The sequence below is a fragment of the Myotis yumanensis genome, unplaced genomic scaffold, assembly GCF_028538775.1.
Source record: "Myotis yumanensis isolate MYYU_CA2020_CCGP unplaced genomic scaffold, mMyoYum1.0.hap1 SCAF_23, whole genome shotgun sequence".
Classification (NCBI taxonomy): Eukaryota; Metazoa; Chordata; class Mammalia; order Chiroptera; family Vespertilionidae; genus Myotis; species Myotis yumanensis.
Window position 1 is genome coordinate 531,698 of NW_027223774.1, and position 68,578 is coordinate 600,275.

Genomic DNA, 68,578 nt, shown 5'->3' on the forward strand with positions numbered 1-68,578 from the left:
CGTGAACGTCTGTGTCCGTGAGGAGGTGAGTCTCGGGAAGGGAAGGCAACGTTCCCCTGGTGTGTGTGTGTGTGTGTGTGTGAGTGTGTGTGTGCACAGGCATGTGCATGTAGGCTGGGCTGTGAGGAGAAGGTTCCCAGGGACACAGGGAGGGGGTCCCTCAGGCACCAGAAGGTCTGACTCAGTGGATCAAGCGTCCGCCCATGGATTAAAGGGTCCTGGGTGGGATTCTGGTCACAGGCATCTAGCTCGGTTGCGGGCTCCATCCCAGGTCCTAGTCTGGGCTCTCGTGGGAGGCAACCAGTCCCGGATGCAGGTCCTACAGCTCAGGGAGGTGCATGGCACGGGGACCTGCTCAACTTCTCTTCCTACATCAATAGCCTCGCCCGTGGCCCCCAGGAAACTCCAGGCTGACAGCCCAACTCTCAGTGGCAGCAGCTGCACCCCCTCAGGAGCCCCAAGCTCACCAGGGCCCCGTGTGAGGGCGGTGCTGGCGGGTGGGGCTGGGCGGGGCTGGGTGGTGAGGGGCGGGGAGGGGTGGGGAAATGCTTCTCTTTCTCACCATAGAATCCTTTCTGCTCCCTCAGCCTCAGCACACACGTCAATCTCCAGGCCTTGGGAAGCACATCAGAGGCAGCACCAGCGCTGACAGCCAAGCCCCACGGCAGCTCAGCGTTGGGCCAGGATCACCCAGCGTGAACGTCTGTGTCCGTGAGGAGGTGAGTCTTGGGAAGGGAAGGCCACGTTCCCGTGTGTGTGTGAGTGTGTGAGTGTGTGTGTGTGCGAGTGTGCACAGGCATGTGCATGTAGGCTGGGCTGTGAGGACAGGGTTCCCAGGGACACAGAGAGGGGGTCTCAGGCACCGGAAGGTCTGGGCTGGCTGTGGCTCTAGCTGGGCAGGAGCTGGCTGGACTGCAGGGGACCCCACCCAGGCAGGTCTGTGTGTGGGGGGCTGTTGTCCTGTTGGTTGTATGTTTCTCGGAACTCATTTTCATGGCCTGTTGGGCAAGTGTTGGACCAAGGTGTGTGACTTGCGGGTTGGGGATCGGGCTGAGGGTAGAAGCTGACATGTAAGGTGGGACCGTCAGCCCGGCCGGCGTGGCTCGGTGGTTGAACATCGACGGATGAACCTAGGAGGTCAGGGTTAGACTCCCGGTCGGGGCACAGGCCCGGTCTGTGGGCTCCATCCCCAGTGTGGGGCCTGCAGGAGGCAGCTGGTCAATGATTCTCTCCTCACCCCTCATCGATGTTTCTCTCTCTCTCTCCCTCTCCCTTCCTCTCTGCTATCAATCACGATCAAAAACAAAAACAAAAACAAGCCCTAACCCGTGTGGCTCAGTGGATAGAGCGTCGGCCTGCGGACTGAAGGGTCCCAGGTTCGATTCCAGTCAAGGGCATGTACCTGGGTTGCGGGCACATCCCCAGTAGGGGGTGTGCAGGAGGCAGCTGATCAATGTTTCTCTCCCATGGATGTATCTAACTCTCCATCCCTCTCCCTTCCTCTCTGTAAAAAATCAATAAAATATATTTTAAAAAAAACAAAAACAAACAAACAAGACGTGACTGTCAACCCTTGAGGTCCGGCTCAGTGCATAGAACACGGGCCGGGGACCAAAGAGTCCTGGGTTCCATTCTGGTCACAGGCCTGTAGCTGGGTTGCAGGCTCCATCCCAGGCCCTGGGGGTGGCGGGCGGCCCGGGTAGGAGCAGCCAGACCCGGATGCAGGTTCTACAGCTCAGGGACCTGCACTGCTTCTCCCTCTGGGTCCATGGCCTCCCCGAGGGCCGCCCCCCCCCCCAAACCCAGGGCCTCCAGGGGGGCGCGGGGCTGGGGGCGGGGAATGCGTGTCTCTTTCTACAGCCTTAGGACCCCTTCGGCTCCCTCCGCCTCAGCACAGCCTCGGGGAGGGTGGGGTTCCGCCATGGGCGCTTTGGGGTTTGAACGGTGTTAGGACAACAGCCTCTGGGCCCGGCTCATTCGACAGAATTATTACCCGCCTTCCCTCCCTCCGAGACCCAGAGGGACTATTTTTTTTTCCTACCCAATCGCTCAGACACTCTCTACTCCTCTTCCTGGCCGGGGGCCACTTCCTGTGGGAGCCTCCCCCAAGCAGAGACACCCCCCTCCATCCGAGTGTCTGGAAGGCCTGGGGCAGCTCCTAGCAGAGGAGGGAGGAGGGCAGGCTGGGCCCCCAGGTCCCCTGTGGCTGCTCAGACAACAGCCTGGAGACAGGTAGGCAGAGGGAGGACTGGGCAGGAGCTGAGCTCCATCCTCCAGGTGGGGAGGGTGGGGAAGGTGGGGAGGGAGAGGAGGGTGGGGAAGGTGGGGAGGAGGGGGAGGTGCTGGATTCTGGAAAGAATTTGATGGGAGAGGACGCGGGAGGAGAGAAACATGTGCCTGTTCTGCACGAGCGATTCACCAATCTGGGAAGATTAGGGAGTTGGTAGGAGCCGGGCCTGTATGGCTCAGTGGCTGAGGCAGGAGGTCATGGTTCGAAACCCAGGCTCGATTCCAGTGGGAGCCTGCAGGAGGAAGCCAGCCCATCAGTGATTCTCTCCCTGGTTGATGTTTCTCTCCTCCCCCCCCCCCCCCATCCCTCTCTCTGATTCTCTCCATATCTGTGGGAGACTCGCTTATGACCAACCCTGACCAGAATGTCCCTGAGACGACGCTCACCTCCGCATGCCCCTTAGTGAGAAGGTCCGATGCCCCCGCAGACAAGGAGTGCGTGTGAGGATGGCCCCTCGCTCCTGCCCAGGAGGGTGTACACCCGGTGTTAGAGCTGGAGCCTGGAGGCCTAGATGCCGCCAGACACACCTCACAGGCTGAGTTTATCCCATCACAGGCTTGAATTTCATCTCGGACCCCAGGCCGTATAAAAGGCAGGAGCCTTGGGAAGCACATCAGAGGCACCAGCGCTGACAGCCAAGCCCCACAGCAGCTCAGCGTTGGGCCAGGATCACCCAGGGTGAACGTCTGTGTCTGTGAGGAGGTGAGTCTCGGGAAGGGAAGGCAACGTTCCCGTGTGTGTGTGTGTGAGTGTGTGTGTGTGTGCGCGCACAGGCATGTGCATGTGGGCTGGGCTGTGAGGACAGGGTTCCCAGGGACACAGAGAGGGGGTCTCAGGCACTGGAAGGTCTGGACTGGCTGTGGCTCTAGCTGGGCAGGAGCTGGCTGGACTGCAGGAGACCCCACCCAGGCAGGTCTGTGTGTGTGGCTGTTGTCCTGTTGGTTGTATGTTTCTCGGAGCCCATTTTCATGGCATGTTGGGAAGCTGTTGGTCCCTGGCTTTCGGGTTGAGGATGGGGGTGAGGGTAGAAGTTGACATTTAAAGGGTGACTGTCGCCCTAACTGGTTTGGCTCAGTGGATAGAGCGTCGGCCTGAGGACTGAAGGGTTCGATTCTGGTAAAGGACACAGGCCCAGGTTGGGGGCTCCATCCCCAGTGGGGGGCGTGCAGGAGGCAGCCGATCCATGATTCTCTCTCATCATTGATGTTTCTCTCTCTCCCTCTTCCTTCCTCTCTGAAATCAATAAAAATATATATTTTTTTATTGCTTAAAGTATTACAAAGGGTATTACACATGTGTCCTTTTTTTCCCCCGCCCTTGACAATCCCCTGGCCTCCCCTACCCCCCAGTGTCTTATGTCCATTGGTTATGCTTATATGCATGCATACAAGTTCTTCGGTTGATCGCTTACCCCCCTCCCTCCTGCCCCCCAACCCTCCCCGGTAAAAATATTTTTAAAAAATTAATAAAATAAAATAAAGGGTGACTGTCAGCCCTCTCCAGCTTGGCTCAGTGGTTGAACACCAACCTATGAACCTGGAGTTCAATAAATCATACAGATGCTCCTTTGGTAGATAAGAAAAAATTCCTTGTGCAGGACTTTTCATTTATCTATTTTTACTTTTTCATATATTTGTATTGATTTTAGAGAGGAAGCGAGAGGGAGAGAGAGAGAAACATCAGTGAGAGAGACTCATGGATCGGTTGCCTCCTGCACGCCCCCCTACTGGGGATCGGGCCCATAAGCTGGGCGTGTGCCCTGACCGGGAAATGGAACTGTGACCTCCTGGTTCATAGGTGGACACTGAGCATGCGGCCTGGTTTTAAATTCCTAGGTCTTCCCCACAGTAGTGCTTCATCGCTGTGTGTGTGTGGGATCGCATGGCTGCGTGTGCCTGGGGTCATCTGGAAGGAGGGCTGGTGGGGAGGCTGAGGAGGACAGGGCACGGGTCCTGCAGGAGAGAGGCAGACAGGTGCCCGTGCGCCTACAGGCAAGAACCGGCCACCACAACTCAGGTGGGGCCGAGTGGGAGGGAGGGGGGACAGGGGAGGGCTCTCCGGACCAGAACGGACTGGGGACCTTTCTCTGAGAACAAGGGGGATCCACTCGCCAATTAATGTGCAGTGGAGCCCTAACCAGTTTGGCTCAGCGGATAGACCGTCGGCCTCCAGATCGAAGGATCCCGGGTTCGATTCTGGTCCAGGGCATGTACCTTAGTTGCAGGGCCCTGGTCAGGGTGTGTGCGGGAGGCAACCAATCAATGTGTCGTCTCTCCTTTCCACTCTCTGAAAGTCAACGGAAAAATATCCTCTGATTTGCTTTGGATTTTTCACATGTACATTCCTGAGAGATTGGCCTGTAGACTTTCCTTCCTTCCTTCCTTCCTTCCTTCCTTCCTTCCTTCCTTCCTTCCTTCTTTCCTTCCTTCCTTCCTTCCTTCCTTCCTTCCTTCCTTCCTTCCCTCCCTCCCTCCCTCCCTCCCTCCCTTCTTCTTTTTCTTTTTCTTTCTTTCTTTCTTTCTTTCTTTCTTTCTTTCTTTCTTTCTTTCTTTCTTTCTTTCTTTCTTTCTTTCTTTCTTTCTTTCCTTCCTTCCTTCCTTCCTTCCTTCCTTCCTTCCTTTCTTTCTTTCTCTTTCTTTTTTTCTTTCTTTCTTTCAGAGAGGAAGGGAGAAGGAGAGAGAGAGAGAAACATCAATGATGAGAATCATTGATTGGTTGCTCCTGCATGTCCCACTCTGGGGATGGAGCCCACAACCTGGGCATGTGCCCTTGACCAGAATTGAACCCGGGACCCTTCAGTCCGAAGACCAATGCTCTATCCACTGAGCCAAACCAGCTGGGGCAGAGTTGCTTCTTTAATGTACTGGTAAGGTTTTGCTATGAGGGAGCTACTGAACTTAACTCCTTAACCAAAGCGGGGATGATTTCTCTTTTTTTCCTTGTCTTATTTTTTTCCACTTGTTGTTGTTAATCCTCATCTGAGGATATTTTTACATTGGTTTTCTTTTTTTTTATTTTTATTTTTTATATATTTTATTGATTTTTTTACAGAGAGGAGGGGAGAGGGATAGAGAGTTAGAAACATCGATGAGAGAGAAACATTGATCAGCTGCCTCCTGCACATCCCCTACTGGGGATGTGCCCGCAACCCAGGTCTATGCCCTTGACCGGAATCGAACCCGGGACCCTTCAGTCCGCAGGCCGACGCTCTATCCACTGAGCCAAACCGGTTTCGGCTACATTGATTTTCTTGAGAGAATGGAAGAGAGAGGGAAAGACAGAGAGAAATATCCATGTGAGAGACACATGGATTGGTTTGCCTCCTGGTTGAGCCCTGACCAGGGGCCTGGCCAGGGAGGAGTCTGCAACCGACGGATGTGCCCTTGGCCAGAATCAAACCTGGGACCCTTTGGTCCGCAGGTTGACACTCTATCCACTGAGCCAAGCCAGCTAAGGTCTCCACTTCATTTTTACACGCTTTTGATTCTGGTAAAGGACACAGGCCCGGGTTGGGGGCTCGATCCCCCGTGGGGGCGTGCTGGAGGCAGCCGATCCATGATTCTCTCTCATCATTGATGTTTCTATCTCTCCCTTTTCCTTCCTCTCTGAAATCAATAAAAATACTTTTTTTAATTTATTTTTTTAAATATATTTTATTGATTTTTTACAGAGAGGAAGGGAGAGAGATAGAGAGTTAGAAACATCGATCAGCTGCCTCCTGCACACCCCCTACTGGGGATATGCCCGCGACCAAGGTACATGCCCTTGACCGGAATCGAACCTGGGACCCTTCCTTCCTTCTCTCTTTCTCTTTCTTTCTCTCTTTCTTCCTTTCTTCCTGAGTTTATGTAAAATCAGAATTCTCTGTTTCTGGTAGAACTCATGCATGGATTTATCTGGATCTCAACTTTTCTGCTTGTGTCTCAGAATGGAATCTCAAGGCGAACCAGCCAGGAACGGTCCCTGGGCAGGAAATGTCAGGCTCAGATTTCGCAGAGGACCCATCCACCGGGAGGGAGAGGAGGCGGAGGAGGTCGGCTTCCCCAGCCCTGGTCTCATCTCATGGCACAACGGCAGCCACGTGCATGGGGTGGCGGAGCTTCAGGGCATCATTTGGTCTTTCTACTCGTGGCTGCAGCCAGACACCCACAGTAAGCAGGACATGATTTTCCAACTGTCAGTGGAGCAGTTCCTGCTCAACAGGCCCAGCAGCGAGAGGGCCGCCTGGAAGGAGAAGTGGGAGTTGAGTGGCAGGGACATGGCGGCGTTCATGGAGCAACTGCGGGGTGAAGTCCTGAGGCCGCCGAGGATGGTGAGTGGCCGGTTCTGACCCCTGGGGTGAGGGACGGAGCGGAGAAAGGAATTGTACCTGCTGTCGGGGGTCCCAGAAGTAGACAAGGAGCTACTGTAGGCTCGGTTCTTATTCCTCATCAAGGGGATGCTTTTAAACATAGATACTAGAGGCCCAGTGCACGAAATTCCTGCACACAAGGAGGGTCCCTCAGCCCAGCCTGCACCCGCTCCCAGTCCGGAAGCCCTTGGGGGAAGCCCGACTGCCAGCTTAGGCCTGCTCCCCATGGACATCCTTAGAGCTGCTGCAGAGGCCTGAGCCTGGCTTCTGGCTGAGCGGTGCCCCCTGGTGGTCAGTGTACATCATAGTGACTGGTCTTTCCACCTTTTGGTCAATTTGCATATTCGCCTTTTATTATATAGGATGTTTATTAATTTCAGAGAGGAAGGGAGAGGGAGAGAGAGAGAGAGAGAGAGAGAGAGAGAGAGAGAGAGAGAGACATCCGTGATGAGAGAGCATCATGGATCAGCTGCCTCTTGCACACCCCACGCTGGGGATGGGGCCTGCAACCTGGGCCTGTGCCCTGACTGGGAATCGAACTGGTTTCAAAAGTTGATGCTCAACCACTGAGCCAGGCCGGGTTGGGCTTCCACTCTCTCTACAAATGAATGGAATTAAAAAAATAAAAATTAAAAAAAGCCATTCAGGATTGAGCAGAAGCCTCTAGGATGAGGAATGACTGAGGAGAGCTGCTTCCTCATATGAGTCCTTGCTCTCCCTTAGGGAAGGCGCCAACCAGGAAGTGCAAGGGCACAGAGATAAGGCAGGACAGTGGGGGATTGTGGGAAAGCTGGAGGGGTTCCATGGCCATGGGGATGCGGCACCGACAGTGACCAGGCTGTGTTCACAGATACATGGCAGCATGAAGGGGCGGGAAGCCCTGTTCTCGGAGAACATGCCCTTTGGAGAGGTCCTGGCCATCTTCCAGGAGCAGTGCTCAGCTGCAGCCCCCACGGTGCTCACCCCGGGGACACCCTCCCCGACTCCCCCAGAGACACCCCGACCAGCAGCACCAGGTGAGCGAGGGGGGCCCAGGGACCGGAGGGTTGTTCTGTGTGGACTCTGTCTTGGGTACAGTTTCTGTGGTTGTTTGATTGATTGATTGATTTAAATATATTTTTATTGATTGTGTACAGAGAGGAAGGGAGAGGGAGAGAGAGTTAGAAACATCGATCAGCTGCCTCCTGCACGCCCCCTACTGGGGATGTTCCCGCAACCAAGGTACATGCCCTTGACCGGAATCAAACTCGGGACCCTTCAGTCCGCAGGCTGATGCTCTATCCACTGAGCCAAACCGGCCAGGGCTGTTTTTCTTTTAAAGTGGATCTTCCTTCTTTCTTTCTCTTTCTTTTTCTTCCTTCCTTCCTTCCTTCCTTCCTTCCTTCCTTCCTTCCTTCCTTCCTTCCTTCCTTTCTCCTTCCTTCCTTCCTTTCTTCTTTCTTTCTCTCTTTCTTCCTTCCTTTCTTCCTTTCTCCTTCCTTCCTTCCTTCCTTCTTTCTTTCTTTCTTTCTTTCTTTCTTTCTTTCTTTCTTTCTTTCTTTCTTTCTTTCTTTCTCTTCTTTCTTCCTTCCTTCCTTCCTTCCTTCCTTCCTTCCTTCCTTCTTTCTCTTGCTTTCTCTCTTTCTTCCTTCCTTTCTTCTTTCTTTCTTTCTTTCTTTCTTTCTTTCTTTCTTTCTCTCTCTCTCTCTCTCTCTCTCTCTCTCTCTCTCTCTCTCTCCCCCCCTCCCTCCCTCCCTCCCTCCCTCCCTTCCTTCCTTCCTTCCCTCTTTCTTTTTAAAAAAAAACAGTTTTGTAGATTTCAGAAAGGAAGAGAGAAGGAGAGAAAGATCGAAACACCAATGACGACCAAAAAATCTCCCGCAACCTGGGTCCTGGGGAATCAAACCCGGGACCTTTGAGCGCCCAGGCTGACGCTCTGTCCACTGAGCCACACTCACTAGGGCTTGGGCGCAGCCTCAGGGACACACTTTATTTCACAGATGAAGATGCAGATGACGATGGCAACAGCCTTTCCAGTCCAGACCACCAACCCCCCTTTAGGCTCCTCCTGGAGGAAGAGAGCCCTCAGGGCCCCGCAGAGGGCGAGGTGTCCGGGGAGAGTCCACGCAGCTCCGGTTCAGCAAGTCCGGGCGCCCCCACCGCCCAGGAAGAGCCTCCCCAGGAGGAGGCGCCCCAGGAGGCGGGGGGCGCCCGGAAGCTGTACCGGTGCGACCGGTGTCCCAGGGTCTTCGAGTACCTCTGTCGGCTCCAGCTGCACCAGAGGAGGCACAACAATGAGAGGCCCTTTGCTTGCGCCACGTGTGGCAAACGCTTCTTCCAGGCCTCGGACCTGCGTGTGCACGAGCTGATCCACGCAGAGGAGAGGCCCTTCCGCTGCGGCCACTGCGACCGCGCCTTCAGCCACCGGACCAACCTGCTGGCCCACGAGCGCATCCACACGGGCGCCAAGCCCTACGCGTGCGCTCAGTGCGGGAGGACCTACCGCCAGTCCTCCACCTACCACCGCCACCTGCGGATGCACCAGAGGAAGGCCTCGGAATCCGGGGCCTCCACATCCGGGGACTCCACGCCCAGGGCCTCCACATCCAGGCACTCCATGCCCAGAGCTTCCTCCCTGTAATGTGTGTGTATAGATATATTTATTTTATTTATTTTCTTTTATATTTTTATTGATTTCAGGGAGGAAGGGAGAGGGGAGAGAGAGAAACATCAATGAGGAGAAAGAGTCATTGATCACCTGCCTCCTGCATGCCCCCCACCACCGGGGATGAAGCCCACCGCCCTGGGGAATGTGCCCGAGAAAGTGGCTGACACGTTTCCAATGACCAATAAAGTTGTTGAATAAATAAAAGTGTATTGTTTATTTCTTAAAATCCAGAAATGCGCCTGAGACGGTGTGGAATGCGGCTCCCAGGAGGCTAGTGATATGGGCTGCGGGAGGTTCAGCAGGGAAACAAAGCTTGATCAGGTGCGTGTAACTGAGTAGATTCAAAACCCATGAGAACGTAGTAAACATCTTGGCCACACCCTTACTCTGCCTCATGGAATCTGGCTATAAAATAAAGACTCGGTTTGCAGGCTGTGGTGTTGTCTATCTTCTTTTGTTATGGCTTGACTCAGCGAGATAGACCACCGATTCAGAATTTAAATTTGAGAGCCTTTATTAAGCTGGCCAGCTGACCACAGTCACAGCACCCTGCCGAAGCAGAGGCTGAACTGCAGCGCAGATTACAGGAGTTACATTTTATTAAATTTTGTGGAGGCCTAGAGAAAATGTGTCTTTCAAATTCTGGGCCCCCCCAATATGGAGGAAACTCTCTTTATTTATACTTTTCCCAGTCCTTTGTCTCCCAAATTTGGAATGAGACTTCCGGGCCTTCTGAGAAAGAAGGCCTGCGTGCTGGGAAGGGGACATGAGATCATATCTCAAGGCCTGGCCTGATGTCAGTACATTCCTATCTATGTGTTTTAGGAACAGACAGCACAGCATGACCCGTCTGGCCAAAGCGCCAGATATGCAGCCCAGTACACTTTAATCCTTCACTGCCCACCCCCCACACCTCTCAGGTTCACCCATGGCTGTGCTGGCCTGGCCCAAGGTGGGACTACAACTAGGCCCAAGCCCAGGACCCAAACCCTACCTGTGACCCCACCCTCTGTCCACAGCCTTCTTTTATTTATTTATTTGAGGCCTGGTGCATGAAATTCATACACAGGTAGGATCCCTAGGCCTGGCTGGTAATCAGGGCCATTCTGTGGGGCAATCGATTGCTACCCACGCCCCCCCCCCCCTGCCCCCCCCACTGCACCCACCTAGGCTGGCCTGGGGCCTGCAGGCTGAGTGCAGCTCATGCATTGAGTGTCTGCCCCCTGGTGTTCAGTGCGCGTCTTAGCGACTGGTCATGCTGCTGTTTAGCTGATTTGCATATTAGGCTTTTATTATATAGGATTTATTTATTATTTTTATTTTTTTAATATATTTTATTGATTTCAGAGAGGAAGGAAGAGGGAGCTAGAGAGATAGAAACATCCATGATGAGAGAGAATCATGGATCGGCTGCCTCCTGCACGTCCCCCACTGGGGATTGAGCCCACAACCCAGGCATGTGCCCTTGACCGGAATCGAACCTGGGACCTTTCAGTTCACCAGCCAACGCTCTATCCACTGAGCCAAACCAACAAGGGCCATTTATTATGTTTAATGTGCCACTGATGGGAATTGAACCCAGGACCCTTCAGTCCTCAGGCTGACATTGGATCCACTGAGCCAAACTGGTTAGGGTCACATTGTTTGTAAATCTGCAGCTTCAATAAACATACGTTCAAAATGTTCTGAACTCATGTTGTGAAAATGTTTCTGCATGATGTCAAGAACTCAAACACTACAGGCCAACCTGAGGCAGACCCCCTCCAGGCTGCTTCCTGTTTGCGAAATCAGTTATGCCTGGGACATCATGTATAAAGACAGGCCAAGGCATGGTTTCGCTTACAAGGTTTGGGAGGAAATGTGATGGTACACATTCACTTTGGTGTTGAGTCAATTCAATCTTTTTTAAAAATAGTTTTCTTTCTTTTTTTAAAAAACATATTTTATTGATTTTTTACAGAGAGGAAGGGAGAGGGATAGAGAGTTAGAAACATCGATGAGAGAGAAACATCTATCAGTTGCCTCCTGCACACCTCCCACTGGGGATGTGCCTGCAACTAAGGTACATGCCCTTGACCGGAATCGAACCTGGGACCTTTCAGTCCGCAGGCCGATGCTCTATCCACTGAGCCACACCGGTTAGGGCGAGTCAATTCAATCTTACATGTTTTCATTGATTTTTTAGAGAGAGAGGGGAGAGAGTGAGAAGCATCAATGGTGAGAGAGAATCATTGATTAGCTGCCTCCTGCATGCCCCCTACTGGGATCTAGTCCCCAATCTGGGCATGTGCTCTGACTGGAAATCTAACCAGCCATGTCTTGGTTCATGGGTCCTCCTCCACCGAGCCATGCAACCTGGGCACACTATTCTTGTTAATTGTTGGCTCTAGTACAGATGTCTCCATTTCCCCTCTCCCGTCCCCTTTGCAACCCTCTGCGCTACCCTCACCGCCTCTAGGCCCTCACGACATTACTGTCTATGTCCATGGGATATGCATATCTTAAACAATAAAGCGACAATATGCAAATTGACCCTCACACCCTCATGTCAGAAGATGGCAACCACAAGATGGCCAGCCGGGGAGGACAGTTGGGGGTGATCAGGCCGGGAAGGTGAGGGTCATTGGGAGCGACCAGGCCTGCAGGGGAGGGCAGTTGAGGGTGATCAGGCTGGCAGGGGAGCAGATGGGTGTCAATCATGCTGGCAGGGGAACAGCTTGGGGCAATCAGGCAGGCGAGCAGTTAGGAGCCAGCAGTCCCAGATTGTGAGAGGAATGTCCGACTGCCAGTTTAGACCCCATCCCTCTGGAGGATCAGACATCCCCCAACAGGTCCCAGATTTGAGAGGGTGCACACTGGGCTGAGGGCCCCCACGCCTCCGCCCCCCCCCCCCCCCGCACGAATTTCGTGCACCTGGCCTCTAGTATGTACATACTTCTAAAAATATATTTTATTTTAGAGAGAGCAAAGGACAAGGAGGGAGAGAGGAAAACATCAATGATGACAGAGAACCTCTGGGAATTGAGCACACAACCCAGACATGTGCCCTGACTGGGCATAGAACCATGATATGGTTCAGAGGTTGATGCTCAACCATTGAGCAACTGGGCTATATTGATTTTTTAAACATTAAAAAATATGTATTTTTTTTTATTGTTGACAGCGGTACAGATGTCTCCCATTTCTCCCCTGTGTATATATTCTTTGTTAGGTTTCTTCCACTCCTCCCCACCTCACCCCCTTGGAGATCTGTCAGTCTGTGCCAGGCCCCTGTTCCTACTTGTCCTTCTCCAGTGCCATTTGGGGTATCACAACTCCTTTTTTTAAAAAAATATATTTTATTGATTTTTTTTTTTTTTTTTTTTTTTTACAGAGAGGAAGGGAGAGAGAGAGAGAGTTAGAAACATCAATGGGAGAGAAACATCAACCAGCTGCCTTCCTGCACGCCCCCTACTGGGGATGTGTCTGCAACCCAGGTACATGCCCTTGACCGGAATCAAACCCAGGACCTTTCAGTCCGCAGGCCAACGCACTATCCACTGAGGCAAAAAGGTTATTGCCCTTTTTTTTTTTTTTTTTTTTGAAGGAAACCTCTCTTTACTTCCAGAGTAATTTCCAGGCCACATTTATAGGGATTCAATGAAAAAGAATCTTTGTCTTTCTTTTATACCAAGCAACCTACATGGTTGCTTTTTTTTTAATCACAGCTACTTTATTCAGGAAGGTCCTTACCTGGGATACACACTGTCCCCTGGGCGGTTGAGAAAACTACATTTCCCAGAAAGCAATGCGCACACGTAGGCGGAGGCAAACGGAATTCTGATGCCTTCGCATCCGGTTAGGGCGGGACTTCCGTCATCCTCCTCGCGGCGGACGTTTAGAATTCTTCTGTTTACTGGTCTCTCGGGCTTAAGCGCCCCGGTCGGGACTGCGTCCCAGGTCGGGCCCTGGCAGCGCCACATCACCTTGTTCCCTAAGTTCCTGGGCTGGAAAGCCAGCCCTCCGCTGGGCGGTTCATAAAACTACATTACCCAGAAAGCATTGCGCCCACGCAAGGTGTTTTGGTGCCAGTGTGTGCGGTTAGGCCGGGACTTCCGGTGTCCTCCTCCTGGCGGACATTTTTCTTTCTTCATCGGCTCCCGGGCTTCTCAGCGTCCCTCAGGAGGAGGAGGGGACGGGGAGGCGGCGCCCCGGGGGCAGGGTGTGTCTGAGCCTGTTGCGCCGCCACCTTCGACTTTGGGGCGTCCGAGGCTCCCCGACTCCTCTCCAGCGACAGAGTCCCTCGGCCTCACCCCATCGGACCCTCCAGCTTCGGGGCCGGCGCCGCTCGGGTCCCGCCGCCCAGGGCGCAGCGTCCAGCGCAGTGAGTCCTCGTGGGGCCCCGGGGTGTGAGGGGAGGGAGGGCGCCGGGCTGCGGGGCCGCCGGGGGAGGCCGTGGGGGGCTGAGCCGGGAGGGGGGCACCCGGGCCTGGTTTGTGTCTAAAGGCGACGGAGAGGACGAGCGGCGGGTGCGGGAGGAGGTTCACTTCCTGCTCCGGGCGCCGGGGCCGGGGGTGGTTGTGAGCAAAGAGGGACCTTGAGCCCCGAGGGCGGCGGGCGTCACCCCCCGGGGCGGGGCCGGGGCCCTGAGCAGCCGGAGCCCCTGGGTCCTGGGGTGGGTGCCCGGCCCTCAGCCCTTCAGTTCCCGCCGGTTCCTGCGGGCGCAGAGCCGCTGGGGGACGGGGCTGTGGGGCTCCTGTCAGGGCCTCACTCTCTGGTGGCCTCTGAGGTCGTGGGGTCCTGGGCTCACGGCCCCTCTTCTCGGGGGACCTTGGACCTGGGGACCTTGAAGGGACACCAAGCCCAGAATCCTAGGCCCAGGTCAAGGGTCAGATGAGTGGCAGCTGGTTTTGGCAGCCAGTGGGATTGTGTGTGACAGGTCCTTCCGCGCATGGGCTCCAGAAGGTGCAAAGGCTTGGAGTGCAGACTAAGCTGATTCAGGGACGAGCAGGGGTCCATTTTTTAAAAAAGTAGGAACTGGAAACAGTGGGACAGGAACCAAGTGCAGAGCAGCTTTGTGACCACTTGGGTTTCTGTTCTGCTGGCGATGGGGTCACTGGGGTCATGGGAGCAGCAGAGCAGGTGACCTGTCCCAGGTCTCATTAGACTCCCCGTGGCTGCAGCCTGATGCACAGGATGGGTGTGAGGACGGTGGTAGGAGGCCCAGGGCGGAGGCTGCTGTGATAGTGCTGGTGAGAGTGAGGGGACCTGGAGCACAGTGGTGGTTGTGGGTGTGGAAGAAGCAGTTGCATATGGATCAGGGTTATAGGTGTGGCCCCTGGATTTCCTAATTTTGAGGATCGTAGAGAGAGGTAAGAATCAGAGATGATGTGAAGGTTTGGATTTATCACCTGAAGATATGAAAGCACCATCTACTGAGAAGGAAAAATTCACAGTCAGAAAAGCAATGTAAAATGGACCCCTGTTCGTCCCTGAATCAGCTTAGTCTGCACTCCAAGCCTTTGCACATTCTGGAATGTAAAATCTTATTTTTTCCTATTAAGTTATGAGATATTTCAGAGACCGGTCAATGACCATCTGGAACTCTGAGGAGTTCAAGATGAAGACTACTTAAAAAAATAACCATCTGCATCAGGGAGGAGTTGAAGGTCACCTACTTCTATTGGAGGTAGAAGAGTAATTCAAAAAAGGTTAGACTTTGGCTAGTGCATATTTACTTCTTCTTTTTAAAAATATATTTTATTGATTTTTTACAGAGAGGATAGTAGAGGGATAGAGAGTTAGAAACATCCATCAGCTGCCTCCTGCACACTCCTTACTGGGGATGTGCCCGCAACCAAGGTACGTGCCCTTGACTGGAATCGAACCTGGGACGCTCTATTCCCTGAGCCAAACCGGTTAGGGCCATATTTACTTCTTAAACACTCACCCAGATTTCTTGTGACCCTTTGTGTGACCTGGTGTGTTGCATGCAGTTTGGTTGATTTGCTTCTGGGCATGAGTGGGCATCTGTGAGACTCACTGGGCATGGGGTAGAGGGCCATAGGCTGTGAGTGGAGAACGGACATCCAGTGCAGCAGCAGTAGAGGTGGGCTCTGGGTAACTGAGATCTGATGTGGTTCTCAATAGGTGAGGTGGAAGGAAAAAACAAGTTGGGAGGGAGACCTTCATAGCGGAACTGAAGGCTTTGTCTTGGGTGTGGGCACTCAGAGTCAGGTTAGTGCAGTGGGGTATTTACTTAGGAGTTTAATTTGTTCCGAGACCGAGCTCATTAAGGAGCTCGTTAACTCAAATTACTCTATCAACTCAATGCAAAAAATCGTCCAAGAGAGAGACCACAAGGGGTTGCACCAAGAAAGCATAAAAGATGCGGAGACAAAAAAACATGACAGAAATGGAGGATATGGAGCTAAGAATCGCAATTTTGAGGGCTTGCCATAAATTTGTGCAGAGCCTCACGAAAACTAATGAGACCCTCGATGCTACGATAAAGAAATTAGAAAGTAAGCATACACGGACTGAAATAAAGAATATTATACCCAATAGCAGACCAGAGGAGTACAATAATCAAACCAAAGATTCGACAAAAAATACCCAATTGGAAAAGCAAAATGAAAAAAGAATCCGAAAGTGTGAAGATAGTGTAAGGAGCCTCTGGGACAGCTTTAAGCGGTCTAATATCAGAGTCATTGGAGTGCCAGAAGATGAGAGACAGCAAGATATTGAAAACCTATTTCAAGAAATAATGGCAGAAAACTTCCCCCACCTGGTGAAAGAAATGGACTTACAGGTCCAAGAAGCGCAGAGAACCCCAAACAAAAGGAATCCAAAGAGGACCACACCAAGACACATCATCATTAAAATGCCAAGAGCAAAAGACAAAGAGAAAATCTTAAAAGCAGCAAGAGAAAGAGGCTCAATTACCTACAAGGGAATACCCATACGACTGTCAGCTGATTTCTCAACAGAAACTTTGCAGGCCAGAAGGGAATGGCAAGAAATATTCAAAGTGCTGAATACCAAGAACCTACAACCAAGATTACTTTATCCAGCAAAGCTATCATTCAGAATTGAAGGTCAGATAAAGAGCTTCACAGATAAGGAAAAGCTAAAGGAGTTCATCACCGCCAAACCAGTATTATATGAAATGCTGAAAGGTATCCTTTAAGAAGAGGAAGAAGAAGAAAAAGGTAAAGATACAAATTATGAACAACAAACATGCATCTATCAACAAATGAATCTAAGAATCAAGTGAATAAATAACCTGATGTACAGAATGAACTGGTGATTATAATAGAATCAGGGACATAGAAAGGGAATAGACTGACTATTCTTGGGGGAAAAAGGGGTGTGGGAGATGCGGGAAGTGACTGGACAAAAATCATGCACCTATGGATGAACACAGTGGGTGGGGAGTGAGGGTGGAGGGTGGGGTGGGAGCTGGAAGGAGGGGAGTTATGGGGGGAAAAAAGAGGAACAAATGTAATAATCTGAACAATAAAGATTTAATTAAAAAAAAAAAATCGTCCAAGAGACAGGTGGTATCTCAAAAAACTCGTTAGTCGGGACACTTGTAAATCAAGACCCCACTGTACTTGATACTGTTTGAACTTGCCATGCAGTCTCTGGAACACACATGCTGAGTAATGACTAAGTCCAGGGAGATGTCTATGGGAGCTGGGACTACGGGAGTGCAGGTGTGAGAGAGGTGTGGGAGGAGGAGTGATGGGCCCTTGGAGAGGGAGTGTGAATTCATGGCCACAGATCCCTGATTTTAACATAGAAGGAATGAAGGTTGAGTCCATTTCTGGTGATAACTGGGGAATTTTAGGGTAATTCCTGAAAAGACTGGTGTTGTGGCACTACATGCCAGGCCCAGAATTTAGGTGTCATATAGGTGCACACCTGCCTGGTGTTGTTGGGCTGATACAGTGATCAATAGGAATGGGATAGCACACATCAGTGTCACCTGGGCTTGAAAATCTCTACGGGTTTGGGGAAGGGAGAAGGGTAAGAGGGAAATACATTACAGAGGAGGTGAGTTAGAAGGTTGAAAAGATGATTAGAAAACAGCCCCTCCTCTTCATGGTGAATATGTTTTGCCTTTAAAGTTTTGACTCTGGGAATGAAGCTGTATGGGAGAAGTGTGATACAAAGAATTGTGTGAAACAGGTAGAGCAAAGTGTTGGCCTCAGCACCCTAGGCCTGGAATCGAATGGGTGACTAGTGATGCCATGTTTTTCGGGGTCTTGGAGGGAGAATCTGTTGGACAAGAAGGATATTGCCCCACAAGACCAGTGTCAAATCACTCACCTCTCTCAATATGGCCAGCATTTATCTGTCCCCTGTGCTGGTGACACCCATTGCATTGACCCTAAATGTGAGGCCCTGAGATCAGGTATAATCAATCTGGGCATCTGCTCTATTGCTGTGTGAAGACACAGTATCAGTAGGAATATAAGGAGAGAGTGACTCTGATGGATGCAAGGCCTGCTATTTTCTGTGATGTGGGGAGTGGATATGGAGAGTGGGAAATATGACTAAAGTAAACGCTTAGGAGAGAAGCTGATCATGGACTGAACTGTCCCCATCACGACAGGATATGGACTTTGAGGACGTGGCCATTGCCTTCTCTCAGGAGGAGTGGGGGCTCCTTGATGAGGCTCAGAGACTTCTGTACTGCGATGTGATGCTGGAAGTGTTTGCACTGGTCTCATCTCCAGGTAAGACCTTCTCATATGTTCTAGTGTTCCCATGTGATGTCCTTTCTTCCTTTATTCTCAAAACATAGCTTTCTCTCTCCCTCAGCCAGACCACGGGCACTGCTCATTTCCGCCACTGTGTTGTCAGATGTGCTGTGGCTGCCGGTGCTGAGCTGTGTGGAGAGCCCTGACCAATGGACTCCACGAACGTCCCTGACACCCATTGCCTCAAAAAGTGCAGAAAGTGTATGGAAAGTGGGAGTCTTACAGGCAGCTTAATGGGTCCCACCTTCCTCTTCCTCTCCGTGGGAGGGTGACAATATGCATATTCATTCCCTTCTTCCCCCTTCCTCTAGGGAAAGGTGCTTTATGGCAGCCTTTGCCAGGTTATGTTCTTCACTTACGTGAACCTTGGGCTGTTCTTTTAAAACCCTTCTTCAACTGTTGTTTGTAATGTTACCTTAGCTGGGTACTATTGTGGGCCAGATTGCTCTGAGCCAGAGCTGGCTGCTCTCCTCCGTTGTCTTTAATTAATACTTGGAATAGTTAGGGTTTATGCATTGGTGGAGTAGAAGATCAGGAAGAAACCTGGTTTCCCCATAGGGTGACCATGCAAGGTGGTCTCAGAGGAGGTCTGGCCATACTGAATGACAACTGGGTGAAGGTATCACATAGTGGTGGTGGTCAGATGGTACCAGGAACCAGCTAATTTCCATCTGTGTTTAGGGAAAGGTGCCACTGGCTGCCCCCCATTTCTACCTTCTCTTTCCTATTCTGACACTTTGCTGTCTTGGATTTCATCTGTGACTTCCTGGGTTATGGCTACCTTCACCTTTGTCACCATTTTGCATCATCTGTCCCTCTGCGCTGCTCCCTGTGCAGTATTCTCCTACATGGACCTGCACATGTGGTATGAGGTGCACATACATGCTTAAGTAGTCGTCAAAGACCTGCTACTTGCTTATTGAATTTTACTTGGAAGAAGACATAACCATCCTTCTGCACAGCTTGCCCCTCTCATCAGCAGACCAGCCCTGCTCAGCACTGTTAGCAGAGGCCTGAGCTGTAAATGCATCTTCTCTTCCACGTGGTCCTTGCCATGTGTGTGTCATGGTTCTGGTGAAGTCTTCCCTGTTTTGTGACCTTCAGAGGCCCACCCCTTCACAACAGCTTCTTATTAATTCTTCCTGCACATCTCTTGTTTTCAGACAATTTCATACAACCCAAATATTATGTGCAAAACATTTTTGCAATGGAATTTCCCGTCACCACAGTCAACATTCAGTTTCTGTTCATTTCTCTCTTTTCAGGTTGCTGGCATAAAACGGATGATGGGGAGGCCTGTTCTGAGCAGAGTGTATGTGTACAAGGAGAGTCACAGGTCAGGGCTTCTGAGACAGCTCCAGCAACCCAGAGGACCCTTCGGTGTATGTGGTGTTTCTCAGTGTTCAAAGATATTCTGCGCCTGACTGAGTCACAAGCAACATACCTTGAGCAGAAAGTCTTCTTCAATGACACATGTGTGAGAGACTTCTGTTTGAGTGCAAACCCTCACCAGCAGCAGGCGGAAGCCAGTGGAGAGAAGCCCTGGGAAGAAGCTGTGGGCAGGGCCTCGTTTGTGACCTGCTGCAGCTTCCGATCTTGGGTACCTTCAAGCAATGGGAAGGTTGGGAAAGTCTCCCCAGGCATCTCAGGGCTTCTCCAGCACCAGGCCCCTCTCAGCCCTGGGGAGCCACACAGTGAAAGTGAGATTTCATGGGAATTTGTGAGTGGAAAAGGTCATCACAATTGGGGTGGACATGAAAACGGTGCCAGCAACAGCGGGAAAATCATTCGACATCAGCGTGTCTGCTCTGAAGAAGTGAATAATGAGGGTAACAAATGTGGGGAAGTCTCCATAGGTACATTTAACCTCAATCGACGTAGGAGAGTTCACACGGGAGAAAAGCCCTATGAGTGCACTGATTGTGGGAAGTTCTTTAGGCAATGCTCTAACCTAACTCAACACAAGAGAGTTCACACTGGTGAAAGGCCCTATGTGTGTGGTGATTATGGGAAGTCATTCAGGCATAAGTGTGCCTTCAACAGTCACCAGAGAGTTCACACTGGTGAAAAGCCCTATGTGTGTGGTGATTGTGGGAAGTCATTCAGGCAAAGGTATAGCCTCAACACTCACCAGAGAGTGCACACTGGTGCAAAGCCGTATGAGTGTAGTGAATGTGGGGAATCATTTGGGTCCAGACATCAGCTCGTTATCCATAAGAGAATTCACACTGGAGAAAAGCCATATCAGTGTAGTGATTGTGGGAAATCATTCACTCAAAAGGGTAACCTCAAGAGTCACCAGAGAACTCACACTGGTGAAAAGCCCTATGTGTGTGGTGATTGTGGGAAGTCATTCAGGCATAAGTGTGCCTTCAATAGTCACCAGAGAATTCACGCTGGTGAAAAGCCCTATGTGTGTGGTGATTGTGGGAAGTCATTCGGGCGAAGGTATAGCCTCAACACTCACCAGAGAGTGCACACTGGTGCAAAGCCGTATGAGTGTAGTGAATGTGGGGAATCATTTGGGTCCAGACATCAGCTCGTTATCCATAAGAGAATTCACACTGGAGAAAAGCCATATCAGTGTAGTGATTGTGGGAAATCATTCGCTCAAAAGGGTAACCTCAAGAGTCACCAGAGAACTCACACTGGTGAAAAGCCCTATGTGTGTGGTGATTGTGGGAAGTCATTCAGTCAAAAGTGTAGCCTCAACACTCACCAGAGAGTGCACCCTGGTGCAAAGTCGTATGAGTGTAGTGAATGTGGGAAATCATGTGGGTCCAGTCTTCATCTCCTTATCCATAAGAGAATTCACACTGGAGAAAAGCCATATCAGTGTAGTGATTGTGGGAAATCATTCACTCAAAAGTGTCACCTCAAGAGGCACCAGAGAACTCACACTGGTGAAAAGCCCTATGTGTGTGGTGATTGTGGGAAGTCATTCAGTCAAAAGTATAGCCTAAACTTTCACCAGAGAGTGCACACTGGTGCAAAGCTGTATGAGTGTAGTGAATGTGGGAAATCATGTGGGTCCAGTCACTGTCTCCTTAACCATAAGAGAATTCACACCGAAGAAAAGCCATATGAGGGTGGTGATTGTGAGAACTCCTTCAGCCAAAGCTCTATGCTCATGGGCCACAACAGATCCCTGTTATTAGACACCTGTGTGTCTGTCTTCCAGCCCTGCCTTTTATTGCCTCTACAATCAGACAGTTCACATTGAGTCTCCGAGCCTCGTTTCCTCCCCAGGAAATAGATGGGTAAGCCATGTCAGCTTGCGGAGAGGATTAAATGATATAATTCTTGTGAAGCATTGAATCCAGGGCCTGGTGCGTGTAGGGCACATTCAGTAACTGTTAGCTCCATAGCTTCACAATGTGTGCTGACTGCAGACATGCACACAATGTAGGAAAAGTCTACTTCTTAGTCTTTGTATCTTTTCAAGTTTTCTTTTTAAATGAATAGCATAGGATTATGTATGTTCTCTCATAGCCGGCTGTTTCTTGTAAAAATGTGAAATTTGTAAATTAGAAATAAAACTCTGACAGTTGGAGTGGGTCTGTTGTGTGAGTGTCATCTCATGCACAGAAAGGTTGCCTGTTCGTATCCTGTTGAGGGCAGAAGCCAGTTTCCTGGCTAGATGCCAGTGGGGTGGGGGTGGGGGGGGAATGCAGGAGGCAGGCAATCAGTGTTTCCATCTCATTTCCTCTCTAAAGGTCAATTAAAAAAAATATATATATAATCTCCATTTAGGTTTGCAGACTTCTGGAATAATAGAAATAACACTTCGAATCCGAAGGAGCATTCTGAGCTTCACTTAATCTGAAATATTTCTAAACATGAGAACAGTTGCAGACAACACTCTCGAGATTCCGGAGTCAAGACCCCAAATCCTAACGTTTTATTTCCCAGTGCCACTGCCCCCCTAGCCCCCCACCCCAACACCAGTGTTTCAATGGTCAGTACCAGGTATCATCATGCCATCTGCATGGCCATGAAAAGTACATTCCCCAAAGGGCAATACGCGTAATGGTGGCTGGGTTTAGCCAATGAAAACCCAGGAGAAGCACATGGTCCCAGTGCTTATTGGTTTGGGTGGGACTTCCATTATCTTCCACGTGGTGGTCATTTTGACCTCTTTGTTGTGTTTATGGAGGCAGAGGGTCCAGGACTGGGTTACAACCAGGAAGGGGCTTCATGGACAGCGGCCCGGCTGTGCAGGGTGTGTCAGGCTGATGGAGTCCCCACTGGCGGGATTAAGGCCTCGGTGCCTCCCAGACTCCTCTCTCCTCAAAGGGTTCCACTCAGCCTCATCCCTTGTACCCTCCATCCGACGGTGCTGGCGCGTGTCTGGTTCTGCAGCCCAGGTCACAGTGTCCAGAACAGTGAGTCCCTCGTGGGTGATGTGCCCTGTGGGGAGGGGAAGGGGCTGTGGGCCGCACGCAATGCCTCTGTGAGGACATGGTGGTGCAGCTGAACCAGGAGGGATCCGCAAACCCAGGTCTGTTTTGTGTCTAAAGGCGACAGCAAGCAGAGGCGAGGTTGTGTGTGAGGAAGTCAGGGTCATCGTTTGCCATGATCAGTAGATGGACATTGTGTGAGGGAGGGTTCTGATGTTTTCCCAAAACTGCCCAGAGGAAGAACAGATTAGAAGGGAGAGGCCAGCTGGAGGGGCTGCAAGGAGGACCCTGTAGGACAGTGTAGCTGATGAGGTCACTGGCAGTTGCGCACTGGACTGACCGCTGAGAGCTGCAGGCGTCACCCAGCCCGGGGTGTGGGCCAGGGTCCTGAGTAGCCTGAGCCCCTGGGTCCTGGGGTGGGTGCCAGGCCCTCAACAGCCCTTTAGTTCCCACAGGTTCCTGTGGGGGCCGAGCCGCTGAGGGGACTGGGCTGTGGGGCTCATGTCAGGGCCTCACAGTCTGTGGCCTCTGAGGTACTGGGGTCCTGGGGCTGTCCAGCCCCTTCTTATTCTGGGACCTGGGACCTTGAAAAGACACTCAGCTCTGAATCCTGAGTCATGTGGGTGAGGACACTAGGGGGCGCCAGCTCCCCTCTTGCAAGTTCCCGGATCAGGAGCAGGTGGGCGGCCAACAGAGACTGAAGGAGGAGGACTGGATGGGGGGCCGGGAGGACGCAGGTGACCAGCCGGGCGGGAACCAGGTGCCATCACCCCCCAACACGCGGCAGCCTCCCAGTCCGAAAGGCAGGGGCAGATGGAGGGCGGCAGGTCTCCTGAGCTGCAGGAGGAGGAGGAAGGACAGGTCCTGGGAGAAGGCCCCAGCTGAGCCCTATTATACATTTTTAAATAAAATGTAATGTGTATTTTTTATTGTTGATGGTGTTGAGATGTTCCCATTCCCTGTGCCTATGTCCTTTGGGGGTCTGTCCCGATCCCCCGTCCCCTGGGGGGCCTGTCGGTCTGTCCCCGTGAACCCGGCCTCTGGTCCCATCACCTTCCCCAGCGCCCCTGGCAGCGCCACGTCACCTTCACTCCCCAAGGTCACAGCCAGGGGCGCGGGAGAAAACTACATCACCCAGAAGGCACTGCGCCCGCGTCCGCTGAGATAGGCGCGTTTGGGTTCCTGCACTTTCAGTTAGGGCCGGACTTCCGGTATCGTCCTTGGGGACGGACGTTGTGGCTTCCGGTAACGGTCCTGCAGGGTTCGGCACCCGCGCGCCTGAGCGTTGGTGGCGCGAAGGAGGGGTCGGGGGAGGCGGCGTCCCCGCTGCGCAGGGCGGGCCTGAGGCGGGTTGAGCCCCAACACCCGGGACTGGGGTCCCCCAGGCTCCCCGACTCCTCTCCGCCGACAGAGGCCCCTCGGCCTCACCCCATCGGACCCTCCAGCCTCGGGGCCGGCGCCGCTCGGGTCCCGCCGCCCAGGGCGCAGCGTCTGGCGCAGTGAGTCCTCGTGGGGCCCCGGGGTGTGAGGGGAGGGAGGGCGCCGGGCTGCGGGGCCGCCGGGGGAGGCCGTGGGGGGCTGAGCCGGGAGGGGGGCACCCAGGCCTGGTTTGTGTCTAAAGGCGACGGAGAGGACGACCGGCGGGTCCGGGAGGAGGTTCACTTCCTGCTCCGGGCGCCGGGGCCGGGGGTGGTTGTGAACAAAGGGGGACCTTGAGCCCCGAGGGCGGCGGGCGTCACCCCCCGGGGCGGGGCCAGGGCCCTGAGCAGCCGGAGCCCCTGGGTCCTGGGGTGGGTGCCCGGCCCTCAGCCCTTTAGTTCCCGCCGGTTCCTGCGGGCGCAGAGCCGCTGGGGGACGGGGCTGCGGGGCTCCTGTCAGGGCCTCACTCTCTGGTGGCCTCTGAGGTCGTGGGGTCCTGGGCCATCGGCCCCTCTTCCCGCCCTGGGACCTGGGGACATTCAGCCCAGAGTCCTGAGGCCACGGCTGGGGCTTTATGACGTGGACCCTGGTTTTGGCAACGAGTGGAATGAGGGGTGGGGGTTCCTCCCAGAAACAGGGACCAGGATGTGCAAAGGCTCATTCGGGGCTGGGACTTGAGTGACGGGTACGTGGAGAGATGTTGGCTGTGTCTGCTGAAGGGACATCAAGTGCAGCAGCAGTGGAGGTGGGCTCTGGATATCTGACGTCTGATTGTGGTCTTTTGTGTGTTTATAAAAATTCTTTATTGTTGAAAGTCTTATATGTCTCCTATTCCCCTATTGACCTCTCCTGCCCACTCTCACCCTCCAGCACAGGCCTCGCCCACTACTGTCTTTGCCCATTGGTTATGCTTATATGCATCTACACAAGTACTTTGGTTGACCTCTTACCCCTCCTCCTCCTCTCCCCTGTCTTACGTCTGAGGTTGACTGTTCAATGCTTCCATGTCTCTGGATTTATTTTTGTTCCATTTGTTTGTGTTGTTCGTTATATTCTACAAATGAGTGAGATCATGTAATATTTATCTTTCTCTGATTGGCTTATTTAGTTTAGGTCCATCCGTGCTGTTGCAAATGGTAAGAGTTCTTTTTTATAGCAGCGTAGTGTTCCATTGTGTAGATGTACCACAGTTTTTTAATCCACTCATCTGCTGATGGGCACTCAGGCCGTTTCCAAATCTTAGATATTGTACATGGTGCTGCTGTGAACATAGGGGTGCATATACAGGCAGTCCTCAGGTTATGTGTAGTCTGACGTAGGTCATTTTGTGGTTACGTCACCATCTCCCATTTATTATAACACAAAAATTTCCATCATTTCGACATATGTTCATGTGTCCATTATGTTTAGGGTTTTTTTGTTTTTATTTTTTATTTTTTAAATATATTTTATTGATTTTTTACAGAGAGGAAGGGAAAGAGATAGAGAGTTAGAAACATCAATGAGAGAGAAACATCGATCAGCCGCCCCCTGCACATCTCCTACTGGGGATGTGCCAGCAACCAAGGTACATGCCCTTGACCGGAATCGAACCTGGGACCTTTCAGTCCGCAGGCCGACGCTCTACCCACTGAGCCAAACCGGTTTCGGCTCCATTATGTTTTTTATTATTTATTTACCACAAGTAATGATCAGGAATTGTTATCTTTCTTTAAATTTGTTTTCAATGTTTCACTTCATTACTGCTGTGTATGTGCTCCATGTGAGTGATGTAGGTGCTTATGTAGGTGGGTTTCAACTTATGGCAAAAGTCTCATTACATCGAAACATAGGAACAGATCTCCGAAGTAACCCGAGGACCTACTGTATTCTTTCTCATTGATGTTTCTGAATTTTTGGGATATATTCCTAGAAGTGGGATTACTGGGTTAAATGCAATTTCCATTTTTAATTCTTTGAGGAAAGTCCATACTGTTTTCCCTCGTGGCTGTGCAACTCTACATTCCCACCAGCAGTGCATGAGGGTTCCTTGTTCTTCACATTCTCACCAGCACTTGTGTTTTGTTGATTTGTTGATGATAGCCATTCTGACAGGTGTGAAATGATACCTCATTGTCATTTTGATTTGCATCTCTTGGCTGATTAGTGACTTTGAGCATGTTTTCATATGTCTCTTGGCCTCGTCTGTATGTCCTGTTTCAAAAAGTATCTATTTAGGTCCTTTGCCCATTTTTGACTCCATTGTGTATCTTTCTTTTGTTAAGTTGTATGAATTCCCTATATTTTGGAGATTAAATCCTTATTGGATGTAACAGTGGCAAATATGTTCTCCCATGCAGTGGGCTCTCTTGTTGTTTTGTTGATGGTTTCTTTTGCTGTACAGAAGCTTTTTATTTTGATGTAGTCCCGTTTGTTTATCTTCTCTTTAGTTTCCATTGTCCTAGGAGATGTATCCGTAAACATATTGCTACGAAAATTGTCTGAGATTTTGCTGCCTATGGATTCTTCTAAGATTCTAAGATTTTTATGGTTCCTGTCTTACGTTTATGTCTTTTATCCATTTTGAGTTTATTCTTCTGTATGGAGTAAGTAGGTAGTGCTACGTGCCAGGTACAGAGCATAGATGCCATTTATCTACCCACCTGCCTGTTATTTAGGGCTGTTAGAGTGATCCATAGGAACAAGATAGCATACATCAGTGTCACTTAGGCTTGGAAATCTCCACGTGGGTGGGTAAGGGAAAAGAGTAACACAAATAGATTATGAAGGTGGTGAACTATAATTTTGGAAAAGAAGGTGATTAGGAAACAACCAGTTCTCACAACAGCAGATTTATGTTTTCTCTGAAGTAATGCCTCTGAGAATGAAGCCGTGTAAGAGAAGTGTGTTTCAAAGAATTATGTGGAGTAGGTACTGCAAAGTGGTGGCCTTAGCGCTCTGGGGTGGGGGCGAAAGGGTGAAATGAAAGAAGAAAGCGACTTTGATGAGACCAAATCGTGGTGTCTTCTCTGATGTGAGGAGTAGAGGGAGCCACTGGATGTGGAGGGTGGGGAGTATGATGCATATAAAATCCTAGGAGAGAAGCTGATCAAGAACTGACTGTCCCCATTACCACAGGATATGAACTTTGAGCACGTGGCCATTGCCTTCTATCAGGAGTGGGGGCTCCTTGATGAGGCTCAGAGACTTCTGTGATGTGATGCTGGAAGTGTTTGCACTTGTAGCATCTGTAGGTAAGACCTTCACATCTCGCTTAAGGCCCTAAAGTGATGTCCTCTCTTCCTGTATTCTCCAGCGTAACTTTCTCTCTCCCACAGCCAGTCCATGGACTCTGCTGACTCACCCCCTTGTCCACCGGGCTGCGGCTGCCAGTGCTGGGCTGTGTGGAGAGTCCAGCAATGAATTCCTCGAGCATCCCTAACACCCATTGTTTCCCAAAGTGCAGAAAGTGTCTGGAGTCAAGAGTATTACAGACAGCTTCCCCTCAGAGGTATGGACAGTCATCCTGAGGGAGCACCAAGCTGGAGGGCATCCTGCCCCTTCTCTCCTGGCAGGTAGGCCCGGCTGGCCTCTGATTATCGGGAGATGGTGGTCTTTCTGAAGAGATCACTTAGCACGTCATCTCGGCAACTGGGGGAGTGTCCTCCAGAGAAGAGAGGAAGAACTGAAAGGCAAGCGTGAGGGCAGGAGTGTCCTCAGAGAGCCCTCCCTTTCCCTACCCGCCTCCCCAGATGTCTCCTGTGCAGGCCATGTGGCCAGGACCACAATTTCCAAACCTACTCGGCCTGTTCACAGCCTAGCATCACCCCAACATACAGAGCACCCTTGGTCAGGATGGCTAGGGCTTGGTGGCTGGTTCAGTGGAGGCACATGTTCGGTCAAGGCTGCCTCTGTTGGGAGCCCGTCCCTTTCGTATTAAGTCCCCAGGGCCTGGGGCAGAGAAGGACAGTGACAAATGGGGCTGCAACATGCCGAGGTGGGGTGATCTCACCAAGGCCTAGAAGCAGAGGCAGCAGGGAACACGGTGCCCTGGGGTCAAAAGTGGGGCTGCGTACTTCACAGCTGTAGTATGAATGGGAGCCCCTGGCTGCAGACCTGAGCTGAGGTCCTGGGTGGCCAGCCCTTGCTCTAACCATGGCTCAGAGGGTGAGCCCTGAGCAGCTGGGAGAAAATCCTCATCTCTGCATGGTGATTTTGACCGCAAAATCAGTTTTACCTTGTATTTTGTGCTTTTCTCCAATCTCTGAATTTTCTACCATGAACATATACTCTTGTCAAAAGTAATTGAAGAAAAAAATTGGGAAAAAAACCCTGAAAAGACCTTCAACTACCTCATAGTAAGACAGGCGATGGACTCTCCAAATACAAGTGAAAAATGCATGTGGTTGGAGTTCTGGGAGCATTAGGACAAGGCTGATTTGCACAGCATCTCGCTCCAGGCCGCCTGAGGACTGTAGACCCAGAGCCACGCACACTGTTGGGATTCTTGCTCCTTCCCCACTCTCCCAGGACCTATCCCCCAGCCCCCAGCCACTCAGTGTCTGCACTCACCATAAAGTTTGAAGCACCCACCTCTTACCACTTGAAATCGGGAAAATTTGGCTTTAAGTCTTGTTCAGTGGACCAAACAAGCATCCACTGTATGAAGTCAGCATGCGGAGCACAGGGGAGGAGATGTGCAGACAGCAGCAAAGGCAGAGAGAGCGCGAGTTCCCAGCTGGTCGCTCGGGAGAAGGTGGAGGACAGCCCAGCACTTGGCAGCCCAGGAATCAGAGCGGATGCATGAGATCAAGTCAGTGCCGCATCCACTGAATGGGACAGTGTGATGGTCACGCATTTACTTTGATGGGGACCTTGTTTTATGGTGACAGTGCTTTGCCATTGACAGGATCGTGATCATGACAGTCATGAGCACCGTGATTATATGGTGAATGTTAACTGTTCTCCGACGTTGTGTACAAAGGGCACACCTCCTGACCACTGACCTTGCTCTGCTCCCAACATCCGTGGCTTGGCATCTGTTCTTCTAGTCTGTGTTCTCCTCTTCCCACAGCCCACCATATAATAACCTTTCTTTTTAAAATAAAGTCAAGTGGAAATGGTGAGTCGATTTGAGGGGAAAGATGTACGTAATCACAGAGGTGATGTAAGCAGGGCAAAATCAGAGAGATGGTACAAGGACAGCTGGAGACAACACAAGGCAGTAGCTCAAGGCATCTGGACCAGCACTCCCAGCTCTGTCAGTGACTGTGAGCTGATGTTCTGTCTGTCCACTGCTCCTCTCACTGCAGCATCCAAGATGTCGCACACCCTTAGCACAGCCCCAATGTCACTCTGGACTGAATCCTGGCTCGGCAACCTGGATCCAGTTATTCAAAATGCTTGAGTGGAGCAATAAATACTTCAAAACATAAAACGTATCTAAAAGGGGACTTATCTGCAAAAGCCAACGATTCCCTGCTCTGACAATGAACTTGGAGTAAAGCGCAGTGGTTTGTGACTTAGCTGCTCAAAAATAGCTCTTAAGAAAAAATCTTCCAACGGTGGCCACACATGTGATGAAGCACAGTGACCGCTGATGAGCTCTGCACTGCACACGGCCATGACCTTCACACTGCAGGTTCTCGAGAGGGGGTAGCAGTCAGCCAGGGGACTTGCTGAGCACGGACATTGTGGGCCAAGGACCTGTGTGTGTGTCCCGAGGCTCCTGGAAAACTGCACTGTGCTGGAGTCCGGCCCAGAGGCTGTGACCACTCATCTCTTCTGAAATCAGAACCCACCTTGGCTACTTCAGCTTGGGGTCAGCAGGAGGCGTCCACTCTGTGTTATCTGGCCTTTAGGTACTAGAGTATTCTGTTATTTGTGGGGGTTTCTATGTACTGTTTTTTTTTGTGCTTTTTTATTTAATTTCAGAAATAAGGGAGGGTATATCATGAAGACGCTAATAAAGGGAAAGGTTCGGAAACCCTTAGCGTCGAAAAAACTGAGAGGCTAGTTAGGAGAGGGTGGCAAGTCAGTGGATGACCAGAATCTTTTTTTTTTTTTTTTCCAGAGCACTGGGCAGAAATCACATCGCTTCAACACCTGCCGCAGTCCTTCGTGATGCTTTGTTTTAATTAAACAGTCGGATTCCCCTGGTCCGCACCAGTTCTAAGTCGCCTGCTAGGCGCCGGCCAAGGCGAGGCACCGCGTGGAACCACGGCCCTGGGGGTGGTCCCGGCGGGGGATGAAAAGACCAGAATCTGAGACATTTAGACAGAGCTGGGCAGCCTACAGGAGACTTGTCCTTGCTTTTGCTTCTCCAAAAGTGACTCTCTTTGCACCCAGTTGCTAAATTGTTATCCCCGGATAACCCAAGAGAGAAAGGGGAAAAAACACCCACATGATAACAAATGAAACCACATTTCCTAAATGTACTTGGAAAATGCGAAGCCTCTCCAGCTCAGGAGCGATGGAAACGTTACACACGGCAAAACCAGAATCAGGACTCAGTGAGTCATTTATGCTCTGACTCCATTCAATGAATATAGTGGCACCTTGTGCCAGTGCTTTACTTAGCACGTGAGGAGAATTCTATATTTCTCAAAAAGTATCCTCGTTTGAAGTATAAAGAAAGTAAAAATAAATGAAAACAGTGAATGTAAAGGGCAATACATTGCAGCTAACCGGAAATGGAGGCTTTCCAATGTCACAAGAAGGACCTCATCTGGGTTCTAATCCTGGCTCTGCCGCGGAGCAGCACTGTGCTTACTCAACTCGCTTCCTTTCCTCTTCGATGCCTCAATGTCCCTGTCAACAGAAGGGACAGGTGGGAGAGCGGAAATTCTGTGGTTTCAGCAGAGAGGCCTTGCAGGATTCATGGTGATTTGACCTCAAGGCTGGGCTGGGACAGGACAATGTGAAGGCCCAGCACCCGGGGCTCAGGCCCCAGCCTAGGGGAAGCCCTGCAGGACAGTGGCCTGAAGTCTCGGGGACCAAGCCGGCCCAACACCGGGGCTGCTGATCTCTGGAGAAGGGAATGTGTTTGTGAATCACCCTGGGGTCCAGTGACTCCAGAAGAATGTAGGGAAGACTGAGGTTCCTGTGGTTGAAGACTATGAGTGCTGGTCCAGGTGTCTGACTCAAGCTTCCTTCCCAAACAAATACATGGTTTTCTAGGTCCTGAAACCTTGAGACAAAACCTGATACTCCTGCTTTAGTGGCTCCAAACCACAGACTCTCTGTTCCCTTAAACAAGCTCATGGCCAGCTGGCTTTGCCATCCCTCACAGGAGAACCCTGAGGGCAGGACGGAAAGAAACTCTGAATTGGCTCAGTGCTGGGAGGGACCTGCCATGGAGTAGAAGATGCAGGCCCAACAAACTGCTCACTGCTCTAGATGCTACAGCTTTCCCCACTTGTGAACATGTAAGCTTCCTGTTCTGTGTTTAAGTTACTGCTGCTTGAATCAACTCACTTCTTGGGAACAGGATCCTGGCACTTCTGTGGATCCGTAATTCTGTACTCTTCTTCCTTTATTGTATGTAAGGCACTGGACTTGTCTCTATAATGGAGGGGAAAGAAAAAACAGACTTGACTCAAAATTGACTCACTGGCCCAGACTGGGAACTGGTGGAGAAAAGCTGGCATTTTTCTGGGACTCAGACATCACGGTGCTCATGACCATCATGATCTTGGAGTTGGGAATAGGGAGATGGAAGCACGTGTCGTGGGTCTGGGAACCCTACATGTCAACAAGACCTGCTGAAGCATCTAGGAACAGGCTGTACATCATCTCAGGAGAGCAAACCTTGAACCATCTGAACCTCAGCTCAGAAATGCCTGGGCCTTGACAGGTCAGACCCTGGTTCTCTTGCTTGAAAATGATTCTGCTGGGTTGAGGCAGCTGCTCAGGCTCCTTCGGCCTTGAAGCTGATGAGGTCCCACCTAATTCGAGGGCTCTTCTGAGAGTCACCATGAAGTGAGCAGCCCGTGAACAGTGATGGCTCACAAACCGCTGGGCCCCTGACTGCTGACCTTACTCTGCTCCCAGCATCTGTGGTTTGGCGTATGTTCTTCTAGTTTGTGTTCTCTTCCCACAGCCCTGCTGCTGGGCCTTATGCTAGAACACTTTCCTGTCTGGCTCTGACCGACCCCCCACCCCTAGGCACACAAACTCATGGAGCGCAGGCCCCACAACCTTCCCCGGGCTGCGGAAGATTCCGCTCAGAGCAGACCCAGGAAGCCTGCCAACTCCCTGGCCTCCTGCAGACATTGTCTAATGCAGAACCATCATCAGATCATCCTCCTGGTACCAGGCCCTGCTCTTCTAGTTAGCACCTGCCTGCCCTCTGTTGGTCATTTTTACCAGCTGCATTATAGAGAGCCCATTTCAGGCCACAGTCATTTCTACTCTAAAACTATAGTGTGGTTTTCCATGTAAACCATCCTTGGTAGGTGGTGTGCCCTTTGTACACAACATCGGAGAACAGTGAAACAGCACCGTGACCTTGGGGGCTGGGCCAGTGCCCCTGTGGTCACTGTGACCAGGTCTCTGTCCCTCATGTCCAGCCATTCCCGATCACAAGCAAGGACAGTCTAGCAGCACAGCACCAAAGGGTGAAGACCACCCTGGACCCACCAGATGCATTCAGATTACCTGACGTCCAAACCACAAGGTGTCCAGCACCCAGCCTCTTCCTCCTGCCTCATCTCTGGCAGCTCCCTCAGACTTGCTGGCCGGCATCTCTTAAACACTCACTCCCAGTGAATCCCAATCATTAGTGAGACATGGATGCCTTCCACAGCTGAGCGCCGCCTGCCCCAGCCTTCCCTTCTGCACTGCCTGTACTTCCCTGCACACAGACCATACCACGCTCCAACTTCACCTCCCCCGCCTCCTGCCCCACTGGACAGCCTTGTCCCATCCAGGTCAGCAGCAGAATTCCAACTCCCACCACCTGCTGCCTTCTCTGCCTCCATAAAGTTCCTCAACACCTATGTGGTGTGCACACAGCTCTGCTCACAGCCCATCACGTCTCCTGGTTCCTGGCAATTGGGTCCCTGTTTCTGCAGGCCTCACAGGGCCTACACCACAGCCAGGTGTGTGTCCTGTTGGCAGAGGGAGGACAGCCACGGCGCACCCACAGCCCTCCTCCAGCCCATCAAGGGGAATCCAGACACAGAAAGGGCTCAGCCTGTGAGGTGGATTCCTTCCCTAGGTGCCCCTGTCATATTTTTAAATTGAAATTAATTGCAGAAGCAGATTGAGAATTGCCTGGCAATGGGCAGTGTCTTTGAAAAGCCAACAAAAGCCAAACACCCCTCCGTGAAGAAAGCTAGACCCATTCCGGGAAACAGGATGATGTGCTGGGAAGTTGGTCTGTCTCTGCCCTTGAGACAGCAGGGCACCAGGGGGCGCTCTGCCCAGACTGTGGAGGCCTGGGCGTGGAGCTGGACGCCAGGAGCCCTGTGTGGACAGATGTCGGTCAGCCCCGCCCCTTACATGCACTGAGCCTTGTTCTCCGCATCGTCTTGTAGAAGGCTCCGGTTCTCCTCGGCCAACATCTTGATCTGGCTCCTGAAGTGACGTTTCTCTTCCTCCCAAGTCTGCCTCATGCACGTGAGCACTAAAGCCCAGATCAGCGTCTCCCACACCACACGACCCTGTGACTCCACTGCTGGGAATCTGCTCCCAAAAGAAGAAAAAGTCCACGTCACAGAGATGCCATTTCGGTGTGATCACACCGGTCGGACGGTCCAACACGGCCCATGACATGGGGATGGCCAAGTGCACTTTCCAATCAGGCAGCCACTGCTAGGTGTGGCCACTGAGCACTGACCACGCAGCCAGTCTGAGCTGAGACACGCCTGCACTGCAACATATGCAGCAGGTTCTGAGGATTTAACAATGTAAACTCTCCCATTCATGAGCTGCCCTGCAGGGGCGGAGGCGGTTACCTGTCTACCTCCTGCCGCAGCCTCTCGTTCTCCTGTGCGGCCAGGGCCTTGGCCTCCTGCTCTTGCTGCAGGGCCTCCTGCTTGGTGGTCAGGGGGTTCCTCAGCTCCTGCAGCGCCGCCTCCTGTTTGAGCTGGTCCTGCTGCCTGAGGAGGGAAACCCACCCGCTAGGCACAGACACAGACTCGCAGGAGCCTGCACAGCCAGCCACTGTGAGTGGCTTCTCTCTGCAGAACTGAGGGAGGTGGGGATGGGCAGGGGTCTTTTCCAACCCTCCCCCCAATGTGTCCCCAGGGTCCCTTCCAATCCCTGTGAAGCAGAGGGTCCAAGGGAAACACGAGGGGCCACAGGGAAGGGGGGCCAGGAGCCCTGGGGAGGCCACCAGTCACCCACCAGTGGCCAGCACTTACCTCAGCCTGACCGCCTGGCTCTTCTCCTCCCCCCAGTCCTGTCAGTCAGCAAGATGGCCAGTATCCCTGGGAGGCCATACCTGCCCCGTCTCCCTGCCCTGCCTGAGAATGGCTGGTATGAGCTGCAGCTGAGCGAGGGAACTGGTCACCCAGGAATCACTGATCAATGACCAGGACACGGCTGTGGCCCTGGACGCTCCTCTGGCAGGCAGGGCGCCAGGGGGGCATGCGCTCTGTAGGGTCTACCTGCTCGGCCCTGTGTGCCTTCAGGGAGTGTATGATGTTGAACCATTGCTCAAGGTCTCCCTCCAGCTCTTCATTGAGGGTCTCCAAGTGCTGGCTGCTGGCCTTTTCCTTCTGTAGTTGCATCCCCAACTCTTCCGCCTGCGGAGCCAACGACCCAGCCCACAGTCAGGTCACAAAGTGAACTTGGCTTTAAAGCAAACCTCACACCCGTCTCCCCATGGGTCACCTGGCCCCCAGCTCACCCGTGTGTTTGGGACACCACCCAGCGTTACCTCCTTCCAGAGCTGCCAGTTCTCCTCCTGCAGCTCCGTGCACTTGGCGCTGCTCTCCTGCAGGGCCAGGGAGGCGCCCCCAGCTCCTGGACTGTGCCCTGGAGGGTCTGGTTTTCTTCCTCCAACGCCAGGATTCGGATGGAGGCTGAAAGCAAAGTGGAGTCAGAGCCTAGATTCCAGAAGTTCCGCTTCCCCTCTCTGCCCCCGGCCTTGAGACAGCCCTCCCCCCGAACCCTAGGTCTGAGGGGCTGAGGCTGGGCAGCTGGGTGCCCCCCTTTTTCCCAGGGGGCGGTTGCTGTGAGCACCTGAGGGTTCCTGAAGCCGTTGTGGCCCCTCTGCTGGCTCAGCTCGGTTTGTTAGGGGAGCCCCGAGAGCTTAAGAAGAAAGGTATCCGTGGAGGTGCCAATGCAAAACTTCAACACGGTGGAACCGCTTCTTACTAATTCCAACCTGAGTGTCTATTCAAGGATTTCAGAGACTCACAGAGACGGCAGTGATGTGTGGTCTGTGCCAGCCCTCAGAGTGGGGGCTCTGCTGGGGGGTGGCAGGCTCGGTCCTTGACCAGCATGTCTGCGGGTGGAGAGGCTCTGGGCGGGTGGGCCCAGCACTGCCAGCCCCGGGCCAGGTCCTTCTGGGGGAGAGTTCGTTGTGCGATTTCACGATGGCACGGAAGAAAGAATGAGACAGGAGAGAGAAATGGCTTGAAGTCCAAACGAGATGGAAACCTAAGGCAGACACAGAAAAGGGCAGGTTTCCTCTGTTGGTTTGAATCAGCGGGAACGCAGAACAGAAAGGGGAGCACAGACCCGAGAAGAACGGGGGTTCCCAGCCCCTTCCTGCCCCAGGAGGGGCGTGACTGTAGGTAAAGGAATGTGTGAGGGACCAGGCGCTCCCTCACCTGTCCCTCCAGGGCCACATCGTCAGCCCGGGGAGCCTCCTCACACTGCACTGCTGCTAGGGCTGCACCCCACCTGCTTCCTACCCCCCCCCATTCCCGGAGCAGGAAGGACCTGGAGGGGACGCGGGCTCTCATGGCCCCACGTCACACAGGACCTCATCGCCCAGCAAGGATGCGGCACAGACCCTGGAGCCACAACAGACTGAAGACCCCGAGGAGCATGGAGCTCAGCAGGGGAGCAAACGCACCTTCGTGGCCCCAACTGCAGCTCAGTGCTGACCACACACCAACACGCATGCTCTCAACACACGAAAACATGCCAAAGGCTGTGCCCTGACAAGGCTACAAAGGACACTAACCGCCTAAAACTCCACTAAGTCACAACCTGAGCTCATTCAGAGAGTATGTGTGCAGCCTTCGCTTAAAAAAAAAAACACTTTTGCTCTACCCGGTGTGGCTCAGTGGATAGAGCCTCAGCCTGCGGACTGAAGGGTCCCAGGTTCGATTCCACGCATATCCCCAGTGGGGGGTGTGCAGGAGGCAGCTGATCGATGTTTCTCTCTCTTGGATGTTTCTAACTCTATCCCTCTCCCTTCCTCTCTGTAAAAAATCAATAAAATATATTTTTAAAAAATAACACTTAAAAATTGGGGTGACCCCGATGAGCGAGGCACAGTGGTTGGGTGTTGACCTATGAATCAGGAGGTTACAGTGCAATTCCAGATGAGGGCACAGGCCTGGGTTGCAGGCTCCATCCCTAGTAGGGGGAGTGCAGGAGTCAGGCGAGCAATGATTCTCATCCCTGGTGCTTCTCTCTCTGTCCCTCTCTCTTCCTCTCTGAATCAATAAATACATATATTTGGAGAAAATTGGGATGAAATATATACAACACAGTTCACCGTATTAAGCATTTTGTAGCGTACAGTTCTGTGGCATCTGATACATTCCCAGTGACCTGCCCTCACCCCACCACCTCCTGACTCACACCATGGGGCTGCACTCCTGGGAAGTAAGGGTGAGGGACCCCCCAGGGCAGCAGGGAGCTGATGACCAGCCTCTGTGCCCTCAAGGCCAGCGCCCCTCAGGCTCTCATGATGACACAGCCGTTTATGGGGAAAACAACAGTGGTTCTCTCCTGGGTGCTACACTCACCAGCACCCCCAGAGCCAGAGCAATGAATGTCTCTAATAGACCAGGGCGCCAGGACAGCCATCCGATGCTGGCACCCTGTGGGCCAGGCCGGCATAGAACTTCACTGTCTCCTCTCAGGAGAGGCGCATAGCAATCCTGTGAGGCAGCTCCGTTGCCCCCATTTTGCAGATGAGAAAACTGAGGTTTAAAAGAGGCTGCCTGGCCAGCAGGTGGAGGAAGCAGGACTGGAAGCTGAGCCTTTCTAACTCGGGAATCCTCCACACCATCCACGCAAAAGTTCTTCCATACTTTGTTCCTGGGCTGCCAGTGAAGCAGCAGGCGTGGGAACACCGACAAGTCCCGGGCACTGGCCTGCAGGGGCTCACACACTACCTTCAGTGTCCGCATCAGGGGCCTCTCCAACCCCACCAGCCACCCTGGTCTCTGACAAGCATTTGATCTGAGAGGGACCTTGCCACTGGCAACACTCGTGTGCTCCACCAGGGGGCAGTGTGCTCCCCATGACCCTGACCTCCCAGAGGAGGGATTCCCGTTTTGCCCACCCCTGGCCCCAGGAGAGCTGGGACACCCAACCACAGAACTACCTTCTCACCCAGATTCCCAGTTCAAGGAACTGACTAGTTTGGAGCTGATGGGACCCCTGAAGAGAAGGAATAGCCACCTGCTCTCAGCAGCCTCTCCCTGACGCTGAGGGATGTGGATGAGAATTGGAAAAGCAGCCCCTCCCCACCCAGCCCAAGGCCCTCCTGCGCCTGCTGAGCTCTAAGCGCCCCTCCCCCGCGCTCTCAGGTGCACGCGTGCTGGTGCTGAGCACAGGGCCTGCTTCCTGTTTGCTGGGGGCCCAGGCTCCCTGCTGCATGGCCTGTCATCCCACCCCCCTTCCCCTGGCCAACTTCCCACCTCATCTGGGTGTTAGGAGGGGCCCACACATGAGAATGAGATGGAGAGGCCTGAGAAGCAGACAGTTAGCAGCTCCTTGCCCAGGAAGACAGCAGACTGAACCCATCTGTCTGATTATGACATGAACAGAGGGAATCAGCCCAGGCTGCTGTTAGAATGGGGGTCAGTGGGCACTGGGGAAGGATCCTGCCATGCAGAGCTTTCAATCCCCCATGGACAGATCTAAGGCAGCCTCTGGGGTCAGCGTGTTGTCATCTGGAAGATCCTGGGACTGTCCACAGAGGCGCTGAGAAATCTGACAACACTTACATGTGGTTCATGTCCTGACATCCAGGCTGCCGGACCCTTCATGTTCTCCGTGGGGAGAATGGCAATGGAACTGCCCAAATGGCCCCTGAATAACACCCTGTTGACTTGGCTGAGGATGGGCTGACCCAGGAGATTCAGAGCCCAGGGCTGAGCTCCCTGGGTGAGGGAGAAGCTGCAGCCAGGCTGGCTCCCCGGAGCCAGGGGCTGCTGCCTACCTTCTCACAGCTGCTCCAGCTCCCAGCTCAGTTGGGGGGGCTGGTTCATCCTCTGGACCTGTGAAGCCTCGAGGACCATGTTCTCCCCAGCAGCTCCTCCAGGCACTTCTGAGAGGTGTCCACGGTCCTAGTGCAGGAAGGGGGTTGGGGGAGAGCATGCGCCCTGGCGCACCTTCTGGGCAGGCCCCGCCCCTATGCATGTACCCTCATTCCCCCAGGATGAAGGGCTCCCATGCACTGCTCACTTCCTAGAGCACAGCTGCACAGAAGGGACTCCAGCAAAGGGCGCAGCTGGGAGACCTGCAGCCACTAAGAGACACTCTGACCCAGTGGCCTAGGACGTGATGAAGACACCCGAGGACTCTGAGTGGAGTCTGAGCAAAGTGACACACAGCACAGGGCTGTAAAGCAAATGATAGGGTGCTGGGCAGATCTATGGCCCCTGAGCAGGTTTAACATGTCTTAGAAAGGCCTTAGGGACTCCCAAGTCAGAGCTCACCTCACACTGAGTGGCCAGATTATTATGACCACCCCATCAGTACAATTAAGTGAATTAGTTATGTAAATAATAATAATAAAACCTTGAGAGTATTTGCTTAGGAAGTTTTCAATATTCAGTATTTTTGGAAGTGTCAATGGAGTACTGATGGGGTGGTCATAATAATCTGGCCACGCAGTGTATATTGAACTCAGGGTGGAAGGGAGAGGGAGAGATAGAAACATCAATGAAAGGGAATCATGGATTGGCTGCCTCCCACAGGCCACCCCTGGGGATGGAGCCCACAACCTGGGCATCAGCACTGCCCAGGCAGGCCCTGTCTGTTTGGAGAGCTTTAAGTGGTGCCCACTCAAGCCGCTGAGCTAAGCAAGTGACTCTTTGCCATCAGCAGGTCACTGTATTAGCAGCAGCACCAACTCAGTAGCATAAAATCAGAGAAGAACACAACATAAACCTAAAAGTGCCCCCATCTGTTGTACACGTGGTGCGAGAGTGACTGACGGTACAGCCTAGCCTGGAGGGAGAAGTGCACCTGCTGACAGGTGTGGGACTTGGCTGAGCCGGGTTCCTTAACAAGGAAGACGTGGGGCTGAGAGTCTGTACCGGGTGTGAGAGCTGAGTCTAGGCCTCTCAGTTCCACAGTCGCCCCACTGATGTGGCCCCTGGAAGTAAATGGCTATTTGGGTGAGCTTTTGTTCAACACAGTTCCTATCGTATATAATAAAAGCCCATTGACCAAATGGTTGAACAACCAGAACAACTGGTTGACCAGTTGCTCTGACACTCACTGACCACCAGGGGGCAGAAGCTCAACGCAGGAGCTGCCCCCCACCGGTCAGTGTGCTCCCACAGTGGGAGCACCACTTGGCTGACGGATATGAGCAGCACTCTCACAGTGGGCCAATCCCCGCAGGCCATGCCTCACCAGTGCACGAATCCCATACACCAGGCCTGTAGTATGATTATAAATGAAAATGGACCACTTAGTTATATTATTGTCGGTCCACATTTCTAAAAATTATTTTGTTCCCATCAGCCTAATTTCAGAAATGTGATTTGTTCCTTTTAGGTAACAACACATTTTATTTTGTGGAGTCTCACCTAGAGAGCCCAGATCAGGAATTCTCCATCCCCCCCCCTCCCCTGGGGGGCCAGTCTGTCCCCGTGAACCCGGCCTCTGGTCCCATCTCCTCCCCCAGCGCCCCTGGCAGCACCACATCACCTTGTTCCCCAAGTTCCTGGGCTGGAAAGCCAGCCCTCTGCTGGGCGGCTGAGAAAACTACATTACCCAGAATGCACTGCGCACACGTAGGGCGTTTTGGTTCCAGTGCCTACGAATAGGGCGGGACTTCCGGAGTCTTCTTCCCGGTGGCCATTTTGACTTTTTCAAACTGTTCGCCGGCTCCCGGTTTCTGCGCGTCCATCGGGAGGAGGAGGGGACGGGGAGGCGGCGCCCCGCGGGGCAGGGTGTGTCTGAGCCTGTGGCGCCGCTACCTTCGAATTTGGGGCGTCCGAGGCTCCCCGACTCCTCTCGGCCGACAGAGGTCCCTCGGCCTCACCCCATCGGACCCTCCAGCCTCGGGGCCGGCGCCGCTCGGGTCCCGCCGCCCAGGGCGCAGCGTCCAGCGCAGTGAGTCCCCGTGGGGACCCGGGGTGTGAGGGGAGGGAGGGCGCCGGGCTGCGGGGCCGCCGGGGAGGCCGTGGGGGGCTGAGCCGGGAGGGGGGCACCCAGGTCTGGTTTGTGTCTAAAGGCGACGGAGAGGACGAGCGGCGGGTCCGGGAGGGGGTTCACTTCCTGCTCCGGGCGCCGGGGCCGGGGGTGGTTGTGAGCAAAGAGGGACCGTGAGCCCCGAGGGCGGCGGGCGTCACCCCCCCGGGGCGGGGCCAGGGCCCTGAGCAGCCGGAGCCCCTGGGTCCTGGGGTGGGTGCCCGGCCCTCAGCCCTTTAGTTCCCGCCGGTTCCTGCGGGCGCAGAGCCGCTGGGGGACGGGGCTGTGGGGCTCCTGTCAGGGCCTCACTCTCTGGTGGCCTCTGAGGTCGTGGGGTCCTGGGCTCTCGGCCCCTCTTCTCGGGGGACCTTGGACCTGGGGACCTTGAAGGGACACCAAGCCCAGAATCCTAGGCCCAGGTCAAGGGTCAGATGAGTGGCAGCTGATCTTGGCAGCCAGTGGGATTGTGTGTGACAGGTCCTTCCGCGCATGGGCTCCAGAAGGTGCAAAGGCTTGGAGTGCAGACTAAGCTGATTCAGGGACGAGCAGGGGTCCATTTTTTAAAAAAGTAGGAACTGGAAACAGTGGGACAGGAACCAAGTGCAGAGGAGCTTTGTGACCACTTGGGTTTCTGTTCTGCTGGCGATGGGGTCACTGGGGTCATGGGAGCAGCAGAGCAGGTGACCTGTCCCAGGTCTCATTAGACTCCCCGTGGCTGCAGCCTGATGCACAGGATGGGTGTGAGGACGGTGGTAGGAGGCCCAGGGCGGAGGCTGCTGTGATAGTGCTGGTGAGAGTGAGGGGACCTGGAGCACAGTAGTGGTTGTGGGTCTGGATGAAGCAGTTGCATATGGATCAGGGTTATAGCTGTGGCCACCTGGATTTTCTAATTTTGAGGATTGGAGAGAGAGGTAAGAATCAGAGATGATGTGAAGGTTGGATTTAGCACCTGAAGATATGACAGCACCATCAACTGAGAAGGAAAAGTTCGTAGTCAGAAGAGCAATGTTCATGGGGAATGTAAAATCTTATTTTTTCCTTTTAAGTTATGAGATATTTCAGAGACCAGTCAGTGACCATCTGGAACTCTGAAGAGTTCAAGATGAAGGCTACTTAAAAAAATAACCATCTGGACTAGGGAGGAGTCGAAGGTCACCTACTTCTATTGGAGGTAGAAGAGTAATTCAAAAAAGGTTAGACTTTGGCTAGTGCATATTTACTTCTTTTTTAAAATATATTTTATTGATTTTTTACAGAGAGGAAAGTAGAGGGATAGAGAGTTAGAAACATCCATCAGCTGCCTCCTGCACACTCCCTACTGGGGATGTGCCCTCAGCCAAGGTACGTGCCCTTGACTGGAATCAAACCTGGGACCCTCAAATCCGCAGGCTGACGCTCTATTCCCTGAGCCAAACCGGTTAGGGCCATATTTACTTCCTAAACACCCACCCAGATTTCTTGTGACCCTTTGTGTGGCCTGGTGTGTTGCATCCAGTTTGGTTGATTTGCTTATGGGCATGAGTGGGCATCTGTGAGACTCACTGGGCATGGGGTAGAGGGCCACAGGCTGTGAGTGGAGAAAGAATATCAAGTGCAGCAGCAGTAGAGGCGGGCTCTGGATAACTGAGATCTGATGTGGTTCTCAATAGGTGAGGTGGAAGGAAAAAACAAGTTGGGAGGGAGGCCTTCATAGCGGAACTGAAGGCTGGGTCTTGGGTGTGGGCAATGAGGGTCAGGTTAGTACTTCATATTGTTGGAACTTGCCATGCAGTCTCTGGAACACACATGCTGAGTAATGACTAAGACCAGGGAGATGTCAATGGGAGCTGGGACTACAGGAGTGCAGGTGTGAGAGAGGTGTGGGAGGAGGAGTGATGGGCCCTTGGAGAGGGAGTGTGAATTCATGGCCACAGATCCCTGATTTTAACATAGAAGGAATGAAGGTTGAGTCCATTTCTGGTGATAACTGGGGAATTTTAGGGTAATTCCTGAAAAGACTGGTGTTGTGGCACTACATGCCAGGTCCAGAATTTAGGTGTCATATAGGTGCACACCTGCCTGGTGTTGTTGGGCTGATACAGTGATCAATGGGGATGGGATAACAGACATCAGTGTCACCTGGGCTTAAAAATCTCTACTGGCTTGGGGAAGGGAGAAGGGTAAGAGGGAAATACATTACAGAGGAGGTGAGTTAGAAGGTTGAAAAGGTGATTTGAAAACAGCCCCTCCTCTTCATGGTGAATATGCTTTGCCTTTAAAGTTTTGACTCTGGGAATGAAGCTGTATGGGAGAAGTGTGATACAAAGAATTATGGGAAACAGGTAGAGCAAAGTGTTGACCTCAGCACCCTAGGCCTGGAATCGAATGGGTGACGAGTGATGCCATGTTATTTGGGGTCTTGGAGGGAGAATTTGTTGGACAACAAGGATATTGCACCACAGGACCAGTGTCAAATCACTCACCTCTCTCTTTATGGCCAACATTTATCTGTCCCCTGTGTTGGTGACACCCATTGCGTTGACCCTAAATGTGAGGCCCTGATGTTAGGTATAATCAATCTGGGCATCTGCTCTATTGCTGTGGGAAGACACAGTATCAGTAGGAATATAAGGAGAGAGTGACTCTGATGGATGTAAGGCCTACTATTTTCTGTGATGTGGGGAGTGGATATGGAGAGTGGGAAATATGACTAAAGTAAACGCTTAGGAGAGAAGCTGATCACGGACTGAACTGTTTCCATCACGACAGGATATGGACTTTGAGGACGTGGCCATTGCCTTCTCTGAGGAGGAGTGGGCGCTCCTTGGTGAGGCTCAGAGACTTCTGTACTGCGATGTGATGCTGGAAGTGTTTGCGCTCCTCTCATCTGTAGGTAAGACCTTCACATTGTCTCAGGGTCGTGAGGTGATGCCCTTTCTTCCTTTATTCTCAAAACATAGCTTTCTCTCTCCCACAGGCAGACCACGGGTTCTGCTCATTTCCGCCACTGTCTTGTCAAATGTGCTGTGGCTGCCGGTGCTGAGCTGTGTGGAGGGCCCTGACCAATGGACTCCACAAACGTCCCTGACACCCGTTGCCTCAAAAAGTGCAGAAAGTGTATGGAAAGTGGGAGTCTTACAGGCAGCTTAATGGGTCCCACCTTCCTCTTCCTCTCCCTGGGAGGGTGACAATATGCATATTTTCATTCCCTTCTTCCCCCTTCCTCTAGGGAAAGGTGCTTTATGGCAGCCTGTGCCAGGTTATGTTCTTCACTTACATGAACCTTGGGCTATTCTTTTAAAACCCTTCTTCAACTGTTGTTTGTAATGTTACCTTAGCAGAGTAGCATTGTGGGCCAGATTGCTCTGAGCCAGAGCTGGCTGCTCTCCTCCGTTGTCTTTAATTAGTACTTGGAATAGTTAGGGTTTATGCATCGGTAGAGTAGAAGATCAGGAAGAAACCTGGTTTCCCCATAGGGTGACCATGCAAGATGGTCTCAGAGGAGGTCTGGCCATACTGAATGACAACTGGGTGAAGGTATCACATAGTGGTGGTGGTCAGATGGTACCAGGAACCAGCTAATTTCCATCTGTGTTTAGGGAAAGGTGCCACTGGCTGCCCCCCATTTCTACCTTCTCTTTCCTATACTTGACACTTTGCTGTCTTGGATTTCATCTGTGACTTCCTGGGTTATGGCTACCTTCACCTTTGTCACCATTTTGCATCATCTGTCCCTCTGCACTGCTCCCTGTGCAGTATTCTCCTACATGGACCTGCACATGTGTTATGAGGTGCACATACATGCTTATGTGCCACTCTGTGGCTTATGTGCCACTCTGTGGCCTCTGAGGTACTGGGGTCTGGGGCTGTCCAGCCCCTGGTCAGGGCCTCACTCTCCTGTCATCCCCTCCCCGACTCCTCTCTCCTCAAAGACCTGCTACTTGCTTATTGAATTTTACTTGGAGGAAGACATAACCATCCTTCTGCACAGCTTGCCCCTCTCGTCAGCAGACCAGCCCTGCTCAGCACTGTTAGCAGAGGCCTGAGCTGTAAATGCATCTTCTCTTCCATGTCCTTGCCATGTCTGTGTCATGGTTCTGGTGAGGTCTTCCCTGTTTTGTGACCTTCAGAGGCTCAACCCTTCACAACAGCTTCTTATTAATTCTTCCTGCACATCTCTTGTTTTCAGACAATTTCATACAACCCAAATATTATGTGCAAAACATTTTCACAATGGAATTTCCCGTCACCACAGTCAACATTCAGTTTCTGTTCATTTCTCTCTTTTCAGGTTGCTGGCATAAAACGGATGATTGGGAGGCCTATTTTGAACAGAGTTTATGTGTACAAGAAGAGTCACAGGTCAGGGCTTCTGAGACAGCTCCTGCAACCCAGAGGACCCTTCGGTGTATGTGGTGTTTCTCAGTGTTCAAAGATATTCTGCGCCTGACTGAGTCACAAGCAGCATATCTTGAGCAGAAAGTCTTCTTCAGTGACACATGTGTGAGAGACTTCTGTTTGAGTGCAAACCCTCACCAGCAGCAGGGGGAAGCCAGTGGAGAGAAGCCCTGGGAAGAAGCTGTGGACAGGGCCTCATTTGTGACCTGCTGCAGCTTCCGTCCTTGGGTACCTTCAAGCAATGGGAAGGTTGGGAAAGTCTCCCCAGGCATCTCAGGGCTTCTCCAGCAGCAGGCCCCTCTCAGCACTGGGGAGCCACACAGTGCACGTGAGATTTCATGGGAATTTGTGAGTGGAAAAGGTCATCACAATTGGAGTGGACATGAAAACGCTGCCAGCAACAGCGGGAAAGTCATTCGACATCAGAGTGTCTGCTCTGAAGAAGTGAATAATGAGGGTAACAAATGTGGGGAAGTCTCCATAGGTACATTTAACCTCAATCGACGTAGGAGAGTTCACACGGGAGAAAAGCCCTATGAGTGCACTGATTGTGGGAAGTTCTTTAGAAAAAGCACCACCCTCATTGAACACCAAAGAGTTCACACGGGAGAAAAGCCCTATGAGTGCACTGATTGTGGGAAGTTCTTCAGGCAGTGCTCTAACCTAACTCAACACAAGAGAGTTCACACTGGTGAAAGGCCTTATGTGTGTGGTGATTGTGGGAAGTCATTCAGGCAAAAGTGTGCCTTCAACAGTCACCAGAGAACTCACACTGGTGAAAAGCCCTATGTGTGTGGTGATTGTGGGAAGTCATTCAGGCAAAGGTATAGCCTCAACACTCACCAGAGAGTGCACACTGGTGCAAAGCCGTATGAGTGTAGTGAATGTGGAAAATCATGTGGGTCCAGTCTTCATCTCCTTATCCATAAGAGAATTCACACTGGAGAAAAGCCATATCAGTGTAGTGATTGTGGGAAGTCATTCACTCAAAAGTGTAACCTCAAGAGTCACCAGAGAACTCACACTGGTGAAAAGCCCTATGTGTGTGGTGATTGTGGGAAGTCATTCAGTCAAAAGTGTAGCCTCAACGTTCACCAGATTGTGCACACTGGTGCAAAGCCATATGAGTGTAGTGAATGTGGGAAATCATTTCGGTCCAGTCATCATCTCCTTAACCATAAGAGAATTCACACTGGAGAAAAGCCATATCAGTGTACTGATTGTGGAAAGTCATTCAGGGAAAAGTGTAACCTTAAGAGTCACCAGAGAACTCACACTGGTGAAAAGTCCTATGTGTGTGGTGATTGTGGGAAGTCATTCAGTCAAAAGTGTAGCCTCAATGTTCACCAGAGTGCGCACACTGGTGCAAAGCTGTATGAGTGTAGTGAATGTGGGAAATCATGTGGGTCCAGTCACTGTCTCCTTAACCATAAGAGAATTCACACCGAAGAAAAGCCATATGAGGGTGGTGATTATGGGAACTCCTTCAGCCAAAGCTCTATGCTCATGGGCCACAACAGAACCCTGTTATTAGACACCTGTCTGTTTGTCTTCCAGCCCTGCCTTTTATTGCCTCTACAATCAGGCAGTTCACATTGAGTCTCTGAGCCTGGTTTCCTCCCCAGGAAATAGATGGTTAAGCCATGTCAGGTTGCGGAGAGGATTAAATGATATAATTCTTGTGAAGCATTGAATCCAGGGCCTGACAGGTGTAGTGAACATTGAGTAACTTAGCTCCATAGCTTCACAATGTGTGCTGACTGCAGATACGCAGACATTGTATGAAATGTTGACTTGTTGGTCTTTGTATCTTCTCAAGTTTTCTTTTTAAATGAATAGCATAGGATTATGTATGTTCTCTCATAGCCGGCTATTTCTTATAAAAATGAAATTTGTAAATTAGAAATAAAAACTCTGGCAGTTGGAGGAGTGGGGCTGTTGTGTGAGTGTCATCTCATGCACAGAAAAGTTGCCTGTTCGTATCCTGTTGAGGGCAGAAGCCAGTTTCCTGGCTAGATGCCAGTGGGGGTGGGGTGGGGGGGGAATGCAGGAGGCAGGCAATCAGTGTTTCCATCTCATTTCCTCTCTAAAGGTCAATTAAAAAATATATATATAATCTCCATTTAGGTTTGTAGCCTTCAGGAATAATAGAAATAACACTAAGCATCCCGAGGAGCATTCTGAGCTTCACTTAATTTGAAATATTTCTAAACATGAGAACAGTTGCAGACAACATCCTCGAGATTCCAGAGTCAAGACCACAAATCCTAACGTTTTATTTCCCAGTGCCACTGCCCCCTAGCCCCCCACCCCAGCACCAGTGTTTACAAAGGTCAGTGCCTGGTATCATCATGCCATCTGCATGGCCATGAAAAGTACATCCCCCAAAGGGCAATGTGCCTAATGGTGGCTGGGTTTAGCCAATGAAAACCCAGGAGAAGCACATGGTCCCAGTGCTTATTGGTTTGGGTGGGACTTCCATTATCTTCCACGTGGTGGTCATTTTGACCTCTTTGTTGTGTTTATGGAGGCAGAGGGTCCAGGACTGGGTTACAACCAGGAAGGGGCTTCATGGACAGCGGCCCCGCTGTGCAGGGTGTGTCAGGCTGGTGGAGCCCCCACTGGCGGGATTAAGGCCTCGGTGCCTCCCAGACTCCTCTCTCCTCAAAGGGTTCCACTCAGCCGCATCCCTTGTACCCTCCATCCGACGGTGCTGGCACGTGTCTGGTTCTGCAGCCCAGGTCACAGTGTCCAGAACAGTGAGTCCCTCGTGGGTGATGTGCCCTGTGGTGGGGGAGGGGCTGTGGCCCGCACGCAATGCCTCTGTGAGGACATGGTGGTGCGGCTGAGCCAGGAGGGATCCGCAAACCCAGGTCTGTTTTGTGTCTAAAGGCGACAGCAAGCAGAGGCGAGGTTGTGTGTGAGGAAGTCAGGGTCATCGTTTGCCATGATCAGTAGATGGACATTGTGTGAGGGAGGGTTCTGATGTTTTCCCAAAACTGCCCAGAGAAAGGACAGACTAGAAGGGAGAGGCCAGCTGGAGGGGCTGCAAGGAGGACCCTGTAGGACAGTGTAGGTGATGAGGTCACTGGCAGTTGCGCACTGGACTGACCGCTGAGGGCTGCAGGCGTCACCCCCCCGGGGCGGGGCCAGGGTCCTGAGCAGCCTGAGCCCCTGGGTCCTGGGGTGGGTGCCAGGCCCTCAATAGCCCTTTAGTTCCCACAGGTTCCTGTGGGGGCCGAGCCGCTGAGGGGACTGGGCTGTGGGGCTCATGTCAGGGCCTCACACTCTGTGGCCTCTGAGGTACTGGGGTCCTGGGGCTGTCCAGCCCCTTCTTATTCTGGGACCTGGGACCTTGAAGAGACACTCAGCCCTGAATCTTGAGTCATGTGGGTGAGGACACTAGGGGGCGCCAGCTCCCCTCCTGCAAGCGCTGGGACCAGGAGCAGGTGGGCAGCCAACAGGGACTGAAGGAGGAGGACTGGATGGGGGGCGGAAAGGACGCAGGTGACCAGCATGGCGGGAACCAGGTGCGTTCACCCCCCAAGACGCGGCAGCCTCCCAGTCCGAAGGGCAGGGGCAGATGGAGGGCGGCAGGTCTTCTGAGCTGCAGGAGGAGGAAGGACAGGTCCTGGGAGAAGGCCCCAGCTGAGCCCTATTATACATTTTTAATAAAATGTAATGTGTATTTTTATTGTCCATGGTGTTGAGATGTCTCCCATTCCCTGTGCCTATGTCCTTTGGGGGTCTCTCCCCGTCCCCCGTCCCCTGGGGGGCCTGTCGGTCTGTCCCCGTGAACCCGGCCTCTGGCCCCATCTCCTCCCCCAGCGCCCCTGGCAGCGCCAGGTCACCTTCACTCCCCAAGGTCACGGCCAGGGCGGCGGGAGAAAACTACATCACCCAGAAGGCACTGCGCCGGCTTCCGCAGAGGTAGGTGCGATTGGGTTCCTGCACTTTCGATTAGGGCGGGACTTCCGGTATCGTCTTAATGGCGGACGTTGTGGCTTCCGGTAACGGACCTGCAGGGTTCGGCGCACGCGCGGCTGAGCGTTGGTGGCGCGAAGAAGGCAGCGTCCCCGCTGCGCAGGGCGGGCCTGAGGCTGGTTGAGCCCCAACACCCGGGACTGGGGTCCCCGAGCCTCCCCGCCTCCTCTCCGCCGACAGAGGCCCCTCGGCCTCACCCCATCGGACCCTCCAGCCTCGGGGCCGGCGCCGCTCGGGTCCCGCCGCCCAGGGCGCAGCGTCCGGCGCAGTGAGTCCCCGTGGGGCCCCGGGGTGTGAGGGGAGGGAGGGCGCCGGGCTGCGGGGCCGCCGGGGGAGGCCGTGGGGGGCTGAGCCGGGAGGGGGCACCCAGGCCTGGTTTGTGTCTAAAGGCGACGGAGAGGACGAGCGGCGGGTCCGGGGGGAGGTTCACTTCCTGCTCCGGGCGCCGGGGCCGGGGTGGTTGTGAGCAAAGAGGGGCCTTGAGCCCCGAGGGCGGCGGGCATCACCCCCCCGGGGCGGGGCCAGGGCCCTGAGCAGCCGGAGCCCCTGGGTCCTGGGGTGGGTGCCCGGCCCGCAGCCCTTTAGTTCCCGCCGGTTCCTGCGGGCGCAGAGCCGCTGGGGGACGGGGCTGTGGGGCTCCTGTCAGGGCCTCACTCTCTGGTGGCCTCTGAGGTCGTGGGGTCCTGGGCCGTCGGCCCCTCCTCCCGCCCTGGGACCTGGGGACACTCAGCCCAGAGTCCTGAGGCCACGGCTGGGGCTTTATGACGTGGACCCTGGTTTTGACAACGAGTGGAATGAGAGGTGGGAGGTCCTCCCAGGCACAGGGACCAGAATGTGCAAAGGCTCAGAGTGAAGACTGAGCTGGTTCAGGAACGGGCAGGTGTCCTTATAAAAATATATACTTTTATTGATTTTAGACATAGACAGCGAGAGGGAGAGAGACAGAGAAACATCCATGAGCGAGAAACAAGGATCAATAAGTTGCAGGCATGTGACCTGACCAGGACCTCCTTCAACCTCTCAGTGCATCATGGGTCTATGCTCAAGCAACTGAGACCCATCAGCCAGGGCTGTAGATGACGTTAGTATAGGGAATCATGGGCCCTAGCTGGTTTGGCTCAGTGGATAGAGCTCGGCCTGTGGACTGAAAGTTCCCAGGTTTGATTCAGGTCAAGGGCACATGCCCAGGTTGTGGGGTGGATCCCTAGTAGGGGGCGTGCAGGAGGCAGCCAATCAATGATTTCTCATTGCTGTTTCTATCTCCCTCTCCCTTCCTTTCTGAAATCAATAAAAATTTATTAAAAAATATATAGGGTTCCTAGCTGGTTTGTTTCAGTGGATAGAGCATCGACCTGTGGACTGAAGTGTCCCGGGTTCCATTCTGGTTAAGGGCACATGCCTGGGTTGCGGGCTCAATCCCCACTAGGGTGTGTGCAGGAGGCAGCCAAACAATGATGCTCATCATTGATGTTTCTCTCTCTCTCCCCCTCTTCCTTCCTCTCTGAAATCAGTTAAAATTTATTTAAAAATATATAGGGAATTATGATCAGGATGATAATGGTAATAGTTGATCAGATGGGACAGTGTGGGTCTAAGGACTGGCTTTCCTGCCGGGGCCCCTGTTTGTGGGAGGTGGGTGTCACAGCACAGCATAGGGACTGAGTGGTCATGTAGCGTGTTGGGGAGAGAATGGTTTCCCAGTGGCCAAGGCCTTTAAAAGATGAGTAGACGTGAGATGAATTGGAGGCTGAAGAGGAATTCCAACAAGAGGAGATGAGAGTTGGTACATATTCTCTAAACACTCACCAGGGTTTTGCTGTGACCCTTGGTGTGACCTGGGGGGTTGCAGTCAATCTTGTGGGTTAGCTTAGAGGCTTGAGTGGTCATGTGTGAGACTCACTGGGCTTGGTGCAGAGGGCCTTAGGGGCTGGGACTTGAGTGACGGGTACGTGGCGAGATGTTGGCTGTGACTGCTGAGGGGACATCAAGTACAGGAGCAGTGGAGGTGGGCTCTGGATATATGAGGTCTGATTGTGGTCTTTTGTGTGTTTTTAAAAATTCTTTATTGTGGAAAGTATTATATGTCTCCTTTTTCCCTATTGACCTCTCTCCTCCACTCTCACTCTCCAGCACAGGCCTCGCCCACTACTGTCTTTGCCCATTGGTTATGCTTATATGCATCTACACAAGTACTTTGGTTGATCTCTTCCCCCTCCTCCTCCCCTCCCCTGTCTTACGTCTGAGGTTGACTGTTCAATGCTTCCATGTCTCTGGATTTATTTTTGTTCATCTGTTTGTGTTGTTCGTTATATTCTACAAATGAGTGAGATCATGTAATATTTATCTTTCTCTGTTTGGCCTATTTAGTGTAGGTCCATCGGTGCTGTTGCAAATGGTAAGAGTTCTTTTTTATAGCAGCATAGTGTTCCATTGTGTAGATGTACCACAGTTTTTTAATCCACTCATCTGCTAATGGGCACTTAGGCCGTTTCCAAATCTTAGCTATTGTACATTGTGCTGCTGTGAACATAGGGTTGCATATACAGACAGTCCTCAGGTTATGTCTAGTCTGACGTATGTCGTTTTGTGGTTACGTCACCATCTCCTATTTATTTATAAAACAAAAAGTTCCGTTATTTCGACATATGTACATGTGTCCATTATGTTTTTTATTATTTATTTACCACAAGTATTGATCAGGAATTGTTATCTTTCTTTAAATTTTTTTTCAATGTTTCACTTCATTACTGCTGTGTATGTGCTCCATGTGAGTGATGTAGGTGCTTATGTAGGTGGGTTTCAACTTATGGCAAAAGTCTCATTACATCGAGACATAGGAACAGATCTCCGAAGTAACCCGAGGACCTACTGTATTCTTTCTCATTGATGTTTCTGATTTTTTGGGATATATTCCTAGAAGTGGGATTACTGGGTTAAATGCAATTTCCATTTTTAATTCTTTGAGGAAAGTCCATACTGTTTTCCCTCGTGGCTGTGCAACTCTACATTCCCACCAGCAGTGCATGAGGGTTCCTTGTTCTTCACATTCTCACCAGCACTTGTGTTTTGTTGATTTGTTGATGATAGCCATTCTCACAGGTGTGAAATGATACCTCATTGTCATTTTGATTTGCATCTCTCGGATGATTAGTGACTTTGAGCATGTTTTCATATGTCTCTTGGCCTCTTCTGTATGTCCTGTTTCAAAAAGTATCTATTTAGGTCCTTTGGCCATTTTTTACTCCATTGTGTATCTTCTTTTTGTTAAGTTGTATGAGTTCCCTATATTTTGGAGATTAAATCCTTATTGGATGTAACATTGGCAGATATGTTCTCCCATGCAGTGGGCTCTCTTGTTGTTTTGTTGATGGTTTCGTTTGCTGTACAGAAGCTTTTTATTTTGATGTAGTCTCATTTGTTTATTTTCTCTTTAGTTTCCATTGTCCTGGGAGATGTATCTGTAAACACATTGCCACGAGAATTGACTGAGATTTTGCTGCCTATGGATTCTTCTAAGATTCTAAGATTTTTATGGTTTCCACTCATACATTTAAGTCTTTTATCCATTTTGAGTTTATTCCTGTGTATGGTGTGAGTAGGTGGTGCTACATGCCAGGTCCAGAGTGTAGATGCCATTTATCTGCCCACCTGCCTGTTGTTTAGGGCTGTTAGAGTGATCCATAGGAACAAGATAGCATACATCAGTGTCACTCAGGCTTGGAAATCTCCATGTGGGTGGGTAAGGGAGAAGGGTAAGACAGAAAGAGATTATGGAGTTGGTGAACTATAATTTTGGAAAAGAAGGTGATTAGGAAACAACCAGTTCTCACAATAGCAGATTTGTGTTATCTCTGAAGTTGTGCCTCTGAGAATGAAGCCGTGTAAGACAAGTGTGTTTCAAAGAATTATGTGGGGCAGGTACTGCGGAGTGGTGGCCTTAGCGCTCTGGGGTGGGGCGAAAGGGTGAAATGAAAGAAGAAAGCGACTTTGATGAGACCAAATCCTGGTGTCTTCTCTGATGTGGGGAGTAGAGGGAGCCACTGGGTATGGAGGGTGGGGAGTATGATGCATATAAAATCCTAGGAGAGAAGCTGATCAAGAACTGAACTGTTCCCATTACCACAGGATATGAACTTTGAGCACGTGGCCATTGCCTTCTATCAGGAGTGGGGGCTCCTTGATGAGGCTCAGATACTTCTGTGATGTGATGCTGGAAGTGTTTGCACTTGTAGCATCTGTAGATAAGACCTTCACATCTCGCTTAAGGTCCTAAAGTGATGTCCTCTCTTCCTGTATTCTCCAGCGTAACTTTCTCTCTCCCACAGCCAGTCCATGGACTCTGCTGACTCACACCCCCTTTCTTGTCCACCGTGCTGCGGCTGCCAGTGCTGGGCTGTGTGGAGAGTCCTGAGCAATGAACTCCTCGAGCATCCCTAACACCCACTGTTTCCCAAAGTGCAGAAAGTGTCTGGAGTCACGAGTATTACAGACAGCTTCCCCTCAGAGGTATGGACAGTCATCCTGAGGGAGCACCAAGCTGGCGGGCATCCTGCCCCTTCTCTCCTGGCAGGTAGGCCTGGCTGGCCTCTGATTATCGGGAGATCGTGGTCTTTCTGAAGAGGTCACTTAGCACGTCATCCCGGCAACTGGGGGAGTGTCCTTCAGAGAAGAGAGGAAGAACTGAAAGCAGGCATGAGGACAGGAGTGTCCTCAGAGAGCCCTCCCTTCCCCTACCTGCCTCCCCAGATGTCCCCTGTGCAGGCCATATGGCCAGGACCACAATTTCCACTCCTACTCGGACTGTTCACAGCCTAGCATCACCCCAACACACACAGCGCCCTTGGTCAGGATGGCTAGGGCTTGGTGGCTGGTTCAGTGGAGGCACATGTTCGGTCAAGGCTGCCTCTGTTGGGTGCCCCTCCCTTTGGTATTAAGTCCCCAGGGCCCGGGGCAGAGAAGGACAGTGACAAATGGGGCTGCAACATGCCAAGGTGGGGTGATCTCACCAAGGCCTAGAAGCAGAGGCAGCAGGGAACACGGAGCCCTGGGGTCAAAAGTGGGGCTGCGTACTTCACAGCTGTAGTATGAATGGGAGCCCCTGGCTGCAGACCTGAGCTGAGGTCCTGGGAGGCCAGCCCTTGCTCTATCCATGGCTCAGAGGGTGAGCCCTGAGCAGCTGGGAGAAAATCCTCATCTCTGCATGGTGATTTTGACCGCAAAATCAGTTTTACCTTGTATTTTGTGCTTTTCTCCAATCTCTGAATTTTCTACCATGAACATATACTCTTGTCAAAGGTAATTGAAGAAAAAAATTGGGAAAAAAACCCTGAAAAGACCTTCAACTACCTCATAGTAAGACAGGTGATGGACTCTCCAAATACAAGTGAAAAATGCATGTGGTTGGAGTTCTGGGAGCATTAGGACAAGGCTGATTTGCACAGCATCTCGCTCCAGGCCGCCTGAGGACTGTAGACCCAGAGCCATGCACACTGTTGGGATTCTTGCTCCTTCCCCACTCTCCCAGGACCTATCCCCCAGCCCCCAGCCACTCAGTGTCTGCACTCACCATAAAGTTTGAAGCACCCGCCTCTTACCACTTGAAATCGGGAAAATTTGGCTTTAAGCCTTGTTCAATGGCCCAGACAAGCATCCACTGTATGAAGTCAGCATGCGGAGCACAGAGGAGGAGATGTGCAGACTGCAGCAAAGGCAGAGAGCGCGAGTTCCCAGCTGTTCGCTCAGGAGATGGTGGAGGACAGCCCAGGACCTGGCAGCCCAGGAATCAGAGCGGATGCATGACACCAAGTCAGTGCCGCATCCACTGAATGGGACAGTGTGATGGTCACGCATTTACTTTGATGGGGACCTTGTTTTATGGTGACACTGCTTTGCCATTGACAGGACCGTGATCATGACGGTCATGAGCACCGTGATTATATGGTGAATGTTAACTGTTCTCCGACGTTGTGTATAAAGGGCACACCTCCTGACCACTGACCTTGCTCTGCTCCCAACATCCGTGGCTTGGCATCTGTTCTTCTAGTCTGTGTTCTCCTCTTCCCACAGCCCACCATATAATAACCTTTCTTTTTAAAATAAAGGCAAGTGGAAATGGTGAGTCGATTTGAGGGGAAAGATGTACGTAATCACAGAGGTGATAGAAGCAGGGCAAAATCAGAGAGATGGTACAAGGACGGCTGGAGACAAAACAAGGCAGTAGCTCAAGGCCTCTGGACCGGTGCTCCCAGCTCTGACAGTGACTGTGAGCTGAGGTTCTGTCTGTCCACTGCTCCTCTCACTGCAGCATCCAAGATGTCGCACACCCTTAGCACAGCCCCAATGTCACTCTGGACTGAATCCTGGCTCGGCAACCTCGATCCAGTTGTTCAAAATGCTTGAGTGGAGCAATAAATACTTCAAAACATAAAACATGTCTAAAAGGGGACTTATCTGCAAAAGTCAACGATTCCCTGCTCTGACAATGAACTTGGAATAAAGGGCAGCAGTTTCTGATTTAGCTGCTCAAAAATAGCTCTTAAGAAAAAGTCTTAAAAATAATAAAGTCTTCCAACGGTGGCCACACATGTGATGAAGCACAGTGACCGCTGATGAGCTCTGCACTGCACACGGCCATGACCTTCACGCTGCAGGTTCTCGAGAGGGGGTAGCAGTCAGCCAGGGGACTTGCTGAGCACGGACATTGTGGGCCAAGGACCTGTGTGTATGTCCCGAGGCTCCTGGAAAACTGCGCTGTGCTGGAGTCCGGCCCAGAGGCTGTGACCACTCATCTCTTCTGAAATCAGAGCCCACCCTGGCTACTTCAGCTTGGGGTCAGCAGGAGGCATCCACTCTGTGTTATCTGGCCTTTAGGTACTGGAGTATTCTGTTATTTGTGGGGGTTTCTATGTACTGTTTTTTTTGTGTGTTTTTTTATTTAATTTCAGAAATAAGGGAGGGTATATCGTGAAGACGCTAATAAAGGGAAAGGTTCGGAAACCCTTAGCGTCGAAAAAACTGAGAGGCCAGTTAGGAGAGGGTGGCAAGTCAGCGGATGACCAGAATCTTTTTTTTTTTTTTTCCAGAGCACTGGGCAGAAATCACATCGCATCAACACCTGCCGCGGGCCTTCGTGATGCTTTGTTTTAATTAAACAGTCGGATTCCCCTGGTCCGCACCAGTTTTAAGTCGCCTGCTAGGCGCCGTCCAAGGTGAGGCACCGCGTGGAACCACGGCCCTGGGGGCGGTCCCAGTGGGGGATGAAAAGACCAGAATCTGAGACATTTAGACAGAGCTGGGCAGCCTACGGGAGACTTGTCCTTGCTTTTGCTTCTCCAAAAGTGACTCCCTTTGCACCCAGTTGCTAAATTGTTATCCCCGGATAACCCAAGAGAGAAAGGGGAAAAAACACCCACACAATAACAAATGAAACCACATTTCCTAAATGTACTTGGGAAATCAGAATCCTCTCCAGCTCAGGAGTGATGGAAACATTGCGCAGGGCAAAACCAGAATCAGGACTGAGTGAGTCATTTATGCTCTGACGCCATTTAATGAATGTAGTGGCACCTTGTGCCAGTGCTTTACTTAGCACGTGAGGAGAATTCTATATTTCTCAAAAAGTATCCTCGTTTGAAGTATAAAAAAAGTAAAAATAAATGAAAACAGTGAATGTAAAGGGCAATACATTGCAGCTAACTGGAAATGGAGGCTTTCCAATGTCACAAGAAGGACCTCATCTGGGTTCTAATCCTGGCTCTGCGGCGGAGCAGCACTGTGCTTACTCAACTCGCTTCCTTTCCTCTTCGATGCTTCAATGTCCCTGTCAACAGAAGGGACAGGTGGGAGAGCGTAAATTCTGTGATTTCAGCAGAGAGGCCTTGCAGGACTCATGGTGATTTGACCTCAAGGCTGGGCTGGCACAAGACAATGTGAAGGCCCAGCACCTGGGGCTCAGGCCCCAGCCTAGGGGAAGCCCTGCGGGACAGAGGCCGGAAGTCTCGACACCGGGGCTGCTGATCGCTGGAGAAGGGAATGTGTTTGAAAATCACCCTGGGGTCCAGTGACTCCAGAAGAATATAGGGAAGACTGAGTTCCTATGGTTGAAGACTATGAGTGCTGGTCCAGGTGTCTGACTCAAGCTTCCCTCCCAAACAAATACATGGTTTTCTAGGTCCTGAAACCTTGAGACAAAACCTGATACTCCTGCTTTAGTGGCTCTAAACTACAGACTCTCTGTTCCCTTAAACAAGCTCATGGCCAGCTGGCATTCACCATCCCTCACAGGAGAACCCTGAGGGCAGGACGGAAAGAAACTCTGAATTGGCTCAGTGCTGGGAGGGACCTGCCATGGAGTAGAAGATGCAGGCCCAACAAACTGCTCACTGCTCTAGATGCTACAGCTTTCCCCACTTGTGAACATGCAAGCTTCCTGTTCTGTGTTTAAGTTACTGCTGCTTGAATCAACTCACTTCTTGGGAACAGGATCCTGGCACTTCTGTGGATCCGTAATTCTGTATTCTTCTTCCTTTATTGTATGTAAGGCACTGGACTTGTCTCTATAATGGAGGGGAAAGAAAAAACAGACTTGACTCAAAATTGACTCACTGGCCCAGGCTGGGAACTGGTGGAGAAAAGCCAGCATTTTTCTGGGACTCAGACATCACGGTGCTCATGACCATCATGATCATGGAGTTGGGAATAGGGAGATGGAAGCACGTGTCGTGGGTCTGGGAACCCTACATGTCAACAAGACCTGCTGAAGCATCGAGGAACAGGCTGTACATCATCTCAGGAGAGCAAACCTTGAACCATCTGAACCTCAGCTCAGACATGCCTGGGCCTTGACAGGTCAGACCCTGGTTCTCTTGCTTGAAAATGATTCTGCTGGGTTGAGGCAGCTGCTCAGGCTCCTTCAGCCTTGAAGCTGATGAGGTCCCACCTAATTCGAGGGCTCTTCTGAGAGTCACCATGAAGTGAGCAGCCCGTGAACAGTGATGGCTCACAAACCGCTGGGCCCCTGACTGCTGACCTTACTCTGCTCCCAGTATCTGTGGTTCGGCGTATGTTCTTCTAGTCTGTGTTCTCCTCTTCCCACAGCCCTGCTGCTGGGCCTTATGCTAGAACACTTTCCTGTCTGGCTCTGACCGACCCCCCACCCCTAGGCACACAAACTCATGGAGCGCAGGCCCCACAACCTTCCCCGGGCTGCGGAAGATTCTGCTCGGAGCAGACCCAGGAAGCCTGCCAACTGCCTGGCCTCCTGCAGACACTGTCTAATGCAGAACCATCATCAGATCATCCTCCTGGTACCAGGCCCTGCTCTTCTAGAGAGCCCATTTCAGGCCACAGTCATTTCTACTCTAAAACTATAGTGTGGTTTTCCATGTAAACCATCCTTGGTAGGTGGTGTGCCCTTTGTACACAACGTTGGAGAACAGTGAAACATCACCATGACCTTGGGGGCTGGGCCAGTGCCCCTGCGGTCACTGTGACCAGGTCTCTGTCCCTCATGTCCAGCCATTCCCGATCACAAGCAAGGACAGTCTAGCAGCACAGCACCAAAGGGTGAAGACCACCCTGGACCCACCAGATGCATTCGGATTACCTGACGTCCAAACCACAAGGTGTCCAGCACCCAGCCTCTTCCTCCTGCCTCATCTCTGGCAGCTCCCTCAGACTTGCTGGCCAGCATCTCTTAAACACTCACTCCCAGTGAATCCCAATCATTAGTGAGACATGGATGCCTTCCACAGCTGAGCGCCGCCTGCCCCAGCCGTCCCTTCTGCCACTGCCTGCACTTCCCTGCACACAGACCACACCACGCTCCAACTTCACCTCCCCCACCTCCTGCCCCACTGGACAGCCTTGTCCCATCCAGGTCAGCAGCAGAATTCCAACTCCCACCACCTGCTGCCTTCTCTGCCTCCATAAAGTTCCTCAACACCTATGTGGTGTGCACACAGCTCTGCTCACAGCCCATCACGTCTCCTGGTTCCTGGCAGTTGGGTCCCTGTTTCTGCGGGCCTCACAGGGCTTACACCACAGCCAGGTGTGTGTCCTGTTGGCAGAGGGAGGACAACCACGGCGCACCCACAGCCCTCCTCCAGCCCATCAAGGGGAATCCAGACACAGAAAGGGCTCAGCCTGTGAGGTGGATTCCTTCCCTAGGTACCCCTGTTATATTTTTTAAATTGAAATTAATTGCAGAAGCAGATTGAGAATTGCCTGGCAATGGGCAGTGTCTTTGAAAAGCCAACAAAAGCCAAACACCCCTCCGTGAAGACAGCCAGACCCATTCCGGGAAACAGGATGATGTGCTGGGAAGTTGGTCTGTCTCTGCCCTTGAGACAGCAGGGCACCAGGGGGCGCTCTGCCCAGACTGTGGAGGCCTGGGCGTGGAGCTGGACGCCAGGAGCCCTGTGTGGACAGGCGTCGGTCAGCCCCGCCCCTTACATGCACTGAGCCTTGTTATCCGCACTGTCTTCTAGAAGGCTCTAGTTCTCCTCGGCCAACATCTTGATCTGGCTCCTGAAGTGACGTTTCTCTTCCTCCCAAGTCTGCCTCATGCACGTGAGCACTAAAACCCAGATCAGCGTCTCCCACACCACACGACCCTGTGTCTCCACTGCTGGGAATCTGCTCCCAAAAGAAGAAAAAGGCCACGTCACAGAGTTGCCATTTCGGTGTGATCACACCCGTCGGACGGGCCAACACGGCCCATGACATGGGGATGGCCAAGTGCACCTTCCAGTCAGGCAGCCACTGCCAGGTGTGGCCACTGAGCACTGAACACGCAGCCAGTCTGAGCTGAGACGCGCCTGCACTGCAACATATGCAGCAGGTTCTGAGGATTTAACAATGTAAACTCTCCCATTCATGAGCTGCCCTGCAGGGGCGTAGGCGGTTACCTGTCTATCTCCTGCCGCAGCCTCTCTTTCTCCCTTGTGGCCAGGGCCTTGGCCTCCTGCTCTTGCTGCAGGGCCTCCTGCTTGGTGGTCAGGAGCTTCCTCAGCTCCTGTAGCACCGCCTCCTGTTTGAGCTGGTCCTGCTGCCTGAGGAGGGAAACCCACCCACTAGGCACAGACTCGCAGGAGCCTGCACAGCCAGCCTCTGTGAGTGGCTTCTCTCTGCAGAACTGAGGGAGGCGGGGATGGGCAGGGGTCTTTTCCAACCCTCCCCCCAATGTGTCCCCAGGGTCCCTTCCAATCCCTGTGAAGCAGAGGGTCCAAGGGAAACAGAAGGGGCCACAGGGAAGTGGGACAAGAGCCCTAGGAGGCCACCAGTCACCCACCAGTGGCTGGCACTCACCTCAGCCTGACCGCCTGGCTCTTCTCCTCCCCCCAGTCCTGTCAATCAGCAAGATGCCCAGTGCCCCTTGGAGGCCATACCTGCCCCGTCTCCCTGCCCTGCCTGAGAATGGCTGGTCTGAGCTGCAGCTGAGCGAGGGAACTGGTCACCCAGGAATCACTGATCAATGACCAGGACACGGCTGTGGCCCTGGACACTCCCTCTGGCAGGCAGGGTGCCAGGGGGGTATGCGCTCTGGAGGGCCTACCTGCTCGGCCCTGTGTGCCTTCAGGGTGTGTATGATGTTGAACCATTGCTCGAGGTCTCCCTCCAGCTCTTCATTGAGGGTCTCCAAGTGCTGGCTGCTGGCCTTTTCCTTCTGTAGTTGCATCCCCAACTCTTCCGCCTGCGGAGCCAACGACCCAGCCCACAGTCAGGTCACAAAGTGAACTTGGCTTTAAAGCAAACCCCACACCTGTCACCCCATGGGTCACCTGGCCCCCGGCTCGCCCATGTGTCCTGGACACCACCCAGCGTTACCTCCTTCCAGAGCTGCCAGTTCTCCTCCTGCAGCTCCGTGCACTTGGCGCTGCTCTCCTGCAGGGCCAGGGAGGCGCCCCCAGCTCCTGGACTGTGCCCTGGAGGGTCTGGTTTTCTTCCTCCAACGCCAGGATTCGGATGGAGGCTGAAAGCAAAGTGGAGTCAGAGCCCAGATTCCAGAAGTTCTGCTTCCCCTCTCTGCCCCCGGCCTTGAGACAGCCCTCCCCCCGAACCCTAGGTCTGAGGGGCTGAGGCTGGGCAGCTGGGTGCCCTCCCGTTTTCCCAGGGTGCTGTTGCTGTGAGCATCTGAGGGTTCCTCAGGCCGTTGTGGCCCCCCTGCTGGCTCAGCTCAGTCTGTTATGGGAGCCCCGAGAGCTTAAGAAGAAAGGTATCCGTGGAGGTGCCAATGCAAAACTTCAACACGGCGGAACCGCTTCTTACTAATTCCAACCTGAGTGTCTATTCAAGGATTTCAGAGACGGCAGTGATGTGTGGTCTGTGCCAGCCCTCAGAGTGGGGGCTCAGCTGGGGGGCGGCAGGCTTGGTCCTTGACCAGCATGTCTGCGGGTGGAGAGGCTCTGGGCGGGTGGGCCAGCACTGCCAGCCCCAGGCCAGGTCCTTCTGGTGGAGAGTTTGTTGTGCCATTTCACGATGGCACGGAAGAAAGAATGAGACAGGAGAGAGAAATGGCTTGAAGTCCAAACGAGATGAATACCTAAGGCAGACACAGAAAAGGGCAGGTTTCCTCCGTTGGTTCGAATCAGCGGGAACGCAGAACAGAAAGGGGAGCACAGACCCGAGAAGATCGGGGATTCCCGGCCCCTTCCTGCCCCAGGAGGGGCGTGGCTGTAGGTAAAGGAACATGTGAGGGGCCAGGTGCTCCCTCACCTGTCCCTCCAGGGCCACATCCTCAGCCCGGGAGCCTCCTCACACTGCACTGCTGCTAGGGCTGCACCCCACCTGCTTCCTATCCCCCCCCCATTCCCGGGGCAGGAAGGACCTGGAGGGGACGCTGGCTCTCATGGCCCCACGTCACACAGGACCTCATCGCCCAGCAAGGATGCGGCACAGACCCTGGAGCCACAACAGACTGAAGACCCCGAGGAGCATGGAGCTCAGCAGGGGAGCAAACGCACCTTCGTGGCCCCAACTCCAGTTCAGTGCTGACCACACACCAACACGCATGATCTCAACACACAAAAACATGCAAAAGGCTGTGCCCTGACAAGGCTACAAAGAACACTAACTGCCTAAAACTCCACTAAGTCACAACCTGTGCTCATTCAAAGAGTATCTGTGCAGCCTTCGCTTTAAAAAAAAAACACTTTTGCCCTAACTGGTTTGGCTCAGTGGATAGAGCGTCGGCCTGCGGACTGAAGGGTCCCAGGTTCGATTCCAGTCAAGGGCATGTACCTGGGTTGCGGGCACATCCCCAGTAGAGGGTGTGCAGGAGGCAGCTGATGGATGTTTCTCTCTCTTGGATGTTTCTAACTCTCTATCCCTCTCCCTTCCTCTCTGTAAAAAATCAATAAAATATATTTTAAAAAAATAACACTTTTAAAAATTGGGCTGACCCTGATGAGCGAGGCTCAGTGGTTGAGCGTTGACCTATGAATCAGGAGCTCATGGTGCAATTCCAGGTCAGGGCACAGGCCTGGGTTGCAGGCTCCATCCCTAGTAGGGGGCGTGCAGGAGTCAGGCGAGCAATGATTCTCATCCCTGGTGCTTCTCTCTCTGTCCCTCCCTCTTCCTCTCTGAATCAATAAATACATATATTTGGAGAAAATTGGGATGAAATATTTACAACACAATTCACTGTTTTAAGCATTTTGCAGCATACAGTTCTGTGGCAGCTGATACATTCCCAGTGACCTGCCCTCACCCCACTACCTCCTGACTCACACCATGGGGCTGCACTCCTGGGAAGTAAGGGTGAGGGACCCCGCAGGGCAGCAGGGAGCTGATGACCAGGTTCTGTGTCCTCAAGGCCAGCGCCCCACAGCCTCTCATGATGACACAGCCGTTTATGGGGAAAACTACAGTGATTCTCTCCTGGGTGCTACGCTCACCAGCACCCCTAGAGCCAGAGCAATGAATGTCTTTATTTTATTTTATTTTTTTAATTAAATCTTTTTTTTTTTTTTTCAGATTTTTTATTTTTTTTTTTATTTTTTTTTAAATTAAATCTTTATTGTTCAGATTATTACATTTGTTCCTCTTATTTCCCCCCATAACTCCCCTCCTTCCAGCTCCCACCCCACCCTCCACCCTCACTCCCCACCCACTGTGTTCATCCATAGGTGCATGATTTTTGTCCAGTCACTTCCCGCATCTCCCACACCCCTTTTCCCCCCAAGAATAGTCAGTCTATTCCCTTTCTATGTCCCTGATTCTATTATAATCACCAGTTCATTCTGCACATCAGGTTATTTATTCACTTGATTCTTAGATTCATTTGTTGATAGATGCATGTTTGTTGTTCATAATTTGTATCTTTACCTTTTTCTTCTTCTTCCTCTTCTTAAAGGATACCTTTCAGCATTTCATATAATACTGGTTTGGCGGTGATGAACTCCTTTAGCTTTTCCTTATCTGTGAAGCTCTTTATCTGACCTTCAATTCTGAATGATAGCTTTGCTGGATAAAGTAATCTTGGTTGTAGGTTCTTGGTATTCAGCACTTTGAATATTTCTTGCCATTCCCTTCTGGCCTGCAAAGTTTCTGTTGAGAAATCAGCTGACAGTCGTATGGGTATTCCCTTGTAGGTAATTGAGCCTCTTTCTCTTGCTGCTTTTAAGATTTTCTCTTTGTCTTTTGCTCTTGGCATTTTAATGATGACGTGTCTTGGTGTGGTCCTCTTTGGATTTCTTTTGTTTGGGGTTCTTTGCGCTTCTTGGACCTGTAAGTCCATTTCTTTCACCAGGTGGGGGAAGTTTTCTGCCATTATTTCTTGAAATAGGTTTTCAATATCTTGCTGTCTCTCATCTTCTGGCACTCCAATGACTCTGATATTAGACCGCTTAAAGCTGTCCCAGAGGCTCCTTACACTATCTTCACACTTTCGGATTCTTTTTTCATTTTGCTTTTCCAATTGGGTGTTTTTTGTCGAATCTTTGGTTTGATTATTGTACTCCTCTGGTCTGCTATTGGGTATAATATTCTTTATTTCAGTCCGTGTATGCTTACTTTCTAATTTCTTTATCGTAGCATCGAGGGTCTCATTAGTTTTCGTGAGGCTCTGCACAAATTTATGGCAAGCCCTCAAAATTGCGATTCTTAGCTCCATATCCTCCATTTCTGTCATGTTTTTTTGTCTCCGCATCTTTTATGCTTTCTTGGTGCACCCCCTTGTGGTCTCTGTGCGCAGTCTTGTTCTAGCCAAGCCTTAATTGTTGTAGTTGACACTAGAGGGATTTGACCCCCAGGCCGACTGGCTATAGGAATCAGCTGTATGGAAAACGTCTGCCTTCTGGGGAGGTGCTAATCCAGCCTTTGCCTGAGGCGATCGGCAAATGGCTGTGCGCAGGCTTTGGGCAGGGCGGGATCAACAGGGCGGGCGGAGGGAGCAGTTATGGCCACGCTCAGTCCCGTTCCCAGAGGCTCTGCTTCTCAGAACCCCGGCAGCCGCTGCAAACCTCGGAGAGAAAGCTGCCCTCAGGTTCCAACTGATGCCGGATAATCCCGCTTCTCCCGTTTGAGTCTGGGTCCTTAGAGACTCGCCCGGATCTGGAGCCCAGAGTCTGAGACTCACTCCCGACAGAAAACGACAACCGCGCCCTCAGCCACCAGCCCGCTTTGCGCGCGCAAAGGTACCTCGGTACCTTTGTATTTTCCACACTGCGCCGCCTCTGAGCCTCGATTTGCTGTTCTCTTTCCTTCTAGTTGTAGAGTCTCTCTTCAGCCAGCCTTCCTGTGGTTCTGGGTGATGTCCGTTCAGTCTTTTAGTTGTATTTTTGAAATGGTTGTTTGCGGCAGCGGTCTCCGGTGTTTACCTACGCCGCCATCTTGGTCTCTCCAATGAATGTCTTTAATAGACCAGGGCCCGAGGACACCCATCCGATGCTGGCACCCTGTGGGCAAAGCCTGCTTAGAGCTTCACTGTCTCTAACAAGAGGTGCATAGCAATCCTGTGAGGCAGCTCCATTGCTCCCATTTTGCAGATGAGAAAACTGAGGTTTAAAAGAGGCCGCCTGGCCAGCAGGTGGAGGAAGCAGGACTGGAAGCCGAGCCTTTCTAACTCGGGAACCCACCACACCATCCACGCAAAAGTTCATCTGCACTTTGTTCCTGGGCTGCCAGTGAAGCAGCAGGCGTGGGAACACCGACAAGTCCCAGGCACTGGCCTGCAGGGGCTCACACACTACCCGCAGTGTCCGCATCAGGGGCCTCTCCAACCCCACCAGCCACCCTGGTCTCTGACAAGCATTTGGTCTGAGAGGGTCCCTGCCACCGGCACCACTCGTGTGCTCCACCAGGGGGCAGTGTGCTCCCCATGACCCTGAACTCCCAGAGCAGGGATTCCTGTTTTGCCCACCCCTGGCCCCAGGAGAGCCGGGACACCCAACCACAGAACTACCTTCTCACCCAGATTCAGTTCAATGAACTGACCTTAGGTTTGGAGCTGATGGGACCCCTGAAGAGAAGGAATAGCCACCTGCTCTCGGCAGCCTCTCCCTGACGCTGAGGGATGTGGATGAGAATTGGAAAAGCAGCCCCTCCCCACCCAGCCCAAGGCCCTCCTGGGCCTGCTGAGCTCTAAGCGCCCCTCCCCCGCGCTCTCAGGTGCACGCGTGCTGGTGCTGAGCACAGGGCCTGCTTCCTGTTTGCTGGGGGCCCAGGCTCCCTGCTGCACTGCCTGCCACCGCAGCCCCCTTCCCCTGGCCAACCGCATACCTTGTCTCGGTGTGAGGAGGGGTCCACACATGAGAATGAGACAGCGAGACCTGAGAAGCAGACAGCAACCCCTGCCCAGGGAGACAGACAGCAGACCGCACTCATCTGCCTGATTATGAGATGAATGGAGGGAATCAGCCCAGGCTGCTATTAGAATGGGGGTCAGTGAGCACTGGGGAAGGCTCCTGCCATGCAGACCTTCCAATCCCCCACGCACAGATCTAAGGCAGCCTCTGGGGCCAGCGTGCTGTCATCTGGAAGCTCCTGGGACTGTCCATAGAGGCGCTGAGAAATCTGACAACACTTACTTGGTGGTTCATGTCCTGACTTCCAGGCTGCCGGACCCTTCATGTTCTCCGTGGGGAGAATGGCAATGGAACAGGCCCAAATGGCCCCTGAATAAAACCCTATTGACTTGGCTGAGGATGGGCTGACCCAGGAGATTAACAGCCCAGGGCTCAGCTCCCTGGGTGAGGGAGACGCCGCAGCCAGGCTGGCTCCCCGGCGCCAGGGGCTGCTGCCTACCTTCTCACAGCTGCTCCAGCTCCCAGCTCAGGTGGGCGGGCTGGTCCATCCTCTGGACCTGTGAAGCCTCAAGGGCCATGTTCTCCCCCAGCAGCTCCTCAAGGCACTTCTGGGAGGTGTGCACGGTCCTAGTGCAGGGAGATGGGAAGGGGGAGGATGTCCCCCAGGGCACCCTCTGGGCGGGCCCCACCCCTATGCATGTACCCTCATTCCCCCAGGATGAAGGGCCCCCATGCACCTGGTCACTTCCTAGACCACAGGTGCACAGAAGGGACTCCAACACAGGGCGCAGCTGGGACACCTACAGCCACTAAGAGACATGCTGACCCAGTGGCCTAGGACGTGATGAAGACACCCGAGGACTCTGAGTGGAGTCTGAGCAAAGTGACGCACAGCGCAGGGCTGTAAAGCAAGTGATAGGATGCTGGGGAGATCTGTGGCTCCTCAGCGGGTTTAACATGTCTTGGAAAGGCTGTGGGGACTCCCAAATCACAGCTCACCTCACACTGAGTGGCCAGATTATTATGACCACCCCATCAGTACAATGAAGTGAATTAGTTATGCAAATAATAATTATAAAACCTTGGGAGTATTTGCTTAGGAACTTTTCAATATTCAGTATTTTTGGAAGTGTCAATGGAATACTGATGGGGGTCATAATCATCTGGCCGGTCATAATAATCTGGCCACTCAGTGTATATTGATCTCAGGGTGGAAGGGAGAGGGAGAGATAGAAACATCAATGAAAGGGAATCATGGATTGGCTGCCTCCCACAGGCCACCCCTGGGGATGGAGCCCACAACCTGGGCATCAGCACTGCCCAGGCAGGCCCTGTCTGTTTGGAGGGCTTTAACTGGTGCCCACTCAAGCCGCTGAGCTAAGCAAGCGACTCTTCGCCATCAGCAGGTCACTGTATTGGCAGCAGCACCAACCCAGTCGTGGAAAATCAGAGAAGAACACAACATAAACCTAAAACTTCCCCCATCTGTTGTACACGTGGTGGGAGAGTGACTGACGGTCCAGCCTCGCCTGGAGGGAGGAGTGCACCTGCTGGCAGATGTGGGACTTGGCTGAGCCGGGTTCCTTAACAAGGAAGATGTGGGGCTGAGAGTCTGTACCGGGTGTGAGAGCTGAGTCTAGGCCTCTCAGGTCCACAGTCGCCCCACTGATGTGGCCCCTGGAAGTAAATGGCTATTTGGGTGAGCTTTTGTTCAACACAGTTCCTATCGTATATAATAAAAGCCCATTGACCAAATGGTTGAACAACCAGAACAACTGGTTGACCAGTTGCTCTGACACTCACTGACCACCAGGGGGCAGAAGCTCAACGCAGGAGCTGACCCCTACTGGTCAGTGTGCTCCCACATTGGGAGCACCACTTGGCTGACGGGGATGAGCAGCACTCTCACAGTGGGCCAATCCCTGCAGGCCATGCCTCGCCAGTGCACCAATCCCATACACCTGGCCTGTAGTATGATTATAAATGAAAATGGACCACTTAGTTATATTATTGTCTGTCCACATTTCTAAAAATTATTTTGTTCCCATAAGCCTAATTTCAGAAATGTGATTTATTCCTTTTAGGGAACAACTCATTTTATTTTGTGGAGCCTCACCTAGAGAGCCCAGCTCAGGAATTCTCCCCCCCCTCCCCCCCCCCCCTCCCTCCCCTGGGGCGGCCGGTCTGTCCCCGTGAACCCGGCCTCTGGTCCCATCTCCTCCCCCAGAGCCCCTGGCAGCACCACATCACCTTGTTGCCCAAGTTCCTGGGCTGGAAAGCCAGCCCTCTGCTGGGCGGCTGAGAAAACTACATTACCCAGAAAGCAATGCGCCCACGTAGGGCGTTTTGGTTCCAGTGCCTACGAATAGGGCGGGACTTCCGGAGTCTTTTTCCCGGTGGACATTTTGACTTTTTCAAACTGTTCGCCGGCTCCCGGTTTCAGCGCGTCCATCGGGAGGAGGAGGGGACGGGGGGGCAGCGCCCCGCGGGGCAGGGTGTGTGTGAGCCGGTGGCGCCGCCACCTTCGATTTCGGGGCGTCCGAGCCTCCCCGACTCCTCTCCGCCGACAGAGTCCCCTCGGCTTCACCCCATCCGACCCTCCAGCCTCGGGGCCGGCGCCGCTCGGGTCCCGCCGCCCAGGGCGCAGCGTCCAGCGCAGTGAGTCCCCGTGGGGACCCGGGGTGTGAGGGGAGGGAGGGCGCCGGGCTGCGGGGCCGCCGGGGGAGGCCGTGGGGAGCTGAGCCGGGAGGGGGCACCCAGGCCTGGTTTGTGTCTGAAGGCGACGGAGAGGACGAGCGGCGGGTCCGGGAGGAGGTTCACTTCCTGCTCCGGGCGCCGGGGCCGGGGGTGGTGTGAGCAGCAGAGGGGCCTTGAGCCCCGAGGGCGGCGGGCGTCACCCCCCCGGGGCGGGGCCGGGGCCCTGAGCAGCCGGAGCCCCTGGGTCCTGGGGTGGGTGCCCGGCCCTCAGCCCTTCAGTTCCCGCCGGTTCCTGCGGGCGCAGAGCCGCTGGGGGACGGGGCTGTGGGGCTCCTGTCAGGGCCTCACTCTCTGGTGGCCTCTGAGGTCGTGGGGT

At 52.5% G+C, this 68,578-nt stretch overlaps 4 protein-coding genes across 9 annotated transcripts in view; all 4 read left to right on the forward strand.

Moving 5' to 3' along the window:
* Window positions 1–9,462, forward strand: part of LOC138999749 (zinc finger and SCAN domain-containing protein 4-like) — a 32,219-nt gene extending 22,757 nt beyond the window's left edge. For 2 of the 4 annotated variants that reach the window (XM_070401968.1, XM_070401969.1), the window contains 6 exons: window positions 1–25; window positions 588–719; window positions 2,846–2,992; window positions 6,218–6,602; window positions 7,492–7,657; window positions 8,621–9,462. The exon at window positions 1–25 is cut by the window's left edge and continues 120 nt beyond it. In XM_070401968.1, coding sequence (XP_070258069.1) covers window positions 6,219–6,602; window positions 7,492–7,657; window positions 8,621–9,261 — 1,191 coding nt within the window. In that variant the 5' untranslated portion in view covers window positions 1–25; window positions 588–719; window positions 2,846–2,992; window position 6,218 and the 3' untranslated portion in view covers window positions 9,262–9,462. Of the gene's footprint in view, window positions 26–587; window positions 720–2,823; window positions 2,993–6,178; window positions 6,603–7,491; window positions 7,658–8,620 lie in introns of those variants that run through there. The other 2 variants (XM_070401970.1, XM_070401971.1) reach the window with 2 other exon arrangements.
* A 3,937-nt stretch (window positions 9,463–13,399) lies between these two features.
* LOC138999746 (zinc finger protein 551-like) lies at window positions 13,400–21,588 on the forward strand. Of its 2 annotated transcripts, XM_070401965.1 has the most exons (4): window positions 13,400–13,651; window positions 14,832–14,978; window positions 17,888–18,011; window positions 19,301–21,588. In XM_070401965.1, the coding sequence occupies exons 3-4, from the start codon at window positions 17,891–17,893 to the stop codon at window positions 21,256–21,258; spliced, it is 2,079 nt and encodes a 692-aa protein (XP_070258066.1). In that variant the 5' UTR covers window positions 13,400–13,651; window positions 14,832–14,978; window positions 17,888–17,890; the 3' UTR covers window positions 21,259–21,588. The 2 variants fall into 2 exon arrangements, with proteins under 2 accessions (XP_070258066.1, XP_070258065.1); XM_070401964.1 differs by lacking the exon at window positions 14,832–14,978.
* Window positions 21,589–40,058: 18,470 nt separating this feature from the next.
* Window positions 40,059–46,705, forward strand: LOC138999748 (zinc finger protein 551-like). 2 transcript variants are annotated; one of them, XM_070401966.1, is made up of 4 exons: window positions 40,682–41,189; window positions 41,446–41,592; window positions 43,148–43,271; window positions 44,670–46,705. In XM_070401966.1, the coding sequence occupies exons 3-4, from the start codon at window positions 43,151–43,153 to the stop codon at window positions 46,373–46,375; spliced, it is 1,827 nt and encodes a 608-aa protein (XP_070258067.1). In that variant the 5' UTR covers window positions 40,682–41,189; window positions 41,446–41,592; window positions 43,148–43,150; the 3' UTR covers window positions 46,376–46,705. The 2 variants fall into 2 exon arrangements, with proteins under 2 accessions (XP_070258068.1, XP_070258067.1); XM_070401967.1 differs by lacking the exons at window positions 40,682–41,189; window positions 41,446–41,592 and adding an exon at window positions 40,059–40,321.
* A 21,204-nt stretch (window positions 46,706–67,909) lies between these two features.
* The window catches only part of LOC138999721 (zinc finger protein 416-like), a 6,520-nt gene continuing 5,851 nt past the window's right edge, over window positions 67,910–68,578 (forward strand). Inside the window, exon 1 of the mRNA XM_070401930.1 lies at window positions 67,910–68,163. The gene's annotated coding sequence lies outside the window, so the exon portion shown is untranslated. The remainder of the gene's footprint in view (window positions 68,164–68,578) is intronic.

What these genes read in the sequence shown, in the direction of transcription:
- LOC138999746 (XM_070401965.1), top strand. Translation starts at nt 17,891, where the DNA reads ATGGACTTTGAGGACGTGGCCATTGCCTTCTCTCAGGAGGAGTGGGGG. An exon ending in TGCACTGGTCTCATCTCCAG is followed by an intron (nt 18,012 to 19,300) that starts GTAAGACCTTCT and finishes CTCTCTTTTCAG; the next exon opens with GTTGCTGGCATAAAACGGAT.
- LOC138999748 (XM_070401967.1), top strand. Translation starts at nt 43,151, where the DNA reads ATGGACTTTGAGGACGTGGCCATTGCCTTCTCTGAGGAGGAGTGGGCG. An exon ending in TGCGCTCCTCTCATCTGTAG is followed by an intron (nt 43,272 to 44,669) that starts GTAAGACCTTCA and finishes CTCTCTTTTCAG; the next exon opens with GTTGCTGGCATAAAACGGAT.